This window comes from Anolis carolinensis, chromosome 4, assembly GCF_035594765.1.
Source record: "Anolis carolinensis isolate JA03-04 chromosome 4, rAnoCar3.1.pri, whole genome shotgun sequence".
NCBI lineage: Eukaryota > Metazoa > Chordata > Lepidosauria > Squamata > Dactyloidae > Anolis > Anolis carolinensis.
Window position 1 is genome coordinate 52,489,258 of NC_085844.1, and position 72,089 is coordinate 52,561,346.

The 72,089-nt window shown below is 38.4% G+C and overlaps 1 protein-coding gene and 1 long non-coding RNA gene across 2 annotated transcripts; one reads left to right on the top strand and one right to left on the bottom strand.

Moving 5' to 3' along the window:
* Window positions 1-315: 315 nt before the first annotated feature.
* LOC100565246 (desmoglein-1) lies at window positions 316-39,289 on the bottom strand. Its single transcript, XM_062980421.1, has 16 exons — window positions 39,098-39,289; window positions 28,865-28,903; window positions 28,162-28,290; window positions 27,543-27,698; window positions 20,727-20,874; window positions 20,280-20,443; window positions 18,980-19,114; window positions 16,593-16,778; window positions 14,300-14,571; window positions 12,091-12,233; window positions 11,093-11,314; window positions 8,831-9,532; window positions 7,597-7,748; window positions 6,326-6,383; window positions 4,970-5,181; window positions 316-4,336 (listed from the first exon to the last, which is right to left on the bottom strand). The coding sequence occupies exons 1-16, from the start codon at window positions 39,143-39,145 to the stop codon at window positions 3,269-3,271; spliced, it is 3,834 nt and encodes a 1,277-aa protein (XP_062836491.1). The 5' UTR covers window positions 39,146-39,289; the 3' UTR covers window positions 316-3,268.
* Window positions 39,290-58,167: 18,878 nt separating this feature from the next.
* On the top strand, window positions 58,168-65,032 carry LOC107983105 (uncharacterized). The gene is made up of 2 exons (XR_010006002.1): window positions 58,168-60,287; window positions 64,605-65,032. It is a non-coding gene; the product is annotated as an uncharacterized LOC107983105 (long non-coding RNA).
* Window positions 65,033-72,089: the final 7,057 nt, after the last annotated feature.

The following is a 72,089-nucleotide window of genomic DNA, read 5'->3' on the forward strand; positions in this document are numbered from 1 at the left end:
TGTCTAGAGAAACAGCTGTTGATCCAGGTAGGAAGCAGACAGCGTTTTTGAGGTCAAGGAGATTTGAATGAGAGAGCCAATACAAAATTGCCATGTTCATGCTTCAGTTAAAGGCCGTGTCAACAGCACTCCACACCTAATTAAAGTCTGTTGTTGTTGTGCTGTTGTTGTGTGCCTTTAAGTTGTTTATGATTCATGGAAGCTTTAAAGTGGTGTTTTCTGGGACCATAATGGGAGTAAAGAAAAAGTAATGTTTCCAAGTTCTGTCAAAAGCCTATATAAATCACATTTAATCATAAAATACCTTCACAGGAGTTTCGCCAGAAGTTTTATTTAACAGACTATTATTGTACAACTTCAGATACATTCTTTTATTGTAATCCCAGAGATTCAATAGTTCCCTCAGAAACGAAATCCTTTCTTAAAAAAATAAAAATGAGGACACTAGAAAATAGCAACGAGAGACAACACTCAGAAATGCAATGGGTGTGCAACTGAAGAAAACAATTTCCATCTGTAGATAAGGTTTTTTTTTTTAAAGTACTTATCCCGCAAGAGTTTTATAATGGAATTATTTTGGAGTTCATAGACATTAGTTCAAATATAAAATTCATTTCCATAAATGTAAAGGAAAAAACACAGGCCAATTTTATAGAAATCTTAATATTTTAAACAACATGTACTGTTTTACACAAGGAAGCATAAAGAAAATACGTTTATATGCTAATATTTATCCTAAAATGTGTATGTACTATATAAACTCATGGGGAAGGTTATTTTGGTAACAGGTGTTGTGCTGACTTAACAAATGGAAAAAGAAGCATTTTCACTTAATATTAACTTGCAAAATTGAATCAGCAATCCCCTAGATTTGCAAAAGCTTCTTGTCATACTATTGAAAACATTTTCAGAAGGAAAAACTGGCACTTCATTGGAATGAGGAATTTAATTGCTGGTTTGTTCAACAGCAATGGTAATTTATGTTTATTACCATTTATTTTTATTTATGTTTATTTACAACCAAATTGCGATCAACAACCAGGTAAACTTTTTGAATACAGTGGTATTCATATCTAGGACCCATTAAAATCAATTGAGAGTTAGGTTTATCATCATGTCTAATTGATTTCATTGAATATGTTCTCAGTATGACTCTGTCTGCTATTGGCAAATGTCTAGTAGCCAATTTTCAAGCAATAATTTCCAGGATTCTTTGTGTGAAACCATTACATTTAAATTGGTATAAATTTACTGATATACTCTTGTGCAGCCTTTCAGGACTCTGAGCACTTGAAACTGAAAGGTTCCCAAGAATTATGAATCTCTTCTACAGTTACATTGCTTTACTCATGATTTTAAAATGTGTAAGCAGCAGGAAACTGCTTGCAATGCAAGAAAAGTTATGACCACTAGATAAGATAACTGCAGATGTGCTTGAAATAGGTTTTCTTTCTATCCTTCGTTCTTCTGACAGCCATTTTCTGCATGTCCCTTTATACACAATAATTTTTTTGAAAGGGGAAATGGAACTTAGGGAGCAGCCCGAAGTAGTCAAAAGTCTCTTAATTTCCTTAAATTTCTGTAGATGCCTATCCAAAACACTGAAGCATATCATAAGTATAGATTATTATAGTTTGCTGACAGAGAAAATCTCTGTGTTTGATAACGATCAGAAAATGTTCTTTGTATTGCATTTCATTCAGTTTACATATGATGCAAGGAACCCAAAGTATATCGGAACTTGGGACAGTTACATTTGAGAGGAAGTTACTTTTTGGGCAACATCTCCCAGAATTGTTCTATAAAAAGTAACCATTCCAAATTTGCATGCTCGGTGAGGCTTTGGACTTGTTTCCCTACAACATTAGAATACTGTGCCACTCAAACTCAATTTGGAAGCAATTGGCTATTGTACCCTATATTTGTTTATATTTGGATATATCTAAGCCCCTTGGGCATGCCTTGAAGCAGCTTTTTGGTTCCTGGCCAATACATTTGCTTTTTAAAATGCAATTTAAAGACAGTAGTAGGCAACAAAGGCTGGATCCATACTGTTTGTAACTGCATTATCTGGTCACTGTAGGCCCATATAATGCAGTTCAATGCAATTAAAGAATGTGTGCAATCTGAAGTTTGCTTTGTGAGAGACCCAGGCTTACTTTTACATAAATCCCATTGACTTCAAAGGGGATTGTTTCAACAAGTATTTCATAGCAATGCATGAAATATAATAGCAGGCATTTAAGCAGAGATTTTATAGTACAGTACTAAAAATACCAATTTAGCAAGGTAGTCTCAAGTTATTTTCAAGAATTAATACTATTTATATGTGTGACCATTCTTGCACTATCAATGTGCTCTTTTTTTGAAACTGATTCTATAATTTCTTCCAAATAGATATGTTTTTTCTTTTCTTTTCTGCCAATATGCCAGATCAAGTAAACCCCACATTAAAGGAATCTACCTTGTGACACTCTGCATTAATTGAGAAACTGGTTTCATGTCCAAGGTAGTATCTGTGGTGAACTGGGAAAGGTTTGAATTCAGGGGTTTCTGTAAGAAAGGCCTTAAAGAGAGGTAATGTTATCTAAGAATTGATGATGTACAATAGGACTTAAATGGAAGGCCTCACTCAACATTCATAAAAATGACATGAGATGTAATATTCTACTGTGTCTTCCCCAGCTCTGATGTCATTTTGCTAGTTTGTACTGACCAGGTGGAGAGCTTTACAAGAGAACTGAACTGTGTGTTACATTTGGAGTAACTACCTCAAACTGATTCTATGCAGTTTGTATAAAATAGGGCAATCAATGGAATGGAAAGAAACAGCTCAGTAGTGTTCCAGGCTGTTCTGTCAAGCTGCTTTGAATACAATTCTGATTTTTTTTGTCTTGCAAAAAAAGGAGATAACAATGACAACAATAACAAGGGCAGCAAATAATGTGTGCTTTTGCTAGATGACTATAGAAAAGTAATGTGGTAGGCCAGTAATGCTCTTCAGCACCAAGTATATATATATGTAAAAAAAAATACTGTGCCAGTGGTATTAGCATTTAAGTACATTAACAAAAAGACAGTATCAGAGTTTTCCTATACTGTCAGTGCCTTTTGGAAATTGATAGCTTTACGAGATTCTTTTTTCAGACAAATATAATTCATTTTTCTTCCCTAATACGATTTGCTACGTATAAATATAAAAATGTGGTATGGTGGCAAATCTAAAAAAGAAAAGAAGCTTCTCAATTATGTGCAATTGTATGCAGCCTTACTGGTTAGAATACTGTATAGTGCTGTACTTTGTTACTCTCCTTCGAGATGTAGCAGGGGATGCTGATCCCATTGTCTGGCTAAGAAGGTTATCGGGGCCCAGCATTGGACCCAGACCCCCAACACCACTCATACCAGCCCCAGACATCATACTCATATTGCCAACTCCACCACCCATTCCAGATCCAGACATCATACCCATATTTCCAACTCCACCACCCATTCCAGATCCAGACATCATACCCATATTTCCAACTCCACCACTCATTCCTGCCCCAGAAACCACTCTCTCAGTAACAACCACATTATGTGCACCTGCTAATTCAGGAGGAATGCCCAGGTTGCCCTGCATGCTAGCGGCAGGCCGAATAACTCTTTCTGTCACAACTACATTTGACCCATCAGCCATATCAGGAATGCTCATAGAAGGAGGTATCCTTGCATTTGGAGCAATGACTCTTTCTGTGACTACTACATTTGACCCATCAGGTAGCTCAGGGATATCTATCATGCCATGCAAATCAGTGACTGGGCCAGGAGCAAGCACTCTTTCTGTCACAACTACATTTGATCCATGCAGAGAATCGATGTTCAATGTGGGAGGCTTTAGTTTTGGCACAGATGTGTAGGTCTCAGTCACCACTACATTGCCATGGAGCATAGGGTCAGGCATAGGTCTTGGTGGCTGTACAGAGGATGTTGTGTAGGTGTTTTCCGTGACAACTGTTGTGCTACCAATATTAGTTGGGGGAGGCACTGGGGGAGATGTATTCACAACAATGGTTGTTCCAGGTGGTGGTAGGTTTAGCTCAATTTCAGGATTGGGCAGAGATGGCCAAGGTGCATTGGGGTCAGGGAATGGCTCAATTTCTATACCCAAGCAGATTTCTGCCAATGTTTTAAACTTGGGTCCCAGCGTATCCAGATAAGTGTCATCCAGGTCATCTCCTATAAAACTGCAACAGCCAATTGAACCAACCGGAGTTCCTATGCCTTCATGATCGTATATCAGGAGACAGTCATTTGCAGGTCTGCCTTCATCTTCATCAGCATAAGCAAATGCTTTCTAAAAATGAAGAAAGGGACAAAATAGAATTATAACACTTGTTTTCTTATCAACATAAAATAAATAAAATTTTAAATTATCAGAAAGAGATGAATGACAGCACTGAAGATGCCCTGGGAGGATCTAAATACAGTAGAGTCTCACTTATCCAAGCCTCGCTTATCCAAGTTTCTGGATTATCCAAGCCATTTTTGTAGTCAATGTTTTCAATATATCGTGATATTTTGGTGCTAAATTCGTAAATACAGTAATTACAACATAACATTACTGTGTATAGAACTGCTTTTTCTGTCAAATTTGTTGTAAAACATGTTTTAGTGCTTAATTTGTAAAATCATAACCTAATTTGATGTTTAATAGGCTTTTCCTTAATCCCTCCTTATTATCCAAGATATTCACTTATCCAACCTTCTGCCGGCCCGTTTAGCTTGGATAAGTGAGACTCTACTGTAATAGTTTTGATCTTGGGAGAAAAATCTATATCCAGATGTTCTCGAATGCTGTTTTCATCATTATATATGACCCCTGGTTATGTGGTGAGGTTGACAAAATCTCCTTCACCCAATATCAACAATATTTTCCCCCACTGTATGAATTCATTGTATTAAAACTCTGAAGGTGTATATGAGTTACCTCAGAAAAGTAACTGTCTAGGAAAGCCATGTTCACTCCACTTTCTCTGTATTCTTTTATTGTTCCTCCAAAGGTTTCTTTTGTTCTTCCTGTTGTTCCATAGCCTGTAGTTGTTTCATAGCCTACAGTTGGGCCATAGCCTTTAACTGTCCCAAGTCCTGTTGTTTCTTCTCTGCTCACCATTCCTCCATCATACTTAGTTGTATAGATATCTGAAAAATATATTTATAGATTTTATTTAAAACACCATGATATTATTAAATTAATGGCCCAAATGCCCAATCCTGAGATGCATTTAAATTCATTTTAGCTATGCTTGTGGGGATAAAGGATACATAAAATATCACATATGAACCAGAAGGGAATCTAGGAGGTTCCCATAGTTGTTGGACACAGTTATGGGACAGGTGGAATCCTGACATTGGAAATTCACATTTGGTGGCAGTGGCTGGGATAAGTGGAAGTCCCTACGTATGGTAGCAATTGAGGGATTGCTAGAAATCCTCAAGAGTGGATGGCAAAAGCTCACGTATGCATCAGCAAATACTGTATTAAGACAACTCATTGACCAGTGCCTGCAATCTCTCCTAAAGATGTGTTATACTTGAAATGAATGAATGAATGGAGGAAGAGGAAGTTGCTATATGCAGCTGAATGCTGGAATGTTATGATCTCACTTTTTCTTTAAGTGTTTATGTTTCCATGATTCAATGGAAAAGATGACCACACTTGTCTTATACAAGAAAGTTATTTTCCTGCACTAAGGCTAATACCGTTCTTTATGTGGAAAAGTGATGGTAAGATGTTCATACTGGGCTGAGGAATGTATATATGTCGACTGAGGTTTGAATGTCCCCTGGGCAACATCTTTGCAGATAGCCAATTCTCTCACATCAGAAGTGATTTGCAGTTTCTCAAGTCACTCCTGACACGGAAAAAAAAGGTCACCAGAAGGTGCAGCCAGTAGACTTGCCAAAGACTTGCAAGTGCCCTTTGTCAACAATATCTGCCCAATTCCAAATAGGAATCAAGCAGAAGATAAACTCACCAATGTAAAGACATTTCCCAGCATGCAATATACACAAATGAATTGAATTTGCACATCCCTGCCTCCCTTTGTCCACTGGGTATAAAGGGGAATGCCCAATTTTCATAAGAGGTTTGTATATGCAAAAGAATACATGCTGATCTCCAGATTTTTGCATTTAGTGAGCATGTTTCCATGAAGTAACTACACTAATAATTTAACAGGACAATGGAATGAGTTGTCTTCCCCATGTTATCAAGCCCATACTTAGGACAAATATTATTTGTGGAATTATAATTCATTCATTTTAGAGAAAAGCAATTGCTTACCTGAGGAATCGCCAAAGTCACCTTTAGTTGTTCCTGTCACACAGATATTCGAAACATCCTGAACAAATAAATAGTCGACATTATAAAACATGCATTAAAAAAACAAAATAGGGGTTATAGTATAAGAATAATTGTGATTTTATATTATTTTGGGAGCTGCAGTGAGCTACAGTTCTGGGGAAAAGGTAGGCTAATAATAATAAAAATAAAAATAAGACTACTTATTGCCCTGATTCAGAGGAACATTAGTGTAGCACTATGCTTGGCACATGCTACTGTGTCTACAAAGGCCTCCTATCTTACTTAGTTGGCTTGCGGCCACTGCTAGCCTTAGTTAGTGTATATGTACACATGGTCATTGTCTTAGGAGGTGGATATATTTTTGTAGCTGGACATGTGCTATGGCTTAGTAGTGGAAATGATATTCACATGGATATTGCTGTCACTAGATTCAGGCAGGGCTCATATTTGGACTGAAACTGCAGAAGATCTGGGAAGGCTCACATACTAGCAATGTGCATTACTGACTACCTTATGTGGCCTTCCTCTTCACTCTTGCTTCCTGTTAATTTGCCCTTTCTAAGTATATGAGCCATGACAAAGGCAAAGGAAAGAAAACTTCCTTTCTCTTCAGTAGTGTGGACTGGAAAGTGAGGGTAAGTGAAAGGGTAGTGGCAAGGGATAACAGTTCTGAATTTTCCCACTTTAGGAAAGGAACAGCACATGGCAGCCAATGGTTTCCATGTCAGTTCTGTGGTGACTCACTCTGAATTTTAGTCCAGGCTTTAAAGGTGTTAGCCAAGGTGTTGACCCCATCTTCACAATAGGGTAAAACCCAGACTGAATTCAGTGCTCCGCTGACATGGGACCCATGAGATGCCACTGGGATGAGCTAAGGCCATATGTGGTAACACAATGACAGGGACATTCCAAGATTATTTGAGCAAGTCTGTAAATAGATTAACTGAAAGAGAGGATTTCTAAATAATACAGAAAGTTAGATCCATTGATGACTGGTAGATAACAGTTGGCCAGCCAGCCAACTGCCACTCTTCCCAAATGACGTCAATAGGACATAGCTAGCGTGGTGAAGTGTAACTGGACTGGGAATTAAGATATTTTCTCTCTCAGGATAACATTTTTCACAATTTGTGAGAATAAAGCAAAGAAGTGGAGAGTCATATTGGGTGTTTTGGGATCAGTGAAGAAAAGGCAGGATACAAACACACAAACAAATAAATAAGTGTTCTTATTTAAAGCAATAAACGAACCCGATCTTCTGGCTGTGCTCCTTCAATGCCCCATGAATGTATAGCTCCTTCTGTGCATTCAGGCACAGGCTCAAATCCAGCGCCAACTCCACCAACAGGGCGAGATTTACAATAGCGACAACAGTTGCTCTGTGACATCAGTATCGGAACCACTGGAAAAACAGAAAGTATGCCATTTTAAATAGTAAGCTGAATATTTGTCTGTGAATATGAACAAAAACACACTTTCTCAGAAACTGGCAAGTTGTTAATCTCAGAAACTTGAAAGTAAAAACTTTTAACACATATGCCTTTAGATTTAGTTGACCAGGTCCAACAATTGTTATCTAGTTCCCTGTTACAAAAACCATGTTGAAAGGACATGTATCATTCTTGTTTGCACGCGTAGGCTAAGGCAAGATTGGCTGTTCTTATGTATCTTAGGGCAACCTTATCTTAATTTCCTCAACAGAGGTTTACCATTGCCATCCACTAAGGCTGAGAGATTGTGACTTGCCAAGGTTCCCCAAAGGGCTTTCATGGCTGAGTGGGGATTTAAATCCTAGTCTCCTGAAGATCTAGTCCAACACCCAAACTCTAATCTATGCTGGCAATTGCAAGGCATCAAATATAGAGTTACAATACATAGCATCAAATATAAAGTTACAAATTGGGACTATATTGCCTAGAATACCTCAGGAAACATAGCTATTAGTCATGTTAGAGAAGATCTTGGGGAACTGTAGTTACTTTGCCAAATTTTGATCAGTTGCTTGCCTACTTAAATTTCAGTTCAAGTAGGTAAGCAATTCCAATGGTGCTGAGATCCAGTCTAACTCCATCTCTGGTTCAAAAGGTGCTTTGATAGTAGCTGAGCATAGGTAAATGCACATGGATAGGATTAGTAATGTTTCAATCTCAATCTGTTCTGAAATAACTGTTTATTTAATGAATTCTATTGTAGGCTATGTATCAGAGGAAGGAACTAGCAAAACCACTTCTGAGCATTTGTTGAAGAAAACTGTGAAATTCATGGGGTTGTCATAAACTGACAGGCAATTTGAAGTAAAATTTGTCTGATACATAATATCAAACATAGAGCTACAAATTGGGACTACAGTTTCAAGAATTCCCTAAGAAACAGTTATGTATCAACTAAATTTTACAAAACTGTTAATGTTGTAGCAAATGGTTGAATACAAGCAAATTAAAAGCAACAACAGAAAAGGTACATTTATCTTAATGGCATACTTACGCACAAATATTAATCCTCCAAGAAACATCAGAAAAATGGCAGCAGGACTGAGTGCAAATCCTCCGCCTTCTCTTTCTACGCCTACTCCAGGAACGTAAGTATCACCACTGTCATAACCACCACCATCAGTGATTCTGCCACTATCAATGTCCCCACCACCACCTGCACCATTGTCATAATTATCCCAGTCACCGCCACCTGCTCCACCGCCTCCAGCTCCACCACCTCCACCCATACCACCACCTCCAGCTCCACCACCTCCACCCATACCACCACCGCCAGTTCCACCACCTCCACCCATACCACCACCTCCAGCTCCACCACCTCCACCCATATCCCAACCTCCAGCTCCACCACCTCCAGCTCCACCACCTCCAGCTCCACCACCTCCACTCATACCACCACCTCCAGCTCCCCCACCTCCACCCATACCACCACCTCCAGCTCCCCCACCACCCATACCACCACCTCCAGCTCCCCCACCTCCACCCATACCACCACCTCCAGCTCCACCACCAACAATGGTAACTCTGATTCTTTGAGTAGCACCATTGATACACATTGCATTGCGATCACAATGGCAAGCTTGCAAAGGAACCACCAGTGGCCTTTCACAGCTTCTACCACTGTTGTCATACACTTTAACTTGGACTTCGTGAATGAAAAACCCTACATCATTGCTGAACAGTGCTGCAGAGGTTTCTGTGGATGGGTTTTTTTGTGAGGGAAGAGAAAAACAGAAAAATATATTAAGAATTCAGCTTTAAAATCTCTTTGGTCAGATAATTTATGCTGTTAATAAAAATAATATATTGTTGCCTAGGAAATCTCAAGAAAACCAGCAGCACAAGACAATCTGTGTTAAAATGATACATTATGATGAATATGATATCCAACATGGATGGCTCATCATTTGAAATAAACTGGGTTGGCAGCCATCAAGGGCCTGAGGAATATACCATCTTAATGATTGTTCTTTGCACTTCCTTAAAACTAGGGGTTATATCTGGTTAAAGTTTTTTAGAGATCCATGCCTTTTTTGGAGACACGGAGAATCAAACTTCCTGGAGGCATAGTTCTCCATTTTGATTTTTAATTTTTTGACAACTCAATTGAGGAAGGAAGAAAAATTCCTGTGCCATGTAAGGACAGAAGGATGCTCAGTTCCAATCTCTGCAGTAAAATAATGCTTTCTGGTTTATGTTCTGAAGCTCATTTCACTTGTGTTGCTGATTTCTGTATTCACTTTCTGTTGCACATTTTAAGATAAAGGCATTAGAAATGTCTGTGAGAACTTATTCTTAGGGTCAAACTACATATATACTCTATAAATTACATAAGCTTTATTTCCTTTCCCAACTCTAAGTAAGCATGCAGATGTCAGATGAAGATTGAATGAAAACAGGGTAGTTTAAACCTCTCACTAGATGGATATTCCTTCTAAATGACCGCTACCTGCATCTACACGGATATTAAACTTCATTAATGCCAATAGAATCCCATCACATTTTTAGCTTTTGTGAATGCAAGGGCATTTGATGTACAGAAACTCCACCCCCCCTCCCCGGTTACATTTCTTTCCATGGTGGTCCTGCTTCAGATCAGGCCTCCTCCTGCTTATTATGAAACAAATAAGAATGTGTGGGTTCTCTGCAGACTATATATTTGAAATGGTGTCTTTATTGAAGGGAGATTCATTCCTCATAAACAAAGTGATGACAGTTAAATTAGGGGTGGCTAATACATGGTTATTTCATGCCTTCTTGACTCTATTAAGAGCTTGCATATTGTGTAGAAATTACTCTGGAGACAATTTATTTCACTTGAGCTGGCAAAGAAATATTGCATTCAATGAACATTGGCTAACAGAATTTTACAATTTTCACAAGAGATTCTTAGCTGTCTCTTGGACACAAACTACATAGATTTCTTTGTTCCCTCTGGAGTGGAGGGTGAACAAAAACAATGTAGCGCTGGAATTCATCTATGGAAACTATTGCCAGGTTTTATAGAGGAGTGACATCAGTAGGCAAAGGTGAGAGGGAGCAGAGGAAATGGAAGCTTTTTTGTTCACCACCTGTACTACATTCACAGATTCTAGTTTACAGCAGTGGGGTGCATATGCTCAATTATGTGAAAGGAGTTTTATAAATGGACCAACAGATGTTGGGGGTTGTGCTAGAAGGCAGAGCAAACTTTCTAAGTTTTTCAAACACTGAACAATATGGGTAAAAGGTGACAGCAACATGCCACTCCACTCACCATTAATTATTCTTATTGTCCATGAACTTCCTGGAGACTGAGCCACTATAGTGAATCTAAAAGGTGGTCCATATGGATGGTCATCTAGATCTTTAGCTGTGATCGCAACTGATGGATTGTCCATACAAACTTTTCTGATCTCATCGGTCACAACTGGGCAGTTATCATTGACATCTTGAATAGTAAGCACAATGGTTCCAGTGGCTGTTTTGTAAGGAGCATCTGTAATAGATTCATGAGTGTAAGAGAGACTGTATCAGAGGAATCTTGCTGCTGAGTGAACAGACAATAATATCCTGACAGTGCATACGTCATCTAGGAAAATATCACAGAAAGTATCCAGGGAGAAAAAAAAATGAATTAAGGGCTTGTTTTTTTAAAGAAGCCAAGTAATAAGCAACTGTCCAAAGGCTGAATGGATGACCAATAAAAACCTATATACAATCCTTTTCATTTCTCTCTCAACTTGAAATATCATTTAAATATACTATCTTTACACATCAAGACCTGATAGCAATGTAAAAAAAAAAACCTGATTAGAAAAGTGCACTGCCCTAGTGAGAGACTTACATGTGGCCAAACTGTTTCAAAAAGTCAACAGCAGTTTGTTTCTCCATTTATTTGAACATGCTGACTATCTCTCTGTGTATAGATTTTACTTCTGGACTGAACAATAGGTATGTTGTGTTACTAGCTACTTTTTCAGTTTTTAAGCAGCCAGCAGGGAATTTTGCAAGATGAGAAAGTAAAGAAGTAAGAATGTTAAGAAAATAGGATGAGAGTAGTTAATTTCTATATTTGTCCTTCATTGTGGTTATGCTGTATCTCACAGTTGCACAATGAAATAGTCCTTCCACCCTTCTTGGTCATCACACCAGTATTGTGTGAGAAAGCTGTCTATATATATGCTTGCAAAACCAACAACATTCTTGAATTATTTTATATATTACTTTAAAACCTTAAGGGAAACTGGAAAAAAGAAAGAGCACTTTTCTTACCTTTACAAATAGCTAGTACCTCTGCTCTGTATGCCCCATTGATTACATAGATTGACTCCCGATCAATCACTTTGCTAAATGTGATTTCAGCCGTTGTTGGGTTAATGTTAAACCAGGCAGCTGGATCATGCCCCATCTCATAGCTGGTTTGGTCAACAGAAATGTTCAGAATTAGCTTTAAACACTGACAAATTAAGCACCAGCATTTTGTTATTGCAGTCATTCTAAGTCAAATTAAATCATTTTAATTTAAGAAGATAGTCTTCAAAATATTTCTGTTTTCAGAAGATGCAGTAAAAACAAAATTTAGTGAAAGATATATTGACATGTGATGATTATTTTATTTCTTGGATCATATCTTACAATGCTTAATACTTTATTGAAAAAGACAGGTGGTAAATAAGTGTGAACATTCTGGTTTGTACTCTTTCAGTCATTATGTGCAGGAGGGTTGTAACATATTTGGATATTCTCCTTTGGGGAGCAATTTGCACTGAATTTAGTGCTTTAGGAAGGAAGAATTAGGATAGATCTCTCCTTGAGGTGCTATTCTAATACATACAGAAAGACTTGTGGGAGTTGGGTGAATTAAATAATATGACTCCCTGAGAATCTGAATTGGTACATCCTTGAATACTAGCATCTCATTTTATGCATTTAAATATGTTAGTAGGTAAATTTCTTATAAATGACAACTAAAAGGCTGGGTTGATCTACTACCCACTGACAAAAGAGGCACCATCATTCTCTGGACAAATATATATAAATTCCGGCTTGACCTGGGAAATACTAGGAAAGTTGAAGTATGCTCAGTGTTCTTTTGAACCCAGAACAGACAATGAAATACACTGTAAATCTAAACAAGCAGGAAGGAGGCACAAAGATCTCAGTAGTGACTGAGATATCATGTAAAGCAAAGACAGTAGAAGGTTGAGCTGCCACTTTTCATTCCATAGGAAAATGAGGAAGTAGAAGTATTTTCTTTGTTTCTTACAATAAGAAGGAACATTTGTTTGTCAACATGGAGGGGCCTGTGTTTTGAAAATCGTGGGCAGGTACAATTATTATTTTGGAAGAATGATACTTTTCTGCTTACTGTGTGTACAGCAGCAAAGACCAATCGGAAGCAGGCAGAGGAAATGAGGGATAATATAATATGTAGGCAGGCTCTCAAATTTCTGGGGAAAGGAACCCACTGAAAGAAAACAAAACTCTGAGCTCATTAATGTGCAAGTGAATGATGGGATGTTGTGTATATCCTGAATGCAATATTGCAAAGGAATATGCCAGTGTATTACCAATCCACCTGTTAAAAATTGCTAGTATATTCCTATAAGACCCTTTATAAAATTACCAGTTTATTCACACGTGTTTGAAGTGTGATCTTACTGTCTCTTGTACTGATGGAGTTGAAATAAGGATTACAATTGAGGTAGTTACTTATGGGGACATCTCTTAATTCTATCCAGTGCCATTCAAAGATAATTTTATTTAGATCTGAAAATGTTTCTGTGATAAAGGGTTCACTTTCTTTCTAATTTTCTTTTTAACAGAGAAATTTTTATTGCATTGCTGAAGAGGGAGAGCACAAAAAATCTCAATAAAATATTATTTTAAATATTTTGATGAGTTAAAAAACCATGGTGGATTTCTGAATTATTGCAGAGGATTATAGTCTTGACAATAGCCTTGTTGTTATATGTATGTGCGTGTGTGTATGTGTGTGTGTGAATGAATGAATGCAAGAAACGAATATTATTTTGCCAAAATAGTACAGCCTCCAGGGAAGATAAAAATACTTTTATAGCTTTGCGCTTTTTTCTTTTTGTTTTTCTACAAGAGCCAAAAGCTTATATTTTATACCAATGTGGATCATGGCAATTAAAGAGTTTGGAAAATGTCATATTCTTGCTGTAGAGGCCTCTAGAAAGACAATGTGATATCCCTTTCAACAGATGGATGCAGATTGTGGATTTACTGGGTTTTGCTCTGATTGCTTGAAAAGGCTATCAGCAGTATTGTGAAATTCAGATTAATGAAAACATGTTTTAATTATCAGCCAAAGAAACCCTGAAATTGTTTTTGAAAAATTGATTAAAGCAACAAACAAACAAGGAAGGCACACATTATATCCTATTCTGTTTCTCCTAAGAACTTTGGTCTGCTTTAATTTTAAATTGGATGAGCTTTAGCTGCAAGGATTTCTTACCGTACGTTAGTGGCTATCCTTCCAGTATCCTGATCAATGGCTTCAAATTTTCCAACTGTGTAAGTAAGTATATTTTCACTTGTTAATCCTTCAGATGCAGAAACAGTAATTGTAGTTGGATTAAAACTTGGTCCTTCTATTACGTTGTTTACTTGTACTATAATTGGGGTGCCATGAGCTTGATACTGAGAAGCCACTGAATAGTGGAAGGGTGCTATATTCCTTACTCCAATGCTCAGAGGTATGCTTGAAAATTGTTCATAATCAATTTCCTAAAAGAAAGAAATAAAAAATTAGATTGGGAAACTGTATCAGTTACTTCTGAAAGATTTTACAATTGAGGAAAGAATAAAAGAACCCATGATTCAGTAGGTGAAAAAAATATAGGCCCAGCAATAAGTCTAGAAGAATGGGAAGAATGGGCACATATCATGGTGAATCCGGCAGTAGCCAGCGGGGGGTGAGGGGAACCCGTCACCTCACACCCCGCATTGCCCGACTTCCCCCTTACCTCTTCCCACGGGGGAAGCCTCTGCTGCCTGGCTTCCCCCGTTGACCTATATGCAACACAGGAAGCCTTCTGTGTTGTTGCTATGGTGGCATACACTGGTTCCTTTTCCCTTTTTCCACAAAAGTCCTGCTGGAAGTAGCTGTGTCTCATGGGATGGTAGCCAGAAGGCTCCGTGGCAAAAGGGAAGGGGAACCAGTGTACACCATCAAATTCAGCCCCACCTGAAGGTCGTAAATGTAATAATACTCATTCAGTCAATGTGACTTGCTGGCTTGACCAACTGATTCAGTGGGTTCACTGTTAGTTGGGAATAACAATTGGATATAGGGATTATTGGGTTAGTTTCTTTTTTAAAAGTTTCAAAATTCCATTAGAAGAGAAGCTCAAAAAGATTGAGGAGGAGGAGGGGCAGTAATGTGCTGGAAAGTATTCAGTAGTTTTTCCCCCACAGGTTGTGTCATTACAAAAGTAAGGGAATGCCCTAGCTCTGTGGGATTTAAAGTGCATGTGTGTTGTGTGTGGATGGTTTCTGAGCCATAGACTGCAGGTCCTTGGAGTGCTTCCAGGGACCAAAGACACATTTAGTGCCAGTCGCTTGACCATTGGGAAAATTGGTTAATCCCTTGCATCAGATAGATTGAAAAAGACTGCTCTATTTGTACCCATTCTACCTTCTGATTTGTCCCATGGTGTGTGTGTGTGTGTGTGTGAGTGAGTGAGTGAGAGACAGAGAGAGAGTGTCTGAGTTAGCGATCCCCATGAGTCAAAGTTCCAGGGTTTCAGCTGGTGCAAACTGGTGAATACTCATTTAGAACATTATTTGACTATTCCAGTTCCGTTACCCTTAAGAAGAATATATACCAGGGCCAGGTTTGAACAACTCGGTATTATGATGCAAACTGGTCGCTACTGTAACATCCCAAGAAATGAGAGATTTTGTGTCTGGGGAGATCAAATAGTGGAAGATATCGAACATTTTTTGATTGACTGCCCAGCATATGCCGAACTTCGACACAGTTATTTACATCCATTACTATCTAATTTTAGGTCCCCCAACAGAAATGATCTTCTGACAGTCCTCTTGCAAGGACAATAAAGATCCACCATAATCAGAATAAGCCTTTTTATCCTGAAAGCTATCAAGAAAAGAGCACATTCCTGAAAGAAGAATCAGGAAAATAAGATTTTGTTGGCTGCCTGTCCTCCCATCCTTTTTTCCTTGTTTTTATTTATGTTGCACTTTGAAATGGTCATATGACTGGTCAAACAAATAATAATAATAATAATAATAATAATAATAATAATAATAATAATAATAAAAACTGGTGCAAACAGCATGGATGAATATGGAGTATTTTTTTCTCCGTGTTTAGAAGAGTATGGAAGTGATGGTGTACACACAGATGTGTACTAAATGTGTAGACAGCACTTATCTTGCCTGTAACTGATATATTGCTTCAACAGTAGCATAGCAACTATTTTTACTGTAACAATGTTCTAGTTAAGAGGTAGGGTTGTCTCATCACACATTGTCAGGGTACAGGACCAGAAAGTATGGCTCTACAAGCATAACCATTATTTTGAGCCCCTTCAACTTAATGCTGTCTTCTGTTAGTTGCATAAAGTTTCAGCTTTTAAAAAACATCTTGGTGCAAATAATTGTGTAAACTATTCCTCACATCTGGATAATGCAGCAAAGTAGAAACAAATTATGACTCTGTACACATAGACAAGTAATCAGACTGGGACTCTCAGAGGAAGGAAGATATTTGAAATTCATACCTTTACCACTCTCAGGATACCCTCATTAGTTGCTTGATCAAGTACTATTTCAAAGTTGTTGTTTTCATTTCCAGAGATAAAGAAAAATTCTGCAAACCAATTATCTGTCATTGCTAGATCTGCATCTTCAACTTGTATCCTCAGTAGATCTTGACTGAGGGAATTTTCTATTATTGATACAGAATACTAGAAAAGAAAGAAAAAAGTAATTGAAACTCTTAAGCTAATTTTACATAACATTTCCATCCCGACATTAAACTCTCTAGTGTACACAGAGGATGTTCTACCCATCTCATCTGGCACTCATATCGATAGAACATGGGCATTTACTTTTTTGGGCAACAGTTACTGGAATGTATTAGCCAGTTTAGCTAGTAAGCATTGTAAGTTCTGCAAAATATACACCCCCAAGACAGGCACAGTTACTTCCTACAAATGTAAAAAATTATATTGAATTACTAGAACAACCTTTTGAAGCTGAGGGTGAACATTATTCAGAAAGCAAGATAGAAGCTTTTCAGAAGTGGAACCAACCTGAGGATGGGTTTTCCTTGAAACACACTGAGAAAGAGTGTTTCTTAAAATAATTTGAAGAAAAAATAAAATAAATGTAACACATCCACAATAAATCAATCCCCAGCCTGCTATGCTGATCTTATTCACCAACCATTCACTTGAGTGTGTGTCTTTCAACATTTATTTCATTTCTTGTTCTATTTACTGCGCTTGTGAAATAATTAATAATGACCCTAAATTTGTTGAAGTACAATGGGATCTTGGTATCCACTGTAGATGCCAAAATGCAGATGCTTAAGTACATTTGAGATCATGAACAGAGTAGGGAATTGTGAATTCATAGGAGGATTTGGGCAGTCAAGGAGTTTGCAGAGGCAGATGGGTGTTTCTGGAGCCTTCCCAAGCAAGTGGGTGGGAAATTACATGACAGGATGTTCTTCCATATTTGAATATAATTCTGCTTACTTATAGGAAACCATCTGTCATGGAGAAGGTTTGCAATCTAGATATTTTAGGTTTTGAAATCTGCATAGCATGGATGGCAAAACATGCTCTTCCTGATACTATAGTCTAATAATATTTGGAGAACTACACATTCTCCATAACTTGTGTGCACATAGTTTTCATTGAACAGAAGACTACCACCCTCCACCTCAAGGAAACAATGTCCTGAACTGCAGGTTCTGTTTGATGATCATGAATTGCAAGAATATAGAGGGAAAGGTATACAGCTCAACAGAAAAGAGCAAACATGAAGACCCAAGGCACTGAAATCTCCAGTTAAAGAAATGTCAGGCAGCCAAAACGTGAAGGTACTTATTCCTGTGAATTCAAATGATTTATGCTCAGGGCCCTAGCCAGAAAAATTTAGGGAGGGGGGGGGTTGAAACTTTTTTAGTGAATCTTGAAGAGTAATTCCATAACACAAAATAATTTAGAAATCAGGCTCCATCAATAAACTTCAGTGGACACTCATGGGGATTTGGTTAGCTAGTTAAAATTCATGAGTAAACCAAATTTATTTTTAAAACCTGAAAAATTTCGGGGGGGGGGGGGGGTTGAACCCCTAACCTCCTCCCCTTGGCTACAGCCCTGGTTATATTAGTCAGATAAATTCATTGGGCTAGCTCATGTGTCAAACTGAAGGCTTATCACTTCATACACCAAGGTGCATATGTTCAATAGGGAGCTGAAATCTCCTTTAAAAGCAAGTCTATCTTTTATGTATTTATTTTCAGTATGGAAGGAACCATAGGGTTTCAAAACACCTGTATTTCTCAATAACACATTACTGCTTTAGGTATACATTTAAAAAACTCTTTAACAATTGGTCTAAAAACTGTTGTCAGTCTGGACTGGAGTAGTCATTTAAGCAACTGGATTTTCACACACACACACACACACACACACATACACGCACATATATATATTGACTTACTATTCAACAATTCAACAGATCTGTTTTAGATAAGACCAACCAACAAGATCCCAACCATTAATGCACAAAGAAATCCTGAGAATATGACAAAGATTTCTATAAATTCCAGATTACAGAATTTGATCAAGCAGCCTTCAGCTTGTCAGTTTTGATTGATGTATCACAGACCATACTACATTGTTAAGCAGTGATGCAGAGAAATTAAAACAAAACATTTGTTTACCAATTTATTACCTTTACCATTGCTATTACACTGGAAGAAAAAAGCAAAATTGTGTGATCTGAAAGCACAGACAGCTTCTATCTGTATGCCAAAATACATAAAAATATGCTCCTCTACAAATTCCACCTCCCTTCAATCTCCTGTCCCCAGAAAACTGTTATAAACAGTGAAATTATATAAAGTGATGCTGCTTTGTTCTTGAAATCTTACCGAACTCTGGGAAAGAACTGGAAAGTTATCATTTACATCATCAACAGAAACCTGACATAAACATTCAGATGATATTCCATCTGGACCTCCATCCCTGTCTGTGGCTTGCACAACCAGAGAATATTGACCAGCTTCCTAAATTAGGAGAAAGGAATGAAAGGAAGAAAGAAACGGAAATATCAAATAAATAAATAATATATTTATCAAACATAAGAGTTTTATCACATCATGAAGACTGCTTCAGGTGGTATATTCACAAACATCTAAACTGACTGTTCTCTTTTAGTTTCACTGAAGTAAGTTTTCAAATTCTTCACAATAGAGGCATTTGCCACTGGGGGTTCCTCAGGAATTGTACTTATCAAGGGTGTGCCCTCTCCCCAATATTCAGATAATATTCCTCCTCACAGGGTTTTCTTGTGAATTTCTGGTACTAACCACAACTTGGAAGATTTTCCCCTGTGTCCTAAGTGTTTTGAGTACAGACTAGGGTAAAGACCATATGCCTGTCTTGATTCCTTCCACAGAGTTTTCAGATATTCCCGCTGATAATGTTTTGAGTGGTGCCACAGAGGTTTTCCTTTGTTCCTTTATTACATTTCTGGTTGCCAGCTTGAAAAGTTTTGCCAAGTTTTTAAACAATGTTTGTGTTTTTTTATAGTTATAATTGTATTCTCAATTTGCTTCTGACACGATAAATAAATAAACAAGCTTGAAAAGTTCCCCTTTCCCTTTTTTTCACCTTTCTTAACGTGGTTTCTTTTTGGAACCATGACAATACAATAAAACCAGTTAATAAACTAACAAATAATTAATTAAAAACTGAATAATGTGTGATATGGGAGAGGAGCATATAGTGGAAGTGTGGAATTCATAGGCAGGATGACAAGCAATAATTCCTAATCATACCTCAATGGAGAGAAGAGAATGGTTGACAAGAAACATTGAGATTAGAGGTAGTGCTACAGTCAGAACAAACAAGGGCAAAACCTATATTTAGGGCATGACTAGATGTGGGTGGAAATGACTCTTAAAAGATATGAAAGCCTGCCAGAGAATGCCCCAACCATTACTGAAACTATAGGAAAACCTGGAGGAGTATTTTGGCTGTATTTATAACTATTTGTTCCATCCCTCTTGTTTTCATTCTTTCTGAGCAGACTTTTCTCTCTTTTTAATGACCGTGTAATTGTTACTTATTTGGAACTAAGATAACAAAGATCTTTCCTATTTTTTTGAGAAAACCTTCTCAAAATATAGATCAAAAATAAATTGCTCTGTCAAGTTTATTTCTAAATACCTCTCTGTCGAGGATATTTGCAATGTGAAGTTCTCCATTCGCAGCATTCAAAATAAACTTTGAGGGACCTCCAGGAGTCTGACTCAAAATCTTGTAGGCAATTTTGGAATTAAGGTTATTTGGCTCATCAGCATCTGTAGCTGTTATTTTCATCACCAATGTGTCTGGAAAGATGGAAAAGAGCATTCAAACAAACAATCATTCAGAACTTCACTACGGCAAATGTAAAAATTTGAATTCTATCTCCATTTATCATCAGGAGAGAATCTATTTTTAATAGCAGTCAGTACTATGAAATTGTGGGAATTGTAGTTTGGTGAGGAACCAGTACTGTTTAGCAAAAAGGACCTTTTAAAACTACAACTCTCAAGATTCCAGAATATTGAGCCATGGCACTCAAGGTAGCGTCAAACTCTACTCATTCCACAATATAGGTTTGGTACTTACTTTCCATGCTGCTCTCTACTATTGAGCCTGAAAACGTGGCCAGTGTAAATACTGGTGCATTGTCATTGATATCCAGAACCCGAACTCGAAGCTCAAGTGGGGTTTCCACTGATTGCTCAGTTATAGGATTTATAGCATGACAATTAATCTAGACAAGGAGCATAAAAAAATTCAAACGGTCATTGAAATGCAAAAAATTATTCACAATTGATAGATGTGGCAGCAGCTATGATTTTTTAAAAAAATTTCTTATAATTTATCTCTAATTTAAGACAGCTAAAAGTGAGAAACATTGATAAGAACCATAGAAAAAAGTCAGTAGAACCAAAACAATAGAACAAATAATGGAAATCTCAATAATAACCCATTGTATTATATGGTATTGGTTTATTTACACTGCTAGTTCCATAAACTTGGATAAAGTGAAAATTGATGTAGATAATTGCATACAAGTAGTTTAAAAGTACTTAAATTGACACAGCACTGCACTTATATCCCATGCCCTTATTCCTTAGCTACAATTTGCACTATCTCATTCCCTTGTCTTGTCTTGTCTTGTCTACAGTTTGGCCATGTCCTACAATAGTTGTCACCATAGGTTTTGGGCACTGTTCTGAGTTTTAAACTGTTGTTTTATATGCTATATGTTTGTTGTATTGTACTGTGTGTTTATTTTATGCTCTGTTTTAGGCACTTTCTGCCATATGTAAGCCGCCCCAAGTCCCTTCAAGGAGATGGAGGCAGGGTACAAAAATAAAGTTGTTGTTGTTGTTGTTGTTGTTACTACTACTTGTGGATAGAATTAAATACCATCCAATTGCTCAAAAAGCAGGATCTAAAAATTGTATGGCACATAAAGGAATCAAATGATTTTCCTGATTATATCAATATATTATATATTTATATAGTATAATGATAAAAAAATTATGTCCTTTATTTAAAACGGCAAAATCAAGGTTTGTTTTGGGGTTTTTTTTCTTTTAAAAGCCATGGACAGTGGAATCTGTAGATGGCACAAAAGTCTTTAGAGAAAGAAAAACAATGACTATGGACCTCATCCCACGAGGAGAAGAAAGTGGCGGCAGATGTATGTGTGTGTGTGCTTGCGGGGGAGGGGGGTCATCTTCTTCTGTATTGTTTCATTCAGTTTTGTATATAAGGAAAATTGATAATATAATCGCCATCACCCACAATGTACTTTTGTCAATTTATACAGTAACCCTGTAGAATGGCAGAAGTTTGAAATCTAGGTCTAAGAAGGGGGGAAAATATAGCTACAATGAACTGGTAATATATTGAAATTGCACAATTCCTGAAGAATAAATTATTTAAACAAATCACTGTAAAAATATTCAAAAAAGAGAATTAATGGTGAGATAAGGAGCATCAAGATAATTGCTCCTCAACTCCAAAACGTCTGTTTCTACACACTTTAAAAATAGTGTGTAGAAACTGGAAGTAATCCTGCATTGTTTAATGTGCGCTATGAGACTTTGTCTTTCAACAGTTTGTAAAGTGTGTAAAAGTGTGGTGAAATAAAATACTGGCCCAAAAATTTTGGAGCCAGTTGAGGACAAGTGACTTCCCTTCTTGAGGCCACATAACCTATTGACTTGACTGGCAGTTTGATTGATTGAAAAACAGATATTTTGCCTCCCATCTAGAACTGGAAGACAGCTCACAGTATGTTTATTTTTAATAAGTAAAGTTTAAACTACATAAATTATTGTTACAAAACCTTTAATTAAATTACAATATTAAAATACACTTGAATTACAAACAGTTTACAAGTATCTTAAAAATAAGAATAAGAATCTACTAAAAGCCCAGACCTTAATAGTCATTTACTGAAAGTTTGCCTTAATGACTGGTTCTATGCCTGAAAAGACAGTTTCAGAGCATGGCAGTAGCTAGTGGAAAGTTGCTTTCCTTGCATCCTCACATGATGTGAGAATAAGGGTGCATGTAGACTGTAAATTTCTCATGATCCCATACTACCAGTTAGAGTGATGTCAAACTACATTAATCCTGTGGTGCAGGTGCCTGCTCTGGGAATAATAAAATCATAGAATAATAGAGTTGGAAGAGACCACATGGGTCATCTAGTCCAACCCTCTGCCATGCAGGAAAAGCACAATCAAAGTATCCCTGACAGATGGCCATCCAGCCTCTGTTTAAAAGTTTCCAAGGAAGGAGCTTCCACCACACTCTGAAGCAGAGAACTCCACTGTTGAACAGTCAAGAAGTTCTTCCTAAAGTTCAGGTGGAATTTCCTGTAATTTGAACCCATTGCTCCAAGTCCTAGTTTTTGGAGAGCAGAAAGCAAGCCTGCTCCCTGTTCCTTATGGCATCCTTTCACATATTTATACATGGCTATCATGTCTTCTCTCAACCCTCTCTTCGGCAGAGTAAATATACCAGTTCTTTAAGACACTCCTCACAGTGCATTGTCTCCAGACCTTTGATCATTTTAGTTGCCCTCCTCTGGATACCTTCCAGCTTGTCAATATCTCTTTTAAACCGTGGTGTCCAGTATTGGACATAGTATTCCAGGTGAGGTCTAACCAAAGCAGAATACAAAGGCACCATGACTTCCCTCGATCTAGACACTAGGCTTCTTTTGATGCAGCCAAAAATCCCATTTAGCTGCTGCATCACACTGTTGGCTCATGTTAAATTTGTTGTCCACAGAGACTCCAATATCTTATTCACATGGATAGTTGTTGAACCAGGCATCATCCATTCTGTATGTTTACATTTCATTTTTTTTCTGCCTAGTTTAGTATTTTACATTTGTCCTTGTTGAAATTCATTTTGTTAGTTTTGGTCCAGCTCTCTAATCTGTTAATGTCATTTTGAATTCTGATCCTGTACTCTGGAGCAGGGGTCCCCAAACTAAGGCCCGGGGGCCGGATGCGGCCCTCCAAGGCCATTTACCTGGCCCCCGCTCTCAGTTTTAGACTTAGGCCTGCCGAAAGTCTGAAATGGCACAACAACAACAATCCTACTTGATTATCTCATTGGCCAGAAGCAGGCCCACACTTCCCACTGAAATCCTGATAAGTTTACAGTATGTTGGTTAAAATTATTGTTATTTTTAAATATTGTATTGTTCTTTCATTTACTAATATTGTAAATGAATGATATGGTAATAATATAATATATTGTGTATACATATAATATTGATAATAATATTATAATGCAATACAATATAATATTTATTTACTTATTTATTTATTTATTACAGTATTTCTACCCCGCCCTTCTCACCCAATAGGGGACTCAGGGCGGCTAATAATAATAATAATACAATATAATAATATTGTATAATATAATAATATTAATTATATATTATATATTAAATGTAATATTACTAATAATATTACGGTATAATGGTATAGTATAATATAGTAATATATAATGCTAATATTGTGCTATGCTAATAATATAATATATTGTATGTGCATACAATTTTTAAGCCTCTCTGAGTCCCCTTTGGGGTGAGAGAGGGTGGGGTATAAATGTAGTAAATAAATAAATAAGTAATTGTTGCTGGGGTTTTTTGTTTTTTTTTTGCACTACAAATAAGACATGTGCAGTGAGCATAGGAATTTGTTCGTTTTTTTTTTTTTTTTTTTGAAATGATAATTCGGTCCCTCAACAATCTGAGGGACCATGAATTGGCCCTCCACTTAAAAAGTTTGAGGACCCCTGCTCTGGAGTATTAGCTATCCCTCCTAATTTGGTGTCATCTGCAAACTTGATAAGCATGCCCTCTAAACCTTTATCCAAGTCATTAATAAAGATGTTGAACAGCACTGGGCTTGTTTCAAGGATGAAGTGGAACCTTTGGTGTGCGCCCTTTGGGTTCGGTCCCTTAACTAATTAGAGATCCAAAGCTCTTTGCTCTAGATGGGGAAATCCAGGCAGGCTTTTATGGGATTATATTGTCTTTCAGTTAGTCCAGATTCGAGTTATACTGGGATCATACATCATAATCAGAATTTTGAACTATGCTTGAAATAGAATAGCATTCTTCATCAACACTTGAGGGAATAGGCTATCTTAGGGAGGCTACCGTGTTTCCCCGAAAATAATACAGTGTCTTATATTAATTTTTGCTCCCAAAGATGCTCTAGGTCTTATTTTCAGGTGATGTCTTATTTTTCCATGAAGAAGAATTCACATTAATTGTTGAACAAAAAAAATGAACATTTATTATATACTGTACAGTAGTTGTCATCACAAACCAGCATAACCAGACAAACTGTGAATCCTATCAATAATTTCTTGTTACTACCATTATTTCCATGTACAACACTCTATGGCAGGGGTCCCCAAACTTTTTAAACAGGGGGCCATGTCACGATCCTTCGGACCGTTGGAGGGCCGGACTATAGTTGGCCACTGAGCAATAATTAATAATAATAATAACAACAATAATAATAATAAAAAAGAGGTTTGGCAGAGACCCTTTGGGCAATTGAGTCCAATCCCCTTCTGCCTTTGTGCACCGAAAGCACAAGCACAGCACCCCTGACAGATGGCCACCCAGCCTCAATGTTAATAATAATAATAATTATTATAATAATAAAGAGGGTTGGAAGATACCCCTTGGGCCATTTAGTCCAACCCCCTTCTGCCTCTGTGCACCAAAAGCACAAGCAAAGCATCTCTGACAGATGGCCACCCAGCCTCAATGTTGTTAATAATAATAATAATAATAATAATAATAATAATAATAATAATAATAATAATAATACAGGGTTTTGGAACACAATACTCCTGACCTCACAATCATGTTAAAAAACAAAGTATGGATTGTTGATGTTGCAATCCCAGGTGACAGAAGGATTGAGGAGAAACAACTGGAAAAGCTGACACGATATGAGGATTTAAAGATCGAATTACAAAAACTCTGGCACAAGCCAGTCAAGGTGGTCCCAGTGGTGATCGGCACATTGGGTGCAGTGCTTAAAGACCTTGGCCTGCACTTAAACACAATCAGCGCTAACAAAATTACCATCTGTCAGCTGCAGAAGGCCACCTTACTGGGATCTGCACACATTATTCGCTGATACATCACACAGTCCTAGACACTTGGGAAGTGTCCGACATATGATCCAATACAACAGGCAGCAGAGTGTCTGCTGTGGACTCATCTTGTTGTGTTTCTAATAATAATAATAATAATAATAATAATAATAATAATAATAATAACAACACAACAAAACACTGCATGGAAAGTTCCTTGACAAAATTGAAGGAAAAGCTGATAAGGAGAAGACCTGGCTCTGGCTCACGAATGGGACCCTGAAGAAGGAGACAGAAGGCCTGATCCTTGCAGCCCAGGAGCAAGCCATCAGAACAAATGCAATTAAGGCCAAGATTGAAAAATCAGCTGATGACCCAAAATGCAGACTGTGCAAGGAAACCGACGAAACCATTGATCATATCCTCAGCTGCTGTAAGAAAATTGCACAGACAGACTACAAACAGAGGCAAAACTATGTGGCCCAAATGATTCATTGGAACTTATGCCTCAAGTACCACCTCCCAGCAACAAAGAACTGGTGGGATCACAAACCTGCAAAAGTATTGGAAAATGAGCACGCAAAGATACTGTGGGACTTCCGAATCCAGACTGACAAAGTTCTGGAACACAACACACCAGACATCACAGTTGTGGAAAAGAACAAGGTTTGGATCATTGATGTTGCCATCCCAGGTGACAGTCGCATAGATGAAAAACAACAGGAAAAACTCAGCCGCTATCAGGACCTCAAGATTGAACTTCAAAGACTCTGGCAGAAACCAGTACAGGTGGTCCCGGTGGTGATGGGCACACTGGGTGCTGTGCCAAAAGATCTCAGCCGGCATTTGGAAACAATAGACATTGACAAAATCACCATCTGCCAACTGCAAAAGGCCACCCTACTGGGATCTGCACACATCATCAGAAAATACATCACACAGTCCTAGACACTTGGGAAGTGTTCGACTTGTGGTTTTGCGAAACGAAATCCAGCATATCTATCTTGTTTGCTGTGCCATACAACGTCGTTGTGTTGATAATAATAATAATAATAATAATAATAATAATAATAATAATAAGGGTTTTAAGAGAAGAAGAGACCTCTTGGGTCATTTAGCCCAACCCCCTTCTGCCCTTGTGCCATGGGGGCCGGATAAATGGCTTCGATGGGCCGCATCCGGCCCCCGGGCCTTAGTTTGGGGACCCCTGCTCTATGGTACATACATCCTGGGTGCTCTTGTGTTCTGTTCGGCGGGCATGCTTCCAAACAAAACCTTTGCTAGGTCTTACTTTCGGGGGAGGCCTTATATTTAGTAATTCAGCAATACTTCTACTAGGTCTTATTTTCTGGGGATGTCTTATTTTAGGGGAAACAGGGTAGTAGCCATGACTCTTTCTTTGAGGAATGCTGTAGGATTCATAAGGAACTCATGCATGCAGGTGCCAGGTTGAAAATAGGAGAGGGCCCCTGTACTTTTAATGATTATGTAGAAGAAGGAATTTTCTTAGCTGTTGCTTGTCATGCATTGGAGGAATGTCATTCACAAGGGGAAATATGGCAAGGCTCCCTAGGGAAGTAATTATAGAACATGTATGAAGCTGCTCATAGGACTTTCTCTCTGACATGTGCCAAGCATGGATTACATGCTGAGGATCCTCTGTATAACAGTTGATCTGAATAAGTGAGCAACTCTAAATGAATAGAAAGGTCTTTCAGATAGTTTAGTCCTGAACCGCAAAAGGAAATAGTAATGTATTTTGCACACATTTTATACACTTACAGTAAATATTGGATTTGTCTCCCGATCTACTATTTTTGTTATGTTAATTTCACCCGTCTTTTGATTGATGACAAAAACTCCAAAGGGATGCTGATCAATTCCTACTCCAGATATTCGGTATATAATTGGTTGTGTTTCTTCACAATCTGATCGGATCTGCAACATGAAACAGAAACAGAGTTTTCTTTCAGATTCATATACTTTTCACAGCCTTAGTGATCCTTGAGTAATATTTCACTTTTAACACTCTTCAGAGTTTAATCAATTCAAAGCAATAGAGATAGGTTGAGTTTCGAAAAGTTATGTTTGTGGGTTCTCCAATGTTTATTTGCAGCTTACCAAACCATAGTTATTAACGTCAAGGTCATTAATAATAAACGAATCTTTTGTAACCTCGATAATCTTTTCTTAGCATTCATTTTATGAATCTTTAGTTTTCTGACTCAAACATAAATGAGAAAACTACTGCCAAAATTTCCAAAAGTTTGTCAGATTGTTAATGTTCACACTTCAATCTATTAGATCTTGTTACTTAGCCAATATGTGGCGGGCTTTTAGTCCTTTCTTCAGTCATTGCTTCCAGGTCTGATACAGATATTACAATACACTTAGAACTTACTCTGGCAATTGGATTTCTCTTTGAATTATCTTCTTCTTCTCTACAGGCTGCCGCAAATTTAATCCATTCTCGTTTCTGTCTCCGATAGGTTTTCAATCTCTCCACACCATTTTTATCCCATTCTTTCACCTTGAACAAAAATAAACTGGCATTACCAGCAATAACTAAATGCCATAGTAAGCAATTGTTCTTAATATTTTATGCTATATATGTATGTGGCTGTCATTGTTTCCTATTCCTCTTCTTGGAGCTTCTATCTCGGGACATTGGCTAAATTCTTTTAGAGTCACAGGATGTTTGTAAGTATTAAAACATTTGAGAGGGAAAGATTAATTCATGAAGTAGTAGAAAGAAACCATTGCTTCAAACTTAACGGAAAAACAAAAATTCACTTAGTTTTACAATTACCATGGAAGTCCATGTATTGAATTGAGACAAGAGTCCCTGGGATTGACTAGGCACAACACTGGGAAACTACAGTAGGTATATAGGTATGACAAGAGCTAGGGATGGAGGAGAAGGTTACTTGAGGATCTGAGTTGTGAAGAAGGAAATTGTGTGAAAAAGGACTACTTATTTTAAAAAACTGCATAGTACAGCTATATTGGTGAAAGGGGATTTCACATATTGCTTCATAAGCAGTTTTCTCTGAAAGCTTCCAAAGATCTGTAGGTTGTGCTAGCAAATAATGAAGTTATGTTACCTCAACATAGAAACGACCAATGCAGAATTCCAGAGACACCTACAAGAAGAATAAAAACACAGTTAAGTACAATGCTATTTTAAATTATCCCTTGTATATCTATATAAATAATTTTATTTCTATCAAAGTAATAAGTAGAAGAATAATAAGTTTTCTCATAGTCAAAACACATGAAGATGAAAATCCCATTGCACTAACATACAGGGTAGGACCATTTCTGCTCCCGTATGTCTTCTGAGAGTTTTGGAAAATACACTTTTGTGATCACAGGGGCTACGCTGGTTCTGGGAACTATAGCCTAGAAAAGAGCAGCACTTATGAGCTGTACCTTTTCATTACCCGTATTTGCTTGAGTATAATGCACCATCAAATGTACTGTGTACATTACAAAAGAAGGACCAAAAAGGCTGGTGGGAAGCTGGTGTGAGCACTGCTGCCTCTTTTTCGTCTGTCCCCAGCTAGGATTTCTTGCCCAATAGCACAGATGGGTTTAGGTGCATGATTCTAACACGCAATTGAATCTAAAGTGCAAAACAATTTTAGTGATGCAATTTAGCCAAAAAAGGTGAGCATTATGCCTGAGTGAATATGGTATTTATTTATTTACTTGAAATTTATTTTAAAGCCAGCTTTTCTCTCAACATGGGACTTGGAATTTCACAAACCTAGCCTTTTATCCTCATTTATGTTGCTGCCTGCCATAATTTTAATCAACAGAGTTCGTTTTGCCACTATTATCAAGCTTTAAAGTCACCATTGTCAACTCAATGTCTTCCTGCTCTCAACCTCTCTATAGGCCATATTGGCTAGAGAAGATGGCAATTGTAACCAACCTTCCCAGAAGGCTCCAGAATCAAGAAAGTTTACTTACAATATTCTATCTACATTCATCCATGGTTGCTGGTTATGCCTCCTGAGCTAGTCTAACAACATTCCTCACCTCTGACTTTCATCAGCATTGTCTAGCTTCTAATTTGATCATGAAGTCCTGATTATTATTCTGGTATTTAACACAAAACACAAATCACTTAAAAAGTCATATGCAGGAGGACTTGAGAGTTCATTGAATGTCTGCCCTTTTTTGGCAATTGCAACTACATTAAAATCATATGTCTGAAAATGAGTATGGGCACAAAAATCTGTTCCAAATCTCCCATCATCACCGATTTACTAAGTATTATTTTGCATAGAAGAAAGAAGTTTAGGGAGCAGAATGAATAGCAAATAAAAGAAAAAGGAATAGTTGTGAATGTGTTAGAGAAAATTATGTTACCCTACAAAACTGTAAGCATGTTTTTTAATCAATCTGTCCCTAAGAGTTTAGCAAAACTCTTGCCTACACGTTATGTAGAACCCATTTTGGTTTTATGAGAACACAGTCATTTCCATTCCTATAAGAATGGCAATTCTGCAATATGGGGAAGGTCATTTAATTAGTATTTTCTTTTTATGCTTTTCCGAAAGCTGGCATGTACTGCACATTTTACATTCTGTTCCATTATGATGGTGACTGTAAAGATGCAAACTGAATTAGAAGGGGAGAACTGCGGCAGCATGCAAAAATCTTAGTCTATCATCTGCAATTGTTTGCCATACATCAAATTTTAGATTTTAAAATCCTTGGGAGTTACATGCATAACTGATTTGAAACCTGGAAATTGTGGCCTATGAAGAGCATCTTAGGAGTTGGTAACATTAGGTTGGAGAAGAGAAGGCTAAAAGGGGACATGATAGCCATATTAAATATTTGAAAGGATGCTGTATTGAAGATGGGGCAAACTTGTTTTCTACTGCTCCAGCAACTAGGACATGGAGTAATGAGTTTAGAATCACAGTGTTGGACTATAGAAAAAGCGATCCGACATAAACTAAAGGAATAACTTCCTGGCTGTGAAAGATATTCAACAGTTGTGTACTCTGCCTCAGAGGGTGGTGGAGTTTCCTGCATTGCCGTCTGTTGGTAATACTTTGATTGTTTACTGTTTTATGACAGGAGATTATGGGATGGCCTTTTTGATCTCTTCCAACTCTATGATTCTATGACTCCCTTAATCTTTTTCTTCCATTTGGGACTTTTTTTGTATTACAGCTGCTTTTGTGCTTGTTGGTGAAGTCTGGATGGTTTAACAGTTCTAAGCTTTGACTTGTATGTGTGTGATAGGTTGGAGCTGCAAGACTCTGGGCAACATACAATGTGGATCTCAGATCTTCAGGTTCCCAGTGGGAATAAATTTATTTCTACCATGAATTTCAGTATAAAAGCACTCTGGGTTAAAGGGAGCAAATTTATTTTTTCACACTGAACTATTTTTGTTCAAGACTTTATCCATCACTTTGCCAAAGATGTAAATTGATATGGCACAGGCATCAAACATACTGCAACATTAAAGAAGGCTGTTCATACATCCACATGTTTTTACTCCACATACAAGACAAAGAACTGTTCTACATTTGAGGAAGGGTGTGACCTGTATTTATCAAACACTATGTCTCTTCAGAGTCAGTGTGTAGCTTTGCCTCACTATCCCATGGGAAAGTTTTAAGTTCCACCTCCAATTCATTTCAAGTAGCAAGACCGGTTCCTGGGATTACTGTCTAATTTGGCACTTTTTAATTTCCAAAATGGTTTACAGTAATGTTCCCATCAGAGCAACAATGTGGCATAGTTCGATGTTATTCTTTTTTAAAAAAAAATATTAACAAATAGGAAGTGAGGCTGAGAAAGAACTTTTCTAAGAAAAGGGAATAACATGGTGCTTTATAATTTTGTAGCAACACCACACCTTTTGTAATGTTATACCAAGATCTCAAAGGCCAACCACTATGGGAATTTGCCAGATACATGTGATACTAATAAGACGTATAATAGTGTGACAAAAAGCGTTGATGTTTGTTATGGACTGAGATAGTAATCTGAACTGTTTCTAAAGTACAGTGCAAAGAAATGCTGGATGGACAATGTACAGCTTGCCAAAGCCCCATAGTTGCTGAAGTTTTGAAATATATCCCATCAAACCCAAAATATCCACACCATGGATAAATCACCTGTTGTTCATTTACATGTCTGGAGACATCCACAGAGTGCCAGAATGATTATATGATCATTTCTCATACATATGAGAGATAATATAAAATGCACTGATGCTGGATAATGGTGCTTATCTCTGGAAAAGAAATATTTCTACCAGTACTGATGAGTACAATTTTATGATATTTTGGATACAAACCTTAACTAACCTTGTACATGATATCATGCCAGCTGCAATGTCATAAATGTTGTCATTATTAAATCTATTATTTACAGTAATGACATTTTTCTCCCCAAGGGATGCCCATGTTAAGTATGTTGCAGCATTTGGTATTTCAAAATGATCACATATGCTATCACAAAGTTGTGTTCATTGCAAGTTCCCATATAAAACTGTTAGTCTGGGAGTAAGATTGGAAGCATAGCCTGCAATTTACAAGCTGTATAAAAGCACAGTACTGCTCATGTGCACCTCTCCTTTCAATGGAACATATGCAGGAGATCTTATTGTGACATCCATTAACTGAGAAGTACTAACTGCAGTTTATTATCATGTGTATAACACTGGCATGGTAAAAGTATGGAGATCACCAACCCCAGCTATAATCAGTGGTTCTAGAAAAGAGAAGATGTATACATAAATACTAATTTTGTTAAATTTAAAGGTATTGATTGGATGCTACTTGTTTACTTGATTTATTTGATTTTTATTTATTTAGGCATTTTGTTTATTGACTCACAGTCAAGGGCCCCGGTCTCATCTGGGATGGCTTCCATTGCATTTGGGAGACTATTGATGCAAGGGATCTTTATGAATTTATTATATTTATAGGGCATATTTCTTCCAAGGAGGTCAAGACTCCAGATAGCATCTTTATATTAACCAATACCTCTCCCAGAAACTCTCTGAGGCAGGTTACTTGGAAAATTATATGTTATTAAATAAAAATTAGTAAGCTTCACAGTTGTGACTTTGACCACTTCTCAATCCCATTCCTAATGAGTTAGGCTAAACTTAGGCTGAAATCCAATATTTGGTTCCAACTAGAGTGGAGCTATTGAATCAACAGGCCCTTAAGAAGTCAATACTTATGCGAATTCAATGGATCTAATTAAGTTGGAACTAAGAACAATATTGTCCATTGTCAGTGAGCAGCCCATCACATCCATATTGGAAAAAACCTATTTTGATGATAAACATAACAATAAAGAAAAATATACAGCACATTCCTCCTATTAAAAACCATTCTGCATAATCCATTAAAAGGTAAAGGTTTTCCCCTGACGTTAAGTCCAGTTGTGACCGACTCTGGGGGTTGGTGCTTATCTCCAATTCCTAAGCCGAAGAGCCAGCGTTGTCCATAGACACCTCCAAGGTCATGTGGCCGGCATGACTGCATGGAGCACCGTTAATCCCTTAATCATAAAAGGTCTTTCCCCACTACTTTAAGTATCAAATATTTTGAATTTCCATAAAGACAAGCTTTATGCATTAAAATCAATGTAGCAAATGTCAGCAGTGTTTTTCATTGCACTTGTTTTTATGAAGCATGTGTTCATTGTGTCATACTGCTGTCAGCTTGAATTTGGAGTGAAACAAGTACACTAGCAAATTCAGAACATTCATTTGAAGTGACTTTGAAAAACCAAAATGGACACACCAGAAATTATAGCATATTCTCTGACTGAAATTGCAAACCAAAACAAATGTCCCTTTTAGGACCTCATCATATGGGCAAAAAGCTCCATCTTGGGATGCTGCTGAGATGCAGCCTGGGCAGAGCCCGGTGGAACCTATCACATGACGCAGGACTACTTCCAGAGGGGCTCCGTCCCAGCTCCATGCACGCTGCATCTTGGCATCAAACTAAGCAGCATTCCTAAGAACACATGGTCTCGTAGTATAAGCCGGAACATGGGATCAAGCCAGGGACAGGTGGGTTTCCGCGTGTGATGGTAAGGTGGCGATACGTGGCACTGCCTGAAAATTTACCCCGTTGCCTGACAGATTTGCTCCACTGCCCCACAGATGCCTCTGCTGTCCCCCAGCTTAAGGACCTCCAAATGATGAGGTCCATTATAAGCTACAATGGACATAACAGCCTTGTGTGTATGCATAGGCCTGCAAACCACTTTATGGCAATTCTCTGAATTTTCTTAGGCAAGGAATACTTATAGGTAATTTCCTCAGTTCTTTCCCTGAAATATAGCCCACAGCACTGGGTATCCATTGGCAGACTTCCATTCAAGTGCTAACCAGGGGAGATGCCGCCTGCTTCCAAGATGAGATAGGATCTTGTGCCTTTACTTAGTATTGTTTAAAGATGTTTGGGATTACATTTTAAATGTGCCATTTTTGGGTGAATTCTATGACTAAAATGTATTTTATGTGTTTGGAGGTTTTAAATAGACCCTGGCTGGGATGCTTTGATTGTGTATTCCTGCATGGCAGGGTGTTGGAGTCGATGATTCCTGTCTTTTCCACTCTATGATTGTATAAATCTACAGCCACAAAACCTGAGCAGCTCTTCCAGACTGACGCTGTTGCTCATGGGAGTAGCACTACTACCACTGTTTTAATATGCTGCTTTACAAGTTCTACTTCAAAGCCATTAGCAAACATGTATTAACTAACCATTATCCGTGCCAAAGCAATATTACATGCAATTAAGAAATACTCCCTACTCCACCTACTTGCATCCAAATGACTGAACATGCCCTTAATTCCTGATTTATTCTGTTCCACAATGCTCTTCATTTTCAGGGCTGAGTCTGCTCTTTGAAGTCAAGCAAACGTACTGCTGTGCACATAACTGACTATTCCAGTGCATTATAATATTACTCATCTTTCAGTGTGCCATTGTAATATGCAGTTGTGTCAGCAGTTTGAGCCATCTATTTTATTCCTAAGCCAAAACTCCCACTGAAGCAGATTAGATCTTTCTTTTTATTAAATTTGCTCTCAAAGTTTTTAAACTTTCCAGTCAAAACTGATGTCTTCAAGCCCAATCAGTGTTATTTAGTCAGATTTCCCATCGTGATCAAGCATAACCCATAGTGAAATCTTATTTGACATAGCCAGGCCTAAAGAACTTGCTACAGGACAAATCCTGTATTCCAGAAAATAAATTCATCAATGATTTTTGTTTTTGTTTTTAAAATTTAGACCGTGGAATACCTATCTGCCCACACATTTTATTTTTATTGATGACCCAGACCTGCCACATCCATTCAAGTTAACAGGTACAGCACTCAGCACAAACTTTGGAAAGCCAGGATAGTTTTGCTAAAAAAAATAAATGGTGGTGCATGCCCATGATTCTTCACACAGATGTTGTAGATGTCTTGAGTCACAATAAAAAATGAAAATGATAATCCTTAAGATCCTGTAAACTATATACCAAATGGTTCATTTGATCACAGGCATACTGTATTGCACACTCCCATACTTGAAAAGCCTGCAATTTTTGCAAATCCCATAGCCGAAATTCTTGCTATGACGACCTTGTGCATGCTTTGCATTTAAATAAGCCAATTTTTGATGCATTGTATAAATTATTCTGGAAGGAAAAGGCATCAATTTACATTCCAATTAAACCTTTCCATACACTATATATGGCACAGTCTAGTTTGTTCTATATGTTTGGAAGGCTTGAATCGTACTTAACTCTGTTGCATTATGATTACACTCTTGTCTTTAATGCATAATTCTGGAACTGAGTGTTTAGTTCTTTCAATTTACTATAAAACTCACATCCAGGGAATTTAGTCTTTTGGTTTTTACATTTACAAAGGAAAATGCAGGTGCTCAGATGAAACTAAAAACATTTTGGCCAAGTGGAAATGGTAATAAGAATCTAGTTCTCACAAGGCAGGTGGCAAGAGAAACATCATGCTGCATTCATTGCCTTCCTGAAGCAAGCCTGTACAAGTATCATGAACACAGCTTAACCATATAATTCAGGTTTTTGCAAGGAGTATTTTTGGATCCAGCAGGTGTTGAACAATCCAGGCAGATGGGGAAACATGTCCTACAGCCCTGCCAAGTCTTGAATAAAATTGCTGGCTCAACCTACCACATGCCCAAACTTGGGACAATTTTGTTTTCTTAAATGAACCAGAGCATCAAAAAATATAAGGGACTCATATAGCACCTTTTAGACTAACAGAAAGAGCAATTTCAAGCAAATGTTTTGTGGATCCCAATTCACTTTATTAGATGCAGTCTGATGTATCCAGAGTCCACAAAAGCTTATCGTAAAAATTATTTTTCTCAGCTAATTTCAAATGTTCTATAGGATGTCCTTATTTTTCTAATGCTGAAACAAACTAAGAGTGCTTCTCCGCTGATACTACAATCTAGTATGGAATCAGTTTGGGAGGAGCTAGTTTCACTGCATGGGTAATCAGATTGCCATGCTTAGAACCAATTTGAGGCCAGGAAGGTGATTACATTGAATATGGGACATGAACCCAAACTGCTTTGCAGTCCCCTCTCCATTTCTCAGAGACATGTGCACTAGTGCACCAGAGGCATGTGGATGAAAAAAAAGGTGAAAGTGTGGGTTAAGAGCAGAAGTAATCAGTTGCCCCTCACAGGGAGTTGATCAGCCTCCTATATCCAGCTATGGCCTTGGGATGTTTTTCCGCACCCCCTTTCCATGTTCTTTACTGGGCTTCAGGAAGGACTTGTTATCTAAAATGCACTGTACATTCGCCCTGCATCTAGGATACACTGGCATCTGCTGCAGTGCATTTTTTGGCTGAACAGAGACTTTCTTGAGACATTTTAAAATTGCACCCCACAGCGCACATTGACAGTGAGTTTTTGTGGCCACCATGGCCTCAAGTCAGCTTAGAACTGCATTATATGGTCAGTGTAGAAGTGTCCTTACATGGCTATGAATAATACAGACTATTATGAGTTAATCATGTATGTAACATAAAGCACTGGTCATTCAGTGTAACAATAAAGGTGAATGCATTGATTGCAGAATATAAGTAACTGATTGTGATATATTTCATTGTGTTGTTTTGGGGGAGATTGTACAACATTGGGAAGATATGCTTGTGAAAGCCCCCTTCCCCCACCATGTTTCTCTGAAATATAATATGCCTCCTATTTTTGGAGTCCTCACAGAATATCACTTTGTGGGCATGGCCAAATTCCATGAAGAATCTGGCCATGCCCAGTGACTTCACTGTCTCCCCCTTCAAACCTGGGACAGCCTCCTGTCACAATGAAAGATTAGAAACTACATTGGAAAATTTTCCCAGAGTCCAAAAGAGGTTGAGTTTCAAAAACATAAGACCACAACCATGCTGAGCTTATGAAACTCATTGCACAGTTGCATAGATCCAGGCCTATGTATATTTGCCACCTTTTTATAGTATGGGTCACAGCAGATTCCTAAAGGGATTGCTAAACAAAATTTGCACATGTGGTTTCTCTTTGAATACAATTGACAAAGTGGTACATCCAGCACATCAAGCTTTGTATTGAAATCTCAGCCATAAGAAATGTACATCTGATTTAAACAGATGTCAGGAATGCAAATAATAATGAGAATGGCGTGCAAATAGCCTAGTCTCATTTTTTAAAAGTGTGAGCAACATTCCAGGCTGTGAAGAAACATACAAGTACAGATTTGTTCCTTCTCTTTTTGCCAACCCCATTATGATTTACTTGTTAGCTGCTCTCGTGTAGTTTAGTTCTACTTTATGGAAGGTAAATTGGTAAATCAGATTTTCCTTAATTCATTTGAGCAACAAATCAGAGGATCTCATCATGATAAATCATCTCATGTGAGAAGCCACAATAAAGGATTATTTTACTATCCTTAAAAAACCCAACCCAGCTCAACATACAAAACAGTAATCAACAGTTTTGTTGCTAAAGAATATACTTGGTATATTTCTATTTTTCCCCTGATAAAGTTACCAGTGGAGCCAATTATGATTTCACAGCTTTTCTTTTTTAAAAAAAGCTTTCAGAAACCTTGTTCTTACTTTTCGGCATTCGTTGAAGATATCCCAGATGGGCTCCAAAACCATCACATCAAGAGATGTTCACTATAATTCCATCAACAATCCCTACTGGTTTGTGGACAAAGACAACAGTGGCCCACCAACATATAGTGGTTGCTCATTGCACTGCTAAAACCTTTTTTCTAATACCTTTCCTCCTTCATTTCAACACAAGACTAAAAGCCTGTAGACTCCTTTCCATTCCTACCAATTCCCAAAATGTATTGCCTGATAAAAATATCTGGAGACCCCAAAAGATTGCATCCATTTTTGTACTCCTTTTGTTGGCCTAAAAAAGTTCTTATACTCATACAGTCTTCCATGGCATTATATTTCTATGGATTCTGGATTTAAGATTTGGAGGCTACTGTAAATTCCCCCAAAAAGTAGTCTATGGTCAAAAGGACTGTATAAAAACTTGGATCACGAAAGAAATTGTGAATTGTTTTTAGAAAGGCCTTGTAACTATTTGCAATCTCAATCCATATTTGAATGCATCAGGATGAGTATTCATACCACAGTTGTCACATCTTACCACAAATACCACTTTCTCTTTTTGAAGAAATTTGAAACATTGTGTTGTTCATGCTCATAAGAAAACTTTCTCCTGCCTGCACATTTCTAGAAATCAACATTCAGGATCTTCTCAGTACTGCTGTTTTGTATTTGAAAAGTCCTATTTAACAGCGGTAAGGATCTCACTCATTTTCTTCATTTTTCCAGGCCCAAGTTTAAGGCAGTCTAAAATAAATATCAAATTATACCATCTTCATGATGTACTCCCTTTTCAAGTAAAGGAAGCATGTTAGTAAATAGGAATTGATAGCTATATAAACAGATCTCATCTTTTCATTTCAAACAACATATGTCCAAAGATTGATCTTATTAGAAGAGCTGATATTTAGATGAAACAGTTGGAGTCTTTTCTTGTTTACTTCAAAGTAAATCTACCTATACTCAATGGGATTTACAACTTAGTAATCAAGTATAGGAGTGCTCCTTCTACCATCCCTATTCATTCCCAAGGTGATACTTCAGCATTAACAAAGCTTGCTTCAAGAACTGTCCAAGTCACCCAGTCTTATCTTAGGCAGAAAGCAACACCAGGCATCCCTTCTGTATAAAATGCCAGCTCAGAGGTAACACTATTCTATAAAGAAGACTTCTAAAATCCTTACCATGAAAATGAACAGCACAGCAGCTGTTCTGTACGGATGCCAGTCCATTGCATGTGTTGTCTCCTAATTCCGAGAGAAGGACAATAACAGTCCAGGCTGCTGAGCCCTTCCCTCCCTCCCTTATGGCAGTGCCTCTAAAAAGACACTGCGTACAGATGTTCTTTCAGCCAGGCTTTGGAGGAACCTGTGGCTTCCTCACAAGATAGAACTGAAGATGCTGTATAATACTGTGAATTTCCACACCCAAACTTCTGGGCAGGTCTCACTTGAAATGCTTGACAACATCATGATTGCTCCAAGGGAAAAGCTTATGACACACCTTATTCGTTATTGCGATGAAATACTTCATTGGGCACCACAGAAAACATTTCAGAGGGAAGACAGCCTCTACAGGGGAACTTCCAAATGAAATCAAAGCTACCCACAATACAAAAATCTACAAATGAAATTTACTAACGTTTGATTCTGAGTACAACAGTACTCAGAATATTGGGAAGTGAGGTAAATCACAGCACAATATAAACAATGAGAAACACCAAAAGTAATGCATGTTTCGGGTGCTTTTTCTCAACAGGATTTCTGAGTATAGAGACTCCTCAGTTCATTTAAACATTCAAAGATTTGGTAACACAAGCAGGTGATAAGGATGTGAAATGTTGACTCAGTTCATTTTTGCATGCAAGAATTAATAATTCCACAAGTTTTCTCCTGTTAGACTTTGTACATTTTCTATTTTTTCTTCATTTTGGGATTTTTGTTGCAAAAGGAATCATTTGACAGAAAGCAATTTATTCTGTTGCAAAACATCTTATGTGTGGCAGAAAGGTTTGCCACAATATTTTATTAAAACAATTTCCTGCAAAAAAGTTCCAATTTGTACAAAATCTTTTGGCCATTGACAATTTTCTCAATGGGGGAATGATATCTCAAGACATCCTTTTTTTAAACTACCAATTTCCAAAAGATTGTACCAACCTACAAGTCCACTGAGCATGGAAGAAGGTACCTTTCTGTATTTTGCATCTCCAACAAAATAATTACAGAAACAAATAAAATGATTACTAAAAGGGTTAAGAAAAACCTAGAAATGTGTCTCTTAGGTATATTCTGTGAAAAAACAAAGAAGATGTAGAAATTTGTCATAGTTTTGTTGCTGCAAGATTAACAATAGTAAAATCATGGAAGTGGGGAAAAGAGTTACTTATAAAGGACTGGAGAGGAAAATTAATAGAACATATTCAGATGGCTAAACTCTCCAACGGTATTTGGGGAAGAAATAATGAATATTTTGCTAGAAACTGGAGGATTGCATTTGGATGTTTAGAAAGGAAGGCAAAAGTAGAATTTAAAGTAGCTGCAAGGGGAATTTATTAATGCAAAAATAAGGGTAGATCTTTATGAGATGTTAACTTTCACACTGAGTCATGGGTGGTGGTTCACAGGTGGAGGAAGTGGGTGGGCGGGCTTGGTGGAATGACATATTGGTATTATGTCTATTTGATTTTTTTTGCTTTCTTTTGCATTCTGTATGTCATGTATACACAATAAAATTATTTTTTTAAAACACCCCTTTTCTCTTGAAAATAAAAAAAACACCTTGTGACTATTCTTATTACCTAGGTGGGTGATCATGCAAAGCTTATCTTTTGTACAAAAGCAAAGTGTGCCTCCCAAGCTATCAGTGTAACTTTCAGTTCCCCAAAAAAGTTTGGCCCCTTCCACACAGCTGTATAAAATCCACATTGAACTCAATTATATGGCAGTGTGGATTCAGATAATCCAGTTCAAAGCAGATATTGTGGATTATCTGCCTTGATATTCTGGGTTATATGACTGGGCCCTCGGGGAGATAAGGCAGAATATAAATATTTATTTATTCTTCTCCTTCTCTCATACTCAGAAAATAACAAGTTGTGTGCTCAAAAACCTCCAGGGTACACAATTAGCCATTTGAATAAAATGTGACCTGGGAATCTGCTTAAGGATATAAATGTCCCCTTTTAAGTAAAGAAACTAAAAGTTACCCATTTGTCACTTCCTGATTTTTGAAAAGACCAGTTAAAGCCTAAAACAAACTCCATTTAGTATAACCTGCTATAAGTTGCCACACTGTGAGGCACTGGTTTGAAAAGATGGAAACAGAGGAACAGGTCAGAGGTGGGAATTTTTCCCCAGACATTTACTCTATTGCAATAAATAGGATTAGTTTTACTGATGTATAGTAATTTGACTTATCAGAAATAGCAAAACACTAGATTGCTTTTCCCATACCACTTTATATTCTTAGGGCAAAGCCTTATCCTGAGTGTAGAGATCTATCCATCCATCCATTTATTATATGATGTCAGAAATCACAACAATCAATAGCAAGTAGATCCTATGCACTCTGTTTACTGTGTTAAAAAAATATGTAAAAAGGTGGATTGTGCTAGTTCTGTCTCCCTCTTTTATCATTTCACCACCTACATCTGGAATTTCTGAACCAGAGAACCAGTTCCTGTGTCTTTGAAGATTGCCAAATTATAGACTGTCTCCATAGGTGATAGAGACTCTCTTCTTCATAGTGTCACCTTAGAGGGTATTGGAAATAATGATAGAGAAAGTGGCATGCTCTCCCTCCTCAATGTACATTCAATACACTTAGTGAATACCTGCATATAGTATAAGCCTTATATCATGCCCTCACGTTATTCTATAAAGCCAATATAGCATATAACTGATAACAACGTCATGCACAAATGACATCATGAGTCCATCTGGAGAGCCTCAGGTTTGACATCCCTGGTATACAGGGATATTCTTTAAATTGTATTTTGGCATTATGTTTGATTTAAAGCATGTCTTTAACTTCATTTTAATTTTTGATATTACCACTTCTATTCTTGACCTTCTGTTATAGCACATTAATATCTCACCACGCAATTGGTTTGTATGGGGAGAGGTATCAATTAGAGATGTGCAGTAGGGAAGTTAAACAAGAACAGGAAGAAATATATCAAATCCAATCATCTCCAACTTTGCTGAATCAAGAAATCTGAAGATAAAAGAAAGTGTGAATGTCCTACTATCTGTACTCAAAAATCTCATCCTGAGGTAGTCAGAAAAGTTCAAACCATTTACACCTGATGATTGCAGAATGGCTATCCCTCTGCTGAAGGCATCCAGGGAATCATCACTGTCTGGTCAATCTGTTATGTCTTACAGTTGGCATAGTGATTTGAGCATTAGACTAGGATGCTGCTGATCAGGGTTTTAATTTCCACTTGGCTATGGAAATTGACTGGGAGATTTTGCCATAAGTCAGAAACAATTTGAAGGCATACAATAACTGCCTGAAATTTGAGCCTTGTGAGAAATAGAGGCTCATTGTAGAAGAACCTAGTAGGCAATGGAAATCCACTATACATAAATGGATTTTCTACTATCTTTCAGCTATTGCTGGACTGCATAGATGATGAAGAAGAATATTGGAGTTGTAGTTCAATATCTGGATAGCTACATTTTCCCTACTCTTGCAGTAGCTTTGGTATTCATTGTTACATGGTAAATCATCACACTGATAGTGTTGATATCAGAATGAAAAAAGATATTTTTTGTCCATGCTGATTGTCAGATATGCTAGGAATTGTAGTTCCAAAGGTTACTTTTCCAACTAATGAAAGCTTCCAATGGTAAGTCATGCCATTGATTGCTTGTGATCAGGGGAATGACTAAAAATGACATATACTAATTCATGCAGAAGTTATTTGCAGTCAAACTACTGTGAATCAGAATTATCTACTGAGCAGTCAATTCAGTGAGTTGATAAATCTGGTCTGGGTTTTCATCCAAATTTGCAAGGAGCTTTCCAAGATGCTGAACTCTACTTCATTAATAGGCTCTATATCTTAGACAGATCTTCTAAAATTCGGACTAAAACACAGGACACATTCACAAAGCCACTGACATTGGAGTTAGCACTTATCATTATTCTTGGACAACATATAGATAGTTGTCTTAACCTTCTGAGTTATATAGGATACCAATGTAGGTATTTTACTTGTATTAATAGATCATTGGAACTCCTGGTGGCACAGAGTTTTAAACTGCTGAGCTGCTGAACTTGCTGACCAAAAGGTTGGTGGTTCAAATCCTGGGAGCAGGGTGAGCTTCCGCTGTTCACCCCAGCTTCTGCCAACCTAGCAGGTTGAAAACATGCAAATGTGAGTAGATCAATAGGTACTGCTCCAGTGGTAAGGTAACGGTGCTCCATGCAGTCATGCCGGCCACATGATCTTGGAGGTGTCTTCTGCTTAGAAATGGCAGTCGGACACGACTAGCTTTAATGTCACAGGAAAACCTTTACTTTTACTAATAGATTGTAATAATAATTCTCTTTAACATATCTGTGAGGAACAGCATGGAATGACGAGGATCTGTTCACATGACAATGTGGACATGAGGCCATCATAAAGATTAAGTTTTCCTGTTGTTTCTGCAACTTACAGCAAAGTAGATGTGTACATTTGTCAGATATACATATAATGTTTATATGTGGGCATATGAGAATGACTCCAATTTGTCAATTACAACATCATCTCACTAACTATAAATTGTTAGCATATTAGACATATATATTTTTCAAATGTGTTGGCTTTTAACTGGAGATAGCTATGACTGAATCTAATAATCCACTCAACCAAAATTCTTGCCTTTCCGGGTTTCTTTTTAAGGTTTCAAATCACTGGATGCCACCACTGAAAAGGACTGCTTTTGTAATGTGAGATGACAACATTCTATTGGACAAGCATAGTCTGAATGGGTATTTTTGGAATGTATGAGTCATGCATAGTCCGAAGAAGTTAATTTCTCTTTCCTCCCCACACATTCACCCACGTGCTTCCTGAATTTACTGGCTTGGAAGGAGAAACACCTGAACTAAGCAGTGACCATGTTTTCATCAAAATCTGGTATGCTATGGAAAACATTATGAGCAAATGTTGGCAGCTAGAAAATTTGCTTGATGAAGGAATGGAAGGATAGAACTGCAGTGCAAAAGCAATTGACACTGACAAGAAGAGACGTTGGTTTGGACTATGTTTCTGATTAAATGCAAGATTTATGAGGAATTGGAATGAAGACAAATAGGATTCTATCCTTGAAAGACATTAATATATAACCAGAAACCTGTAGGGGAACAATCTAAGCAGCAGGGGATTAATAAAATGTGGGAGTCTATGATGATTTATTAAAATGTACAATTACTTCAGCTAGCTAGTTTCAATGCCACCATCGTTTTTTATATATTTCTGTTATGTTTCAAACTATATTAATGCATTATGTTAGTGCAATGAAAAGAAGCAGGAAGATTAACCTTTATTTCATGTGGTGGGCAAACTGGCATTGAAGCACAATTATCATCTTTGGTGTTTGGCTCTATCGTAAGATGACATGTACATCCCAATACCAGTCTGCCCTCCTAACTGTGATTACACTGTTCCCTGTTATTGGCAGACAAAACCTATCAGTAGTTTGCAATCCCATAACGTTATTGTAGCTTACCTCATGCAATGGGTCTGTTCCACTTCTGGGCTAGCATGTTGTCAGTAAAGTAATATCAGGCTGGGAATCTCCTCTCTCATTCTTCGCATTCTCTCTCATTATTACTAAGCTTTCTGTTTTGTGTTAATGTAATATTTTCAGTTATATTAATCATTTCTGAAACTGCTATTTTTTTCACACACACAGAAAGCAAAGCAGCGGAAATGTGAGAAGGTGAGATTATGAGAGGATAATAATAATAATAATAATAATAATAATAATAATAATAATAATAATAATAATAATAACTTCATTTGTATCCTGCCTTATCTCCTCGTGGGAATTCAGGCCGATTATGAAGTACAACTGCAGGACTACATGCCAGTGAATCAGCATAGTTGTGTGAATGAAGAGAGGTGTGATAACGGATGTGCTCATCCTGCTATGTATCTGCTATCTCTGATTGCACAACTGACATGCAGTAGTGCCTTTGTGGAATAGTCCTTTGATTAGAAAGAAAGCATAAAAGAAGAAACTTCTCTCATAGGCTGCCATAGATAGTTCTGAAAACCCAGAGAGTTCTTAATCAACATAAGGAACACATTCAGGCAAGAATGAGATATTTGAATACCATTAATATTTGTGGAAAGTTATTTTTAAATAGTTATTTATAGTTATAGTTTTAATTACAAGCAGTCCCCGAGTTACAAAGATCTGACTTACAAACAAGTCATTATTAAAAACAAGGGTGAGATAACAGGAAATGAGACAAATCTATCCCTAGGAAGGGAAATTCACTCCTGAAAGACTTGTCTTGTTGTTTCCACAACAAGCCAAATTTTTCAAAATCCAATTATCAGAGGGACAGTAAGGGAGGTGAAATCTTCTGAACCGAGGCACAGACAGGTAACTTGGGGACTGCCTGTACTATAATTTATATATTTTAAAACCAAATATTTTGTTTTCTCTTTTCTAAAATGTATAATGTTTCCTTCCTTGGAAGCTTTTAAACAGAGGCTAAATGGCCATCTGTCGCTGGTGCCTTGATTGTGCTTTTCCTGCTGTTGGACTAGATGACCCATGTGGTCTCTTCCAACTCTATGATTCTATGATTTATATCACCCTTTCCACCAATGAGAATAATATAAAACATATACACCCAGAAATAAAGACATAAAACATAACATTGTACATGCATATAAAACCTCACAACATCCCAGCAAGAAGCAGCATATCTTAGTTGCTTAATCAGGTTAATCAGAGAGGAAGATCTTTAACTCCTTAAACAAATGAGATCCTCCTCCAAATAATGTCCTACCACCTAGTGAGTGACTATAACCATAAAAAATTATCAGGCTTCTTTCTCCCTTCTCAGCACAGCTAAATCCTCAAAGTTGACAGCTATGTGTGAGGAGACCACAGGTACTTTATTGGTTCATTTTTCCTTTTTCCCTTTCCCAATTTTGCATTTTTTTAGTTTTGGGAGGATATTATCAGACTGGATGAAATTGAGTAAGGTGTATATAGGAGGTGGCATTTTCTGAGGACAGTAGAAGTGCTGTTGTCACCTACTATTTTAATACTAATGATTTAGAGAGAGATTGATTTTTTTTAAATGTGGAAATCTGTCTGCATTACTTTTCCATCTATTGAGATTTTCTAAACCTTACACTCTTTCCATGTCAAAGTGAAGAAAAATTGTGATTTTGGGTAAATTAGTTAAAAGTGACTTAGGTAGCATTCACCCCCATTTGCCAAATTCAAAAATGTTGTTCTATATACCTATGGGTGATAAAGAGAGGGTAGTTCTAATTTGGCACCAAGAAATATGACCCCCCCCCTGCCCTTTAAGGACAGTTCCACTGGATTGAGAAATCCTCTGCAATCCTCATTAAGGACCCAATGAGAATTGCAAAGTAAGAAAGGGAAGGTTCTGTGCAAAAGGAAACATTAATTAGTACAACATTGACCCAAGGGTTTAACTTTGAGACCAGGCAAGTCACCTACAAACTGTCTAGTTTTGCCACTATCCCAGGTGACTTTTGAATGCATGACTTCAGAACGTCCTAGTTCTGAGGTTCCCTGGGCCAATCAGGACCATTTCTCCAGACTATTTAATCCCGTTTCTGTTTTTAAAAACATTAAGGATGGACAATTTGTGGCTTTCCAAATATTGTTAGATTGCAGCTGCCATCCAAACTAGCTATTAAGATAAATGGGGAATGATTATAGGAATTGCAGTCTAGCAGTATAGACCACATGCTGCCCAAACTCTGCTTTCTATGGACTATCCCCCCCACCTTTCCCCAAACTCTCTTTCATCTCAACATCCGGACCCACTCTTTACAGATCAGATAAACACAATGTATTCCTCTGATCATAGAATCATAGAATAATAGAGTTGGAAGAGACCACATGTGCCAACTAGTCCAACCCGCTGCCATGCATGGAAAAGTACATCCAAGACCATTTTCTGTAAATTTCTTTCTAGCCCCTTCCGTCTTCTATTTATCCCACAGTGCTCTTACCAATGTCTTTTTTACACACAACTCTGCCAAATTCTTCCTAGGGAACATTATACTAATCTACTGAATTATCTTCAGGATCAAGCTATTCTGGGTTCCCTTTGGAATGTCATAGCTTTTTCTTCAGATACTGCCTTTGCAAGAGTATTGGGGTAACACCCCTGTGGCTTTCAAAAAGGCATCTGGAAATTTGTGGTCTTTAAAATGTTGTCTAACTCCTATCTACCTGAACATTAATTATACTGCTGCAGGTGATGTGAGTAGAACAGCACATGGGGAACCACATGTTCCTAACCTTCGAGAACAGTAATATTATACCCCTATCTTTCATAGCAAAATGGATGACTACAACTGAGATAATTTCAATGCATGTGGGTATAATTTCACAGACCTGAGGGACAAAATATTTAGAAACTAGCATGTTTAGAGCCTAAATGTCCTCAAGGCATCAGATCCTATCTAATCTTGGAAGCTAAGTAGGATCAGCACTGGTTAGTACTTGGCCATGCATTCTCCAATGAATGCCAAGTGCTGTGGGCTATACTTCAAAGGAAGGAATTGGCAAAACTGCATGTGAATATCCCTTGCCTAAGAAAACCATAGGAAATGTATGGGGTCACCATAAGTCAAAAGGCAACTTGAAGGCACGCTCACTCCCTCTCACACATTTAGACTAGTGGACAAAGTATACAGGAAGTCTGTTTGTAGCAGAGACCATGCAGTTTGATCACAGGGGTGTAAAACGTATAATCATCTCCATGTTAGGCCAGTTTGAACAAATGAATGATTGCAAGTCTAGAAGTCTGAAAACTCCACCTCTGAGAAAACTTGCCTGACTTGATTTAGAGCTAGGGAGTGGCATGTATATTACCATACCAGTATAGAAACCTCTTGCAGTACTTTGGAACTTAGAACAAAGCTACTTCTGCTGTTACAGGAGCAGAAAGAGAAGCTATTGAAGCTATGAGTGAATATTACAATATGCTTAGATTGAAATTTGGGCAATGAAAAACAAAAGGTATCATGGGGAGGATCAAAGAGATTTTAGTAGGCGGGGCAACATTCCCTGTAATGGCAGGTATTACAGCTCTTTCATTCACAGAGTCAGCTTTTGATTCAATCAATAATCTCTAGCACACTTAGAAGTAAACCCTATTTAACATAGAACTATAGAATGATAGAATAATAGAGTTGGAAGAGATCACATGGGCCATCTAGTCTAACCCCCTGCTGTGCAGGAAAAACACAATCAAAGCACTCCTGACAGATGACCATCAAGCATCTGTTTGAAAGCTTCCAAGGAAGGAGCTTCCACCACACTTTGAGGTAGAGAGTTCCACTGCTGAACAGCTCTTACAGTCAGGAAGTTATTCTTAATGTTCAGGAGGAATCTGACCCATTGCTCCGAGTCCTTGTTTCCAGGGCAGCAGAAAACAACCCTCTTCCTTATGACATCCTTTTACATATTTATAGATGGCTATCATGTTTCCTCTCAACCTTCTCTTCTGCTGGCTAAACATTCCTAGCTCTTTAAAATGCTCTTTATGGGGCATGGTCTTCAGACCTTTGATCATTTTAGCTGACCTCCTCTGGACATCTTCTAGCTCATCAATATCTCTTTTGAACTGTGGTGCCCAGAATTGGACACTATTCCAGGTGAGGTCTGACCAAAGCAGAATAGAGAGGCATCATGGCTTCCCTCTATCTAGATAGTATACTCCTTTTAATGCAGCACAAAATCCCATTGGCTTTTTAAGCTACTGCATCATATTGATGGCTCATGTTCAACTTGTCCATGAAGACTCCAAGATCCTTTTCACATGGACTGTTGTCAAGCCAGGAGTCACCGATAATGTATCTTTGCATTTCATTTTTTTCTGTCTAAGTGTAGTATCTTCCATTTGTCCCTGTTGAAATTCATTTTGTTTGTTTTGTCCCAGCTCTGGAAACTGTTAAGGTAATTTTGAATTCTGAATCTTTCTTCTTGAGTATTAGCGATCTCTTCTAATTTGGTGTCATTTGCAAACTTGGTAAGTATGTACTCTAAACCTTCATCCAAGTCATTAATAAAGATGTTGAATAGAACTGAGCCCAGGACTCAACCTTGTGACCTTTGGGTTTGGTTGCTTAATCAATTACAACTAAATAGTAGTTAGTAGCATTGCCTAGCCCACATTTGACTAGTTTGCAAGAAGGTCATGGGGGACCTTGTTGAAGGCCTTACCTCAATCAAGATATGCTACATCCACAGCATTCCCTGCATATTCCAAGCTTGTAACTCTATTGAAAAAAGGAATAAGATTAGTCTGGCATGACTTGTTTTGAGAAATCCATGTGATTGCAGATTTCCTCCTTAATTATCTGCTCCAGAATCTTTCCTGGTATTGATGTCAGGCCGACTGGATGGTAATTGTTTGGGTCCTCTTTTTTCCCCTTCTTGAAGATAGGGACAACATATTCCCTCCTCCAGTCTGCTGGAACTTCTGTTCTCCAAGGATTGTCAAAGATTATTGCCAGTGGTTCTGAAATGACTTAGTTCTTTCAATACTCCTGAATGTAGTTCATCTGACCCTGGTGACTTGAATTCATTTAGAGTAGGCAGATATTCCTGGACTACTTCTTTACCTGTTTTGGGTTGCATTTCCCCTATTATCTTGGTCCACACTACAGTACTTTATTTGTATTGCTGAGTATATGTTATGATATGCTTACATATTGTACCAACTGGTCCTAGATACCAACTGTGGAGCTCTTGTTGAAGTTTTCTAATCAAGTGAGATGAGGGGGTGTTAGAGGAAAAAGTCTTTCAAGTAGTGAATTCCAGGAGCAGAATGCACACATTAACGAAATTCGTGCCTAACCGATGGCATTTTTTGTGCCAGAAGATAAAGAGACCATATCCAAACTCCAGTGACCACCAATTTAAATCTGAATTTAAATTAACTTTGAAAGCCACATAGCCACCTTCCCCAAAGTCAGTTCAGTACAGAAGGGTATTTCTGGTATAGTAGTGTGCTCATGATTTTAGATCAGTGGTTCTTAAAATGTGCTCTGAGGAGCCCAAAGGGCTCCGCAAAGCATACTGAGGGCTCTGTGCTGCTGTCTCATCCTCCTCCTCCAAGCACATGTGAGAAGCCCCTCCCGAAACCCAAGCCCCTGACAAGGCTTTTAAATTTTGTAACTTTGAATTCTCTGTTTATGCTAGGCTTGCTCCCATGTAAGCCACCCTTAGAGGAAATGGAGACAGGTTATAAGAATAAAGTTATTATAATAATATTATTATTACTACAATGCGGTCAGAACCTTGCCACTTGCACAATGGAGGACTTTCTTGCAGTGACACCAGAGGCACTCCAAGGGGCCAGATTCTGGTCAAAGGACAATTAGAGTAATGCCAAGTTTTTAACTTTTTTTGTGTTGCTAAGTACATTACAACTGTACCCTTGGTTTTGCTTCTGATACAATAAACATTTTTTTTCCAATTAGGTCACACAAACACGCTCCACCCACCTGCCACTGACCTGGCCTGTTTGTCATATTTTAAAATGCAATGTGGCCCCTGTGTTCAAAAGTTTGCCGATGCCTGATACATATACATTATATAGAATATAATATATACAATTCTTGGGGCTCCATGGGAAATGTTTGCTTCAAAAAGGGCTCCATGGCTGAAAGGTTTGCGAACCCTTGTATTAGAAGGACTATTTTGCAGTGGTCCTGGATCTTCTTGGAGTATTAATCTGACATAGTGGTGTTCGGGTGGGTGGGTGGGTTCATGTTAGAACCTTTAGTTGTTGGTCTCTCACAGTTCAGTTTTGTCACTCATGCTATTTAACAGTTCTGACCTGATAATACCTTTCATTTCCCTCTATTTCTGAGGAACTTGTTTTAGTGCTAAATGAAAGTGTTCTGTCAATAACTGACTAGATAAGGAGAAACAAACTGAAGCCTACTCAAGACTTGTCTTGAATTTGTTTGCCCTTGTCTAGTCAGTTAGTGACAGAACACCCTCACTTTACAGTCAAACAAATTTATTGGAAATAAAGGGAAAGAAAAGAAAAGATATTATCAAATCAATTTTCCATTTGGCCTATTCTGCTTTAAAAAGGGTTCCATGGCTGTAAAAGTTTGAGAACACCTGTTTTAGATTATTTTTAAGTCACGTGATATTAGATTTGTTTTTCTTTCTTCCTGGTTTCCGTTAACCTATCACCCAATAGCCTTTCTTGGTGTCCTGTTAATCATACCACCTACCTTACACTTCCATTGGATGGCGTGCTCACCCAGTCCTCTTTCTCCTCTCCCCCAGTGAATGAACAAGTGTGCTGAACTTTAAATATCATAGCCTATACTTAGGCCCCGGTGGCGAAGTGTGTTAAAGCACTGAGCTGCTGAACTTGCAGACCGAAAGGTCCCAGGTTCAAATCCCCGGAGCGGAGTGAGCGCCCGCTGTTGCTCCAGCTTCTGCCAACCTAGCAGTTCGAAAACATGCCAATGTGAGTAGATCAATAGGTACCGCTCCGGTGGGAAGATAATGGTGCTTCATGCAGTCATGCCGGCCACATGACCTTGGAGGTGTCTACGGACAACGCCGGCTCTTCAGCTTAGAAATGGAGATGAGCACCAACCCCCAGAGTCGGACATGACTGGACTTAACGTCAGGGGAAACCTTTACCTTATACTTAGGCATGTAGCTGGGGGGGGGGGGCTTGAGGGTGGTCTGCAAGAAGGCCTTACTGGTACTGTTATGTTTATTCATATCATGATCTGATCAACATGCTCAATATATCCCATATGCATGGGGGGATTGGGATAACCATACAAAAGGTTTGCTAGGGTAGATCCTCTCTCACTCAGACTCACTTGTCCCCCCTCCCCTCCCCCTGAATCAAAATCCTGGCTACGGGCACAAATACAGCAATATTCATCTAGAAAAAGATATTGTTTCATTAATAAATTATTATAGCGATCATTGAACCCATGCTGTTTAATTGAATGAAAAAGAATGCTTCCCATTGTTGAGTACATTTATAAGAGGGTTTTTTTTGTATACTATCAAATCTCTTTTGAAGGAACATTAAATACATTTACTTATATATCATGTTATAAAATTAAATATTAAACATACATGAATACTAATACACACCATGCTCTTAGATATATGCAATGTAATGACAGTGATTATATTACTGGATAATTTACAGATAATTGTATGAACTTATGTAAATTTTACTTGCATCTTATGACATTAGTACCAGAAGTTCCTGTATTAGCATAATTATAATTTGATCTGAATTGCTACCAAAGGCCAGCTGTGGAGAAACTGCCATAGGTGTTGCAGCTTGTGCAGAAGAAGGAGTTTCCATCCTGTGGTCAGCTGTCAACAATAACTGGGTTAAACTCTTACTTCCTGCTCTCCTTTTTAACTTTTCTTGTGGCCTTGTTGCACCCTGGTGAGTTGTCTCTGAGTTAAAATGGCTGCATGACTTCAGTTGTGACAGTGTTTTATTTGGTTATTTCGATGGGTGGAGATTATTGTGCTATTATTACAAATATCAGGGACAAGCCCTTGATGAATACTTACACTGGGCTGGGTTCCTACCGTAAATTCAATGATCAGACAGCAATTACTGGGATTAAGGGTGATAACTAAGAGCTTGTAGAAGCATCAAACAAGTTTGTTACCAATGAAACTAGATCCTGTGCAAATGCATAAATATTCTGACTTAGAAAAGATATATAAACAAATTAAAACTGCCATATACTCCAAGTCAGTGTATGGATCAAGGACTTTGCTAAACATATCTACTGATAGAAGACCATTGGAGATGGAGCTAGCCTGGGAGATGCTACCAAGAAGTGAGATGTTTATTTTCTAGGACTCTTGGTACCTCAAATACTACCTTTGTGTACATTATAATTCATGTTTTGCTCTAAATTTTAGTGATATGTCTGTGTCCCCATATGCTGAATATACTATGTTGGGTCTGGCATCTCAGAATGGGATGCTCTTGTATGTCTAACATATTCATATTAAATCACCATTATTTACCCTAGAACAGTGGTTCTCAACCTGGGGTCCCGAGATGTTTTTGGCCTACAACTCCCAGAAATCCCAGCTAGTTTACAAGCTGTTAGGATTTCTGGGACCTGAAGGCCAAAAACATCTCAGGACCCCAAGTTGAGAATTTGAGAACCACTGCCCTAGAAGGAAGGCATATACACCCAGAGATTCAAAGCATATCAGTGAACATAAATCAGATATCTAAAAACAAAATAAGAAAGTTTAGACTGACTTATCTATGCTTAAAAATATGTTAATGACTCACAGGAAAAAAGATGTGAGGTTGCAGCAGTAAGCTATAATGTGTCAGCTTTTTCAGGGTGGGGTGGGTGGGGGGGTTGGGTTCATAAAACCTGATTGTCAATAAAAACAGTGAATGAAACTATGTTATGAGAAGTGAGCCATAACAGTACAATGCTCCAATAGATTACGCCCACAGTTATGATTCTGCTACCCAGGAAAACAATAACCAGTTTCTCTTTCACATTTGTATAGTGTTAATAATGAACCCTGTGGCCAGCTAATTTCAAATTGACCTTGCAGAAATTGAAGGGACATTTATGGTTGGTTCATTTGGTATCCTTTGAAAAATTAAATGTTGGTAAAGAGGCACAGTTTCAATTGTTGTGTAATTATCATCCATGATTACACTACTTTTCACTGTCCACCTGAAACTTTCTAAACTCTCAAAGGGCAATCCTTGAATTATTTATCATTTTGTTTGATCCCAAGAAAGTTGTTGCCTATGTTATGGATATTTTTTTTAATAAAATATCTTGGACCAACATAAGAAAAACATTTCAATGTGCAATTCTCTATGTGTCTACTCAGAAATACAGACAAAGCTAGGAAGCAATGAATTCCAAGTAATGCAATGATCAGAAACATAATGAGTGTGATCATACTTTATTAAAATAATAACATTTTCTAGTTTTTAAAAGCTGCCTTTATAGGACTTTTAGGATTTTTGTTGACAGGGAATATTAAAGTTCTTGCCATTTCTAAGGATACTAGCCACACACACACACACACACACACACACATACATATATATATATATAATTGTAATGTGTCACAGGAGAGAATCTCACTTTAAAATGGAATATGAAGGCCTAAACACCCTAAAAGTACAATATTTGACTGTGGAAGCAAAGCAGGGACAGTTTTGGTTGGTACCTGGATGAGAAACTGTTAATAAATACCATGCTGCGAGCCACATTTCAGATGAATGAATTGGCAAAACCACCTAACAATATTCATTGTCAAAGAGAACCCTATTAAATTAATGAGATCATCATAAATTAACAGGTGACTTGAAGACAGTGACTGATGGGAAAGGAAACTGAACATGTTCCACTGGAAGGGCTTATATGACTGGATCTTCAGTCATTCAAGGAACTGTATCAAAATTATTTTGGAAATAATTCCATATAAAGTGTTTGATTGTTCTACAATCATATTCTCATATATGCTAGGTGATGATAAATTGGAGACAATTTAGGGAGGATATGTCCCCATATACACCACACCATTTTCTCCATTTGCTCATTTAAATCTGAAGGAGATTCTAAGTATGTTCAACTGTGCACCTATGCTTGGGAATTCTAAAGATGTATGGTTCCTATTAATATGGATGATTTTAAGACCACTGACTCCATTCCACAGGCAGGAGGAAAAGGGGAGGAGTGGAATAAAGCAGGAGAAAGCATCCTATAGAGTGGGGATCCGACTTGCCCCAGCAAAATCCATCTTCTAGGATGGCAAGCCACCACACAACATTTCCCCATCTTCTTCCAACTGTCCCCCACTTGCTGCTGCTTTCTTCAGTCATGAGTTGAGGAACATCTGACTCCTGAAAATGGATTTCTCTCTCCATATCTGCATGCTGAGAAGACAGATTTCCACACACAGCCACGGGAAGTGGCTGTGCGTCATTGGATGGCCTCTGTTTTGCCAGCATTATTTTTGCCAGATGGGCAAGCTGGATTCCTTTCCTTTTGCTGTTACATCTGAATAGCTCCATGAAATCCAGGGCTGGTCTGCAGCAGAAATGCCCTAAATTTTGATGTGTGTGTAGATGAGACCAACAATATTTAACAAAGCCAATGGAACCCCCCACCCATGAAAACCACTACATGATGGGACCCTGAAATTTAATCTGTTATGTATAAGCAGGGACAGGAACTATCTGACTTTTCAGTATAGCCAATGGTGAGAGATTCTAGGAATCCAGAAATATCTGGAGGAACAAATGATTCCCATTCCTGAGGCAGTATATTGGGACCTGAAAATAAATTCTTTGTGAGATTTCATGTCTCTTAGATTTCTGTCAACATATTTGTAGTTGCTGCAAAGAAATCAGGGATGTTTTAGCAGATGACACTATTTATTTATTTATTTACTTCATTAATATGATGATCTTTTCACCTCATGGGGGGAGTGGTGTATATCATACATCTAGGCAAACATTCAATGCCTCAATTATACAAACAATTAAAAACATAACATAAAATCATTAGAACAGTAGACATAAAATATAATTTAAAACCATTAAACATAGGAAACATGATCAATACACAAATTGCACAATTCCTTAATCATAAATCAGATGCAACATTTCAAACCGTGTCATGACAAGATGTTAAATTGCAGTTCCGTCATTCACTGAACACTTGTTTGAAGAGCCAAGTTTTCACTTGTTTCCTAAATGCCAGTAGGGAGGGGACCCATCTGATCTCACTAGGAAGGGAATTCCACAGTCGAGAGGCCACTATCGAGAAGGCTCTGTCTTTCATTCCCACCAATTTCGCTTGCGAAGGTGGTGGGACCGAGAGCAGGACCTCCTCAGAAGATCTTAATGCTCGTACTGGTTCATAAAGGGAGATACATTCAGGTATTCTGTGTTATTCACTAACAAAAGAACAGACAAATCTCAGATCCCTTTCTTGATTATTGCTTCTCTTTAATGGTTTGCTTACATAGTATACATGCAATACCTTTTGGGATATTATTCCAGTACAAAATTGAAAAAAAGACATCCTATGATTGTTTCTACGCAAACAGTGATGAAAGCAAGGCTAGATCAATATTAAGCACGTGGTATTAGGGTCCTTTCTCTGTTTTTTAAATTCACAAAATATTTAGAAGGTGAAGTGGTCTACCAAACTAATTTTGCTGACTGGGGATAGTGTGCTTTTACATTAGCATTTAGTCATTGTTCTCAATCTGTGAAAAGCAGCCTGTAGTGACTCAGAGGTGCTGAGTTTCATACTTCATGCAAGATTACGCAAAAGTGACTGAGAATTGGAATGTTTATTAGTACTGATGACTGGCATTCATCAGGGATGAGTCTTGAAATACACCCAAGATTGGGATTTAAAGGGACATCCAACCCCATTCCAATACAAATTCAACCTATATCCTTTAATGTCCATTTGGCCCACTCAGGACAGAGTAGGCCAAATGAGAAACTGATGTCACCTTTCTTTTCCTTTTCCTCTATTTCCAAGGAACTTGTCTGAGTGTTAAATGAGGGTGTTCTGTCACTAATTGACTAGATAAGGGCAAACAAATTCAAGACAATTCTTGAGCAGGCTTCAGTTATTGACAGAACACTTTCATTTAGCACTAAAACAAGTTCCTCGGAAATAGAGGGAAATAAAATGGAGGGTATTATCAGGTCAGAACTGTTAAATAGCATGGCAAAACTGAACTGTGAGAGACCAACAACTAAAGGTTCTAACATGAATCCACCCACCCCAACACCACTATGTCAGATTAAACCTCCAAGAAGGTCCAGAACCACTCCAAAATGGTGCCTCTAATGCAGGAGCTCTCAAATTTTTCAGCCACAAAGCCCCTTTTAAAGCACAGGAACTTTTGTGGAGCTCCAAGAAATCATAGAATCATAGAATCATAGAATAGTAGAGTTGGAAGAGACCTCCTGGGCCACCCAGTCCAACCCCCTGCTAAGAAGCAGGAAATCGCATTCAAAGCACCCCCGACAGATGGCCATCCAGCCTCTGTTTAAAAGCCTCCAAAGAAGGAGCCTCTACCACGGCCCGGGGAGAGAGTTCCACTGCCGAACAGCTCTCACAGTGAGGAAGTTCTTCCTGATGTTCAGGTGGAATCTCCTTTCCTGTAGTTTGAAGCCATTGTTCCGTGTCCTAGTCTGCAGGGCCGCAGAAAACAAGCTTGCTCCCTCCTCCCTATGACTTCCCCTCACATATTTGTACATGGCTATCATGTCTCCTCTCAGCCTTCTCTTCTGCAGGCTAAACATGCCCAGCTCTTTAAGCCGCTCCTCATAGGGCTTGTTCTCCAGACCCTTAATCATTTTAGTCGCCCTCCTCTGGACGCTTTCCAGCTTGTATATATTATATTATATATGATGCACTGTGTTTTTAAATTTGACAGATGGTTTGGGCCAGTGGCAGATGGATGGAGAGTGTTTGTGTGAACTAATTGGGGAAAAAAACATGAAAAAATTCCCATGCACACTGCACATATTTCATTTGTAATGCAAAAAACTAGAAACAAAAAAATGAAAGAAAGAGCAATACAATATTTAAAATGAAAAATAAATTTCACCAACATAAGCAGTATTTCAGTGCCCTTAGGGGCCATCCAGTTCAACTCATCAGCTCACTTTTGCCATACAGGAAAAACACAATCAAAGCACCCCCTGAGTGATTGGAAGGAAATAGGGTTTTGGAAGCAAGGAGGGTGAGGGTGAAAGGATCTGAGCAGTGAAGAAGGTGAAAGAAAAAGGCTTTTTTTTCCTTACTTAGTTTATCCATACCTCACAACCTCTGAGGATGCCTGCCATAGATGTGGGCGAAACGTCAGGAGAGAATACTTCTGGAACATGGCCACACAGCCCGAAAGACATACAACAACCCCAAAAAGGCTTTTGTTGGTGTGGGAGGTGGGGGGGGGGAGCAGGAAAGAGGAGGGAAAGTTTGGAGAGGGAGGAAGAGGAAGAAAGTGTGGAGACCCTCAGGATGCTTTGTGGGGCCCCATGGGCTCCCATGGAGCACTCTTTGAGAACCAGTGTCCTAATTTCATTTTAGGATGATGTTTTTCAGAAGGATACAATGGCTGATGATCATCAGAAGCCAATAAGACAGAAGTAAGCAAGTGCATAGGGGTCGGGGGGCATTTTTATCTCCTTGTCAGCCTAGTGTACATTTTGAAATGTCTGTCCCTTCCAACTGCCATTTTCTTTTTTCTCTTTTCTTTTTAGGTTTGGGACAGCAGGACATCACTAAATTTCCCCCCTTTTTAAATAATTGAGGTTTGGGGAGCATTAGGGATTTAAGGACTGGATGTTATATGGGCCACATTTTGCCCACCCATGCTAAGAGGTCCAGCAAAACCAATAGGACTCCCTCATGGTTCAGTCTTGTTTTCTATTCCATGATTGGGAAAGGTCATGGGGTACAATTTCACCAATATGCTGATGACACCAATTTTACTACTTCTTTCCACTAAACTCCAAGAAAGTTATCCTTGTGCTAAACCAGTGCCTGGCAACTGTGATGGACTGGATGAGGGCAAACAAATTGAAGCATAATCCAAACAAGACAGAGGTACTCCTGGTCACTCAAAAGACAGATCTGGCATATGTAAGATGGGGTCACACTCCCTTCTGAAAAATGCAGGTTTGCAGTTTGGACATACTCCTGGATTCGGCTAGTGCATCAACTTTATTACTACAGAAGTCAGATCTGGCCATGGTGCTACATGATTTGGTTACATATCTGTTGGATTATTGTTATGCACTCTACATGGGGCTGCCTTTGAAAAGTGCTCAGGAACTTGAGTTGGTCCAAAAGCAGTAACCAGGTTATTAACTGGGGCTGGCTATAGGAAACACAAAACTTCCCTGCTGCAACAGCTTTACTGGATGCCAAGCCATTTCTCAACACAATTCAAAGTGCTGGCTATGATTTATAAAGCCCTATATGTCTAGAGTCCAGGTTATTCAGATAACTGTTTTTCTATGTTTGAATCTCTGAGAACACTATGATCTTCTGGAGAGGGCCTTCTCTCTCCTCCACCTGGACTGTGTTGTTTGAACTGTAGTTTTTATTCTATTTTATTCTATTTTGTTGTTTTTATGCTTCATGACATGTAGGATTTGATCGTTTTTCATTTTTGTGTTTGATACATTGGATTGTTTTTAGTATTATGCCATGTTGCTGTTAGCCATTAAAAAGGAGGTATAGAAATATAGTAAATAAACATGTAAATAAATACCTCATGCATCAAGGTAATAAAAACTGTCTAGCTGGCTATCAGCTCGATTAAAAATGCTAATCACCTGGGCAGTTTAGCCCCTGGAAGTTGCCATATCAACACAAGTAATTTTGCGGTTTGCTAATTGTAGGAAGCCTCTTTCAGCCCAAGGAAAACTTCAATTTCTGGGAGGTTCACATTCCAGTGATGGCTGATCTAGAAGGATAGGATTCAAAATATAAACACATTTTCACTTAGATTTCTTATTGCTAATAACAAACCGTAAGGCATATATTTCAGTATACAAATAAATAATATCAAGGCTGGGAAACCATCAAATGATGATGTCAATGAGAAGTGGGTGTGAAACCTCAGATTGGCATTCCAGGAGGAGTGGATTTGGCTCCAAGAAATGGGTGTCTTATTTTGGACACAATAATTCAAGAACGATACTGACAAGCTGGAAGATGTCCAGAGGATGGTGAGCGAAATGGTAGACATGTTATATTGAAGATGGAACAAGTTTTTTTTTGATGCTCTGGAATCTAGGATGAGAAGAAATGTATGCCTTAGATTGTTTTAATATTCATAGTTTAATTACATTTTAACGTTGGTATTTTGATTTTTTTTTCATGTCAGGAGCAACTTGAGAAACTGCAAGTCGCTTCTGGTGTGAGAGAATTGGCCATCTGAAAGGTCGTTGTTCAGGGATCACTTGGATGTTTTAATGTTTTCACCATCCTTGTAGGAGGCTTCTCTCATGTTCCCACACGGAGCTGGAGCTGATAGAGGGAGCTCATCCGCGCTCTCACCGGGTTGGATTCGAACCAGCAACCTTCAGGTCAGCAACCCAACCTTCAAGTCAGCAATCCTGCCAGCACAAGGGTTTAACCCACTGCGCCATCTGGGGTTCCAGTATTTTGGGGGCATTATCTATATTGTATTTATTTTAATTTGTAAGTCACTGAGTTCCTGTTTTTAGGAAAAGCAGTATATACATAAAGATAACAACAACAGTAACAATATATTAGCATATTTGTGAAAAACACATTTGCTCTTAAATATTTTATACACATATGTGCCTATCAGTACTCATGTAGTATTGTAGTTTTTTTTTACTGGCACTGTTGGTGTATATAGACCATTCTAAGCATTTACCTGCTGGCAACACAAATGGTTGGTTTTGGCAGTGTATATGTTCTGTTGCAATACAGAGACTAAAGGATCTGCCACAAAGTGAAATATCTCTCTTAATTAAATAATCACTCAATCTTTCTTGCTTTCAAGTATTTCTAGACACACCACTACTTAATTCACCGATTGTTCCTTAGGACAAGCTACAACAGCAACTAATTCCTTCACTCTTTTCAAAAGCCTGAGAAATTCTCATCCATTAGTGGTCAAAGCAAGGGGAAAACAGTCATACAATATTCTTTCTCAAAGCTGGATCAGTTCATGTACAAAACAAATTCATGATTTCTTTAACTTGTTTTGCAGAACAGAGGAAGGAGAAATATGAATATTCTGTACTTTAATTCATAGTGTAATGTGGTATTTCTATCTTCCCCTAAGCAGGGGAAAAATAGAATACTTATTACAATGTTTTAAAAGAATGCAGATACCCTTTTGAGTTATATCCCAAGGCAGGGAATTTAACAAATGGTTAATGTGCTTGGATCCTGCGGGCTTTTGCTAAAAGACTTGTACTCCAAGGTTGGCAAACTAAATATTCTCCATCTAGTGTTCAATGGTCAGAAGATCTGATTTGCTTTAGCTACTTCTGGACATGTATTTTACAGATGCTAACTTGAAGACGTGCTTTTAGGAAAATATTTAGTTTGTATTAATGTGAATGATAGTCTCTGCTCATATCCTGTATTCTCGCTTTCCTCTCCTTTTTTTCACCTTTTTTTGAAATCACACTTTTAAAAAACATGCTTATTAGTACACAAATAATAGAAGCGTATAAGTAAAATCATCATGGAAAAAACATAATAGGTTCCTTTTTTTCAGGGTTTTTTTTTTAGAGGAGGGGGGGGGACCAAGAACTAATAAATAAAAGGATAAAATAGATATTTTGAGACAAATCAAATCAAAATCTACCCATTGCCATTTGGAGACAGTTTTGTTGTCTGTAGAGAACATAAAAGGGTGAAAGCTGTAAATGCAATGCATGTTCACAAACTACCTGCAGATAGTTCCCAAATGGGCGTGGACAGTAATTTTCTATCTTGTTCTCTTTGTTTGGGCAACTCCCATTTGAAGTCAATATAATTTGGAAATCATTTGATCCAACACTCTTCAGAGCAAGCAATTGCCCTTACATGTTGTAGGTGAGTGCAAATTAATTAAAAGATAAAAATTGTAGCAGATTGATATTAGTGTGAAGAATTCATGAACAAATACCATATTTACTAGAGTCTAAAGCGCCATTGAACCTAATGTGCACCTCAGTTATCAAAAGCTTGAAATAATTATAAAAATTGCTTGTGAATGGAGAAAAGAGCGGTGAGGCAACACGCATTGCTGCACATTGGTGTGCTTTCTACCATGTGATGGGGAGGGAAATGGTGCCAAACACAATCTCCCATTCCCCTCCATGTGATGAGGGGAGGAGCGAGGTTGCACGGGGCGCCACAAGCTCCCCCCCCCTTCCCTTTTGCCGAGATTGCCGGCACAATGGCATGGCCCAAAAGGGTCATTGTGAAGAGGTCCTTTCACTGTCCTGGCTCAATGCTATGGGGTCATGGGGGCTGCCAAAGAATGCAGATGCCTCACCAAACTACAAATCCCAGAATTGCATAGCATTGAGCCATGGTAATGAAATGAGAAGGAGTTCTAGGTGCTCCTGAAGTAGTGTCCCCCTTTGCTTTGGCTCAGCACTATTGCTATATTATATGTATCTAATGCACACCTTAATTATGAGAAGGCAATTTAGTTTTAAAAGGTGAGCATTAGTTTCTAATAAATACAGTATTTAAGAGTGCAGATTGTATCCAGTGAAAATATATTTTCTTTTCATTTCTTGAACTATGAGCAGTCGCTCTCTGCTGCAAGCCAAGGCAAGTAACAGATGCTGATGTATGTGGATCCATCTTTCTGGAATGGCCCATACAGACCAAAAGGATGTGGTGAATAAAAGGAAATGGTACACCCAATCTCCCAGAGTGCAAATATAATGATAATATACCAGAAAGGTGTGCCAAAAAATAAGAAGTGGTCAGCTTTGATAGTATCACTTGGGGGTGCTAGTTTCTGGAAGCAATTATTCTTTGTTATCTAGACCTGATTTATGAGGTCAAAAATGATAACATCAAGCATCTATTTTGTGAGCATCTTCATGTAGTTTATGGGTGTGCCATCTAGAGCTGTGCAAAGATATTTAGCGTGTGGCCTTGTTCTCCTTCATTTTGTAGGAGACTTGACAAACAGGGGACAGGGATGATTCTAGGGATGAAAACATCCAGTCAGAAAATTATTCCAACCCTGGTCCAGCCTAATTCATCTCACTGTGGGTCCTTTTACACTAATGCACCAAGCAGCCTACTTGGCAGTCCAGTAGGAGACATTCTGCCTTGGAGACAGAATGAAGTCCCCATTGCCTAGAGCAGTGGTATTCAACCTATGGGTACCCAGATGTTTTGGTTTACAACTCCCAGAAATCCCAGCCAGTTTACCAGCTGTTAGGATTTCTGGGAGTTGAAGGCCAAAACATCTGGGGACCCACAGGTTGAGAAACACTAGTCTAGAGGCACCAAATGTGATTCATTATTGCTAGGTAGCTACTTTAGGATCCCATATTCCTCATGTTGGGGCTGGTGACAGCTGTGATACCAACATCTACTTTATCCTTGACACTCTAAGTGACATTAGCCAGAGCATGCGTGTTTGTTTCAAATTGAAACATTATTATGCTCTCTAATTTTTTGTAGCCATAAAAAAGGTAAAGGTTTCCCTGACATTAAGTCCAGTCATGTCTGACTCTGGGGGTTGGTGTTCATCTCCATTTCTAAGCCGAAGAGCCGGCGTTGTCCGTAGACACCTCCAAGGTCATGTGGACAGCATGACTGCATGGAGCGCCATTACCTTCCCGCCGGAGTGGTACCTATTGATCTACTCCCACTGGCATGTTTTTGAACTGCTAGGTTGGCAGGAGCTGGAGCTAACAGCGGCTGCTCACGCCGTTCCCGGGGTTTGAACCTGGGACCTTTCGGTCTCCAGCTCAGTGCTTTGCCACCGGGGCTCCTTTTTGTAGCCATAGTTGGTGATAATACATGTTTCCTGGGTACTGTTTGCTGTGACACTGATCTTCCATACAAATCTTTAAATCTTTCTCTAATCTTTCTGTAAAAATCTTATAAGAACTGTAAAATCTGTACATTTGTTAATAATTTATTTAAAACATTTCTGTCTTATCTTTCCACTGTAAATATATTCAAGATTCTTTATATAACATTTAAAATAACGAGAATGGCCCAAGTAGCTCATGTTAAAATAACACTCCTGCAATTTGTAAACATCTTGAGAGCATAGGATTAAATAATAATTATGAGACACAAAAATGAGGTCAATAGCCCCAGTCGTCAGAAGTCACAAAGGTAACCTAGGAGAATTTTATGGATAGTTGGTACGATCTAATAGGCAGAATTTGAATAGGGTGAGTCTTATGATTGGAATGTAGTAATGGAATGGTATAACTTCCACCTGCACAACCTGTTGCCCTCCAGGTGTTTTGGACTTTAGCTTACAGAATTTGTGGTCATTGGACCACCTGGATAGGGTTTCTGGGAGGTACGGCCGAAACACCTGGAGAGCCACTGGTTGTGCAGACCTCATGTAACCTATTCTTATTCAAAAGAAACATGTAAAAAGAGGATTTACAAGGATGTGTACACCTCTGGGGTGACCCTTGACTTAGAGAATGGAAAGCATATTAGTTACATTTGTGTAAATATTAAAGACGAGGAAAACAACAATTACATCATTATGAGAATCTCCTATAGTCCAGCAAGATTGAAGATTTGGATGATAAAATAAAATAAAATGCCACACATAAAAAGGGAGATGTAATAGTAATGGGAGATTTCAACTTCTATATTTTTTGGGAGTCTAACTCTGCCAAGAATGTAACATCTCATGTTTTCCATTTACTTTGCAGACAAAATTATTAAAGAACATGGAAGAGGCAACAAGAGAATCAATGGTTTTGGATTGAATCAGAACCAGAAGAGATGAGCTGGTTAATGGAGTAGAAGCAGTGGAATCTTTTGGTGGGAATGACCATGTCATCTTGAGATTTGTGATACAGAAGAAAGGGGAAATTAGATGTAATCAGACTCAGGACTTCAGGAAAGCTGGTTCCTGCCAGAGGGCTCTTGTGCCTCACCAAACTACAAACTCCAGCATTCCATGGCAATTAAAGTGAAATCATAAAGTCCCTATGATTCAGCAACCACCTTTAAGCCTAATTTTCCGGGCTGTCCTGCTGACAAAAAGAAAATCCCAAGACTTTTATCAGCCTCTGTTAACACATCACTGAAATTGAGGGATAAATATCTAACAAATAAACAAGATTTCCCTTGCTAATTATTTTCTCCTGGAAAAAACTCTTCCCTAAGATGCTTTTCCTATCTCACTGAGTTTCTAGTATTTGTTTACAGTGGCGAATTATACAGCACTAAGTCACTTGGGACTGAAAATGACCTTCAGGGAAAGGGATAGGCATATCCGCTCTCTTCATCCTTCCTTTGCTCACAGCCTCCTGAGGCTTTTTTTGCATTGACAATAACAACAATTTTAGGGATTGCTACATTCAATTACAGGCAGCGGTATTAAGATCTAGGGGTGACCAACTGGGCTAGCAGACTTTTTTGTTACCTCCTTCCTATAGCAGTCCCTTTTCCCTTATCCCCTTGACAATTGTAAACTAGGGGATCCTACTGCAGGAGGTGAACTGGGAGGGGAAGAATTCTTTCAAAATAAGGACAAGGAAAGTGAAAGTATTCTCATACTTGTGGAAGGCAGAGCCGTGTGTGTGTGTGTGTTTTGGAAGGAGGATGATAATCTGCAAAACCAGGCAGAAGAATCTGTAGAGTAGCATCCTTTCACTAGTACAACGGTTCCAAACCTATGGGCTGCAGCCCAGCAGTGAGCTGTGAGAATGAAAATCCAGTCCATGAGACTCCTTCCTCTTTATGTATGTATGTATGTATGTATGTATGTATGTATGTATGTATTTCCATTCCTTTGTGCAGAGCTGAACAGCCCCACCCCTTTTGGTACTAATATTGGAGAGTGGTCCCTGGTCAAAGTAGTCACTGGTCAAAAAAAAGGTTGGGAACCTCTGTGCTAGTGGAAGGCAGAGCCTACATTTTCTTGCATTTATGACACCTTGGGAAACACTAAAAGTCTAGCTTTTGAAATAGACTTGCTGAGTTATTGCACCTCTACCCCTGTATGTGGTTTGTGTTTAAGCTAAACATTCAGTCCTGCTCTCTGAATCAGGTCACTGATAGTGCAGGAATGCAGCTCTGTTTTTCAGTCCTTTGAAACTAATGAGCAGCAACATAAATAATGTGCCTCAGTGTCTTGTGAAAGTAAATACTGCAAAGCAATCACTTTAAAACAAAACAAAACAACATTTCCAAGATAAAAATCGTTTAGGGATCCTAGGGGAAATTACATATATTGTTGTAAAGATGTATAAATGGATGTATAGAGAGGAAAAGGATATGAGAGATTGCTGTTGAAATTGATAGAACTAGCCATAATGGATAAAGTTTTTACTGAACTGGAATAATCTGCTATACTTTAAAAAAAACCTTTAATGTAGTGAAAACCTGTATTTAAAAAAAAATTAGTGTATTTGAAGAACAAGATACACAAGATCACAAACACCATGTAGTTTGGCTTAGAGTAATAAACCAACATACATACAGTTTAAGCCAATAGATGCAATAAGCAGTGTGGCTAATAACATTCATTGATACTTAAAGGATGCTGGAATGAACTGGAACACCTTGGTATCTGTTTGATAATAGCAGAAGCTAATAGGCCAACAATCAATAAGAATGTTTTGTCCTTTGATTCTTTTGTGCTTGGTTCCAAGACCAGAACTTCAAATTATGATATAACAGCAGGCAGTGCAGGTTTTCCACAGAACCTATTCTGACTTCAGGCTGCCATTTCAAATTCTATAACAATCTCTTGCCTCATTGACCATGAAGTACACTCCATAAGTGATCACTTAACAGCAAAGGACACCACCTTTGCAGGCTATTCAAAGTGTTCAATGTTGCAAATAGCCATTGAAATGAATTTGTATCAACCTAAGATTACACCCATTTATACTTCATTTTTAAAATAATTTTTATGAAGTATTTTTGCATACAGGTTTAAAATAGTGGGGTTCAAAAATGGGAGAGGGAAGTAGGGGGGTAGGGATGAGGGGGTGGGGCTGGGAGCGAGGATATAGAAGAGGGGGGGAGGAAAAAGGGGAAAGGAAGAGAAACAAAAGCAGAGGGGGTGGGTTTTAGGAGGGGGGGAGGGGGCTAGAGAGAGGTTCGGGAAAGTCGTTTGAGTCTTTGGATGTCAGAGAGTAGTCCCGTTGTGGTGTCGGCTATTCCATGGGTAACTGTCCCTTTGGGTGGGGGGGGGGGTCCATTTATACTTCAAATGTATATCTTCTGCATAAATGTGCTTCAGATAATGTTATCCAGCAAACCCTATGTACATCTATGTCAGTGGTTCCCAACCTTTTTTTGACCAGGGACCACTTGACCAGGGACTACTTTCCAACATTAGTACCAAAAGGGTTACAAATCAGTTTTAGTCAACATTAGATTTGATTTGGTACTTTGGGTGCTAATTCAGAAAATTGCATTGGATAGATCACATCAGCTCTAGAACATGGAAGAGGCAACAAGAGAATATATGCCATCCAGTAGTTGCCATCTGCTCACCCACAGAAAGCCATATTTTAATAATCTAGAACTGATGAGGTCTATCCAATGCAATTTTCTGAATCAGTACCCCAAATAACCCCAAGAACAGGCTGAAAAATGAAGACACCAAGGTGCCCCCACCACTTCCAGATGCCACATGAAACGGCTCCTCTCAGGTGGAGGGAGAAGGAGGAGACGCAGCAGTCAGGAAGTCTGTTGTCGCACCTTTTGTGGGTAGTCAGTCTCTCCCCTCCAGACAGCCCCGTTGCCTCGGCACTATAAGAGGGTTTTGCGAGACCAGTGGCTCTCGTTGCAACGTGCAATAATGGTGAGGCTGCTGACCATATTTTAGTTCTTGGGGACCACTGGTGATTCAGAGACCACAGGTTGGGAACCACTGGCCTAAAAGGAAGCCAGTGACAAACCCGTAGTGGCAACGCTTTCTCCCATGGGATGAGGGTCAAGGTAAGGTGGGCAAAGCGAGGCATGGAGCAACAGGTTCTCAATGCCCCCTGCCGGAACCCCATGGGATTCTCCACAATGCATGGTGAATCCATGGGCCTTTGTGATAAGATCCTTAGAGAGTGTTCCTTTCCCAAAATTATCCAGTAGGTTTTGTATCACAGAGCAGAGATTCAATCCTTGGTCTCCTAGCATCCTACCTCAATGTTTCTCAAACCACCACACCATGTTGGCTCCCATAATTTCTTATCCTACCTCAGAGACTGAGAAATTATTTTATTTTATTTATTTCTGCTCCTTTCTGCAGAGCTGATCATTGCATTGAATCGACCACATGAATTCTAGGTTATTAAATATGGTGGGTGAGCAGATGGTGACTACCAGATGACATATGTTCTGTATTAGAAACTAGAGTTGATGTGGTCTAGCCAATGCAATTTTCTGAATCAGCACCCCAAATAACCAAACTGAATCTAAAGTTGACCAAAAACTGATTTGTAACCCTTTTGGTACTAATGTTGGAGCATAGTCCCTGGTCAAAGTGGTCCTCAGTCAAGTGGTTCCTGGTCAAAGTGATCCCTGCTCAAAGTGATCCCTGGTCAAAGTCGTCCCTGATTTTTTTAAAAAGGCTTTTTTATGCTGCTCTAGAGACTAGGACATGGATTTAAAATATAGGAAGAGATTCCATCTAAACAATAGATCTACTGTTGGCCAGTAGAGTATGCTGCTGGAACTTTCCTAAAATCTAATTATAATTTTTTTTGTTTCTAACATTTTAAAACAAGGCTGCCATTTAAGTAAACAATATTCTGTGTTGTCAGCATGTTTGATAGCATTATCATAGAAGTATGTCCCACAAAATGCTAGATTCCTGCGGCGAGGATGAACAGAGGAATAAAGTTCTCACAGCAGAGGCAAATACCAAAGCATTGCAAAGAACAAGCCACACCAAAACTAAGTGTTGTGTCTCCAGCACAATCTGCAACGTCACAAGGTGTATTTGCTTAACACCTAAAGAAGAAATGCATTTTTCTCTAAACAGAGTGGCAGAACTTTTATCATGGGAATGATCAGAACTGGGCCATCCCTGTCATAATGTAGTCCCAGCTATAAGACTAGAAGTCAGAGTCGAGTCGGGTGTGGCCCTAGAGTTTCACTGCTCAGGGCTAATTGTTCACCAGGTTCCACACCCAAGAAAAGTTGTTTGGCTGGTTTAGTTTTGCAGACAGCTGCCAGAGTACACTAGCTGAGTTGGATTATTTTAAAGAGTACATGGCACCCAGCAGAACACCCTTTTCATTTTTGACAGATACTGTGTGGAATTTGATGCATTTTCTCAGAAAGAGGCTCAGCAGTCCCCGCTAGAGGGACAACATAAATTTTGCTTTTAAAATGTCCCTGGTCCTGTTTACAGTGTTGGAAAAAACACAGCCTGCAAACACTGCTAGAAGATATTTAATACCTAAGGTAGAGAGGAATGTTATACATTACATGTTGATGAAATCTCTATGAAACATTCAACAACACTAGGATTTTATAACATCTCTTAGTAATGTATTGCTCTTACTTCCTTACTATGGGCCCATCCAGACAGGGCCCAAAATGTGGGCCCTGATGGATTTTCACCTGAGGCATCCAAACGATGCGCAGGTAGAAGAGGAATAATTCATGACAAAGAAGGAAAACCTTACTTTGTTGCAAATTATTTTGATACTTGATTAGACCTGGATCTTCCTGAAAAATCTGGGTCTAATAGAGTATGGGTCTTGAGGGTACAGACTACTAGGTAGTCACATACTACTCAGTAGAATGTCCCCACAACCCAATTCGTTTCTTTGGGGCTCATGGGTCCGGAAGCAAAAAGAGTATCCACCCCTCCGCAAATCCCTCCTAAAACCTTTAAAAGAAAAATAAAACTTAACCAGGCCACCCTTATGCTTCTCTGCATGCTTCCTGGTGCGTACCAATGTTGTGCTAGGAGGCAGGGGGATTGTTCGCGGTCCCCCTTTCCTGGTGCAACATTGGTATGTGCCAGGAGCATGCAGAGAGGCATAATGGCAGCCCAGTAAGTTTTTCTTTTAAAGGTTTTTTTGGGGGGACTTCGGTTGCTCCCATTCCAGCATGGTAGTTACCACGTTGCAATGGGGACAAGTGACAGGAAAGACCGCTTTCTTTGGGCACCCGTGCAGACAGTAAGGCAGATGAAAATGAGTTACTTTAACCCATTTTCATCCGCGATAAATTTCAGCCTATGTCTCAAGATCAGGGAATTAATAGTGATGCTGGGTGGAGTGTGTTTTGTGACTGAAGAGGAAGATGCACAGTCAAGGAAAATACTGGCTGTGTCAATGTTGAGGAAGGAATTTAACCCATCAAAGCCTTACAAGTAGGGGATGGAGAATGAAAGGCAAACACTTCAGTGGTTCCATAAGCTGCAGCAGCAAATACACCCTATTTTAACCAATCATTATATAAATAATTATCAGCTACAGAAATAATTGCTTCCTTGGTTGGATGGCAAAGGCATTCTTATTTCTAACATGCAGACTGTACAATCCCTAAGGCACCAAACGTGTCAAGACAAATGTTCTGTGCTTAATAGCTACCTTGAGATTAAGCGTTCTTAGATCTACTTTGGATATGTGCTATGATAAATTAGGGAGTGTCGGTAGAAATATCCAGGGTTGATAGCTTACACCTCCATTTTAGCTTGTCTACAATATACACTGTTTAATCCATGAAAAAGATGCACAACTAAAGATAAAATAATTAAAGTATGGAGACTTTGCAGTTCTGCCATTGTCCCTGTCACGTTAAACATGCTTAATGAACCTATTGTTCTATCTTATTAAGAACAGAGTTTGGAAAATTACTTATCTGAGTTGCAACACTATACTGTAGAACTGATGCAGTTTGACACTACTTGAATTGGCTCAGTGCTATGGAATCCTGGGACTTGTAATTTGGTGGGGTTTGCAGTTTGGCAGAACAGGCTAATTATATATCTTGAAAAACATCAACTCCCATGATTCTATTGTATTAAGCCATAGAAGTTTAAATTGTGTAAAACTGCATTAATTCTACAGTGTAGATGAACCTAATAAAGGCTGGAGAATTCTGGAAGCTGTACCCCATAAACATAACAATGCCTAGCCTTACATACCACTCCATTACATGGACTTTGGGAAGCGTCCTAGGATGCTTCCAAGACGCTTCCTTGACAGAGCCTACCAGAGTCCATCATATGACATAAGACTACTTCTGGCAGGGCTCCATAAAGAAAGGGTCCCTTCAGCATGCTAGGATGCTGCCCATGTGATGGAGAATACAGCACAGCAGGTGATGCGGGGCATGTGGCAACAGTTTTCACCCGCTGCCCAACGGATTTGCCACGCTGCATGGCAAATCCCCCTGCTGTCACCTGGCTTTATGATCTCAGTGTCATGGGATCCTTAGAGTCCATCTACATAGCTACCTAACTCCAGTGCTAGTTATTCTGATAAGGTGTTTATGCCTTACCTCTCCCAAACTGTGGTAGTGGCAAGAGAAAAATTCTGACCATCTGATCAAGCCATCATTTGTCAACATAGCAACAATCATGAAGAGTCAGCTAGGATGCCAACTCTGGATCTCCATGGCCAATAATGGACACATTGTGCATTGGAGTGCAGAGAAATTGGAATGGTGGCACTGACCCATGTGAGCAGCAGACAGGTTTTGAATTAGAACTAGTCCATTAGAATTAGTGTAGGGCTGCTCCAGATCTTCTCTGAAGCTCTGGGGTACTCCTCAACCTCTGTTGACATGAGTTAAAACCAGGTTAACCAGTTTTACCCTGCCATAGGGGCAAGAAGTCCCTGGACATTGTCTAAATACCCAGAAGCAACTTCTAACCCTGTTCAGCATTTGTGGTCCATATATAGAGATAGGTCCCTAGAATGGATTAGAAAGGAGCAAAAGTGTTTTCTTTCAGCTTCTAGGAGTGGAGAGAGGGTCTGCTAGAATGGTGCTTCAAAAATTATTTGTCATATATATTGTCATAGAAGTCTAATGTTCAGGAAACACAGCCCAAAGTCCTCTTTATACTTGTGGCATTATTTCGACAAAATTTTGGTTCCTTCTTTTGTAGCTTTTCTTTTATATGAAATAAAGGCTTGAATTGGTGAAATCACAACTAAATCTAAAACCCACTATGAGTAATATCTTTATTGGGCCAACTCCAAAGAACTAAAAGTAAT

What these genes read in the sequence shown, in the direction of transcription:
- LOC100565246 (XM_062980421.1), bottom strand. Translation starts at nt 39,145, where the DNA reads ATGGACTGGCATCCGTACAGAACAGCTGCTGTGCTGTTCATTTTCATG. An exon ending in GTATCCTGAGAGTGGTAAAG is followed by an intron (nt 14,572 to 16,592) that starts GTATGAATTTCA and finishes TCTTTCTTTTAG; the next exon opens with GAAATTGATTATGAACAATT. An exon ending in AGGATAGCCACTAACGTACG is followed by an intron (nt 12,234 to 14,299) that starts GTAAGAAATCCT and finishes TGACCAAACCAG; the next exon opens with CTATGAGATGGGGCATGATC.